We start from the raw sequence: 72089 nt of genomic DNA on the forward strand, positions 1-72089 counted from the left end.
TGACACTTAGAGCACATAATCCAATCAGATTCGGTTGCCACGTGTCAAAACAAAATCCCAATCGTACAAGTAAGGCACAACAAAATCCCATCGACGGTTACTTTCATTCAAGAAAACAACTGTCCTGGTAAATTGGATAAATGGTAGGGATGAAATTGCAGCCCCAACGAAAATAAGGGACCAAATTGTAACTCACTCATAAACACTTTTTCCTTCGTTCCATACGAGAAAACTTGACACTCTGGCAAGGTATAGAACAGCGAAAGCACATAATCCAATCAGATTCAGCTGCCACGTGTCAAAACAAAATCCCACCCGTCCCATCAACGGTTACAGTTCATTCAAGCACAACTAACACCTCCCTGAAAACCAATTTGAGTCGAACCCACAAAGCCCGACCCGACAACACCCTCCGCATTTCCGTTCTCCGTTCGGCTACAAACCCGACCCGACCCGATGGAAACGGATTCGGATCGGCTAGCGGTATCCGGATTCGAGGATTTCGTACGAGTCGATGGTGGAGGAATTGTTAGTTCAAATTCGGAAGATGAGAGCGTAGTGAATGAAGAAGAAGAAGAAGAAGAAGAGTTAAGAGGAGTTGTTAATGAGGTTGTTTCTTCGGTGATCAATCAAGAAGAACAAGTTCATAATCATCAACCGTATGAAAGGAAGGTTTTGCCGGTGGAACTTTCTAGAAATGTAATGACGCTTACTTGTGAATCTTCTGCTGAGGGAGGTGTTTGTGATGTCTATGTTGTTGGCACCGCTCATGTTTCTCTGGTAAATTTTCCCCTTTTCTTCATGTTTCTGCGGTAAATTTTCATGTTTTTCTTCATGTTTCTGCGGTAAATTTTCCTTTTTTTTTTCTTTCGTGTTTCTGCGGTAAATTTTCATGTTTTTCTTCATGTTTCTGAGGTAAATTTTCGTGTTTTTTGTTTTTTTTTTTCGTTTTCTGCGGTAAATTTTCGTGTTTTTCTTCATGTTTCTGCGGTAAATTTTCATGTTTTTCTTCATGTTTCTGAGGTAAATTTTCGTGTTTTTTTTTGTTTTTATTTCGTGTTTCTGCGGTAAATTTTCGCGTTTTTCTTCATGTTTCTCAGTTTCTGTGGTAAATTCTCGCCTTTTTCTTCATGTTTTTGTGGTAAAATTTTGCCTTTTCTTCCGTACTTTTGATGGCTTCGGTTCACTTTTCGAGAGTCAAACTACATAGACTTTGATAACATTTTAGGATGTACTTTTTTCATCATATTAATATTAGAAGAATTGCAACTTATAGTATTTTTAGTGTGGTTTTCGAATGTCTAAATTTTTATTTTAAAAATATTGAATTAATCTAATTCAATTTAGCTCCGAAGATTAGTCAAATTGACTCTTGAAAAGCGAAAACCTGATAAGTAAAAGTGAAGGGAGGGAGTAGTAAGAATTGAATTTAGACGGTAAGATATTGATTTTGTAAGAAAAAATTATATTGAAGCTTGGATTTTAAGGCATAATATTTAATATAGATCAATTATATTCCTCAAATGGTTTGCATCCAGTACGTGGCCATTTATGGCTTATATTGGCAACTTTTTTAATCAGTCAGATCATGTTAAAGGAAGAGTTGATATGGAACAGAATGAGTTATCTTTACTTAGGAAAGAAAAAAAAAAGGAAAAACAAAGAAGAAGAATTGAATGAGTTATAGAGGGTTGTATAATCACATAAGTTTTCCATGCATGGTCACAGGATTCCTGCCAAGACGTCGAAGCCGTGATCAGTTTTTTGAAACCCCAGGTGCTTCTTCTGACTTTGTATTAGTCGGTAGCAGACAGCTTTATCTACCTCTTTCCTTCTCTCTTACACTTCAATGCTCAAGTCTTTGTTGATTCTGGACTATTGATGATAGGTTGTTTTCTTGGAGATATGCTCAGGTCGTGTGGCTATACTTACACCTCATAATTTAAAGGTCGGACTTTCATCTCTGACATATATATTTATCCTTCTCCAGATAACTTTATTGGAACGAGTTGCTCTTGGATCAAGCGAAACATGAAGTTTCTATATTTTCAGTTTTCTTATACCATGTAAAGAAGTTTTCTCTGTTAGTTGTTTTTCTTCTAGAAATTTTACTAGTTTTCAATTTGATACTGACTGGTTGTGTGCTTTCGGTATCTTTTGTCTTCGCTCTATAATTCAGTCCAATTGTTTGCATTCTCAAGTGCAAGGAACCTACTTTGGTTGTCTATCTTTTATTGCGCTTTGGTGCTTCAAGTATTTAGTCATAATTGGGGATCCTTTTGTTTCTTTGATCGTTTATTGGGGATCCTTTTTTATTTTTAAATAACAAGAAAAGATCTGTTAGAAAAGTAATCAAGGTCCAAAAATTTCTTGAATGGGGAAAAGGAGATTTTCTCTGTGTACCATAGGATTTCTAGTAAAACCTCTTTTTTAAGTCAAAGCATTGTTTGGTGGCACTACTAATACTGGGAATGGGAAGTGATTGAGGAATTTCTTCACAAATTGTACAAGTGGCCAATATATGATGAAGTGGAAGATAGGATGGCATGGAGGGCAGGGAAGGTAAAGTCATTTATGGAAAGTTTGTAATTTAAGGAGTTAATAGGTACTGAGGATAGGAGTGAGGTTTTGAAGAAAGTATGGAATAATAAAGCACCAAAAAGAATAACTTTCTTCACTTGGTGCCCATATGAATTGCACTAATAATGATGATAGTTTAAGAAAGAGGAGGAGAACTATGGTGAGTTAGTGTTTTTCTAGAAGGAAGAGGGGAGGATACTCTATACTTATAATTTCATTTCAAGTATACAGCACGTCTGGGGTCTTGCACACCACCTTTGTTCGTTGTGGCTTTGGTGATGCTGAGAATGATGACAAGGACAACCAGTTTGAGATTGCATGACATTAGCAAGGAGAAGACCATTTATGTACTTTTCACAGATTATTTGCTTCATGCATTTTTCCTGGTGTAAAGAGAGGATGCTGGTGTGTATCGATTTGATGGTTATGGTTGAGCCAATCAGTCGTATGCAATACTTTTTTTTTCATAACAGTGGCGGCTGGGCCAAGGCGCGCACCTCGACTATTCCACTGGTACTCTCGACCTCCCACACCAACACAAGAATCTGGTAACTCTGGCCATCAATACTCAGGCAGACGAGAAAAAATCACCTAGTGTTTTTTGTCTGTACTAAGATTTGAAGCCTGGTCTCCAAGGTTTACAGCCACTCCATTAACCACTAGCCCACACTCTTGGATATTATATATAGTACCTTTGATATAATTTTGGTGTTTTATTAAGTAAATGAACTTGATTTATCAAAATAATAAAGCTACTCCTATAATGTCCTATGTAAGAGTTAAAGTGGAATAAGTTGAATTAGCATTAAATACATAAGTATTTCTATCTTTTTTACTTTAGTTACCTAAACCATGGAATTGATCCTTTATATGAGTCTGCCCCATCCATAGATCTTTGTGCATCCCCAAGTATAAAATGAGTTTTACAGGAGAGCCCACCCTGAAGTTTTCTATTTGGCCAAAGATAAATTTTGTTTCCACACACCTATCCGGTAGGAACATGATACTGACTTTGTGCACCATGAATATTAAGATCCTATTTTGCATGTACCACTCTTCTCGATAACATTCTTCCTTTGTAAAAATCAATCAACACCATCACTTGAACAGAAGAACTTGTTGCGCGCTTTTAGATTACTGATCCAAGTTCCCCTTCATTCTTATCATCGGGCATAACCAACTTAATCCGATAATAAATTGAAGAACTAAGAGGTCCTATCAGTAAAATATACTACAATTAATAAAGCTAAAAATGATTTATGTAATTGCCAGTAGACATTGATAGGAATTTATAGTCTGGGCACTAAAGTCGAGGACTTTTTTTTTTTTTCAAACTCTTATATGGTGCGACTCTTATCCTGGGATTTTAAATATGAATCCCCTTGGATTCAAATAGTCCCTTATATTAGGATTAGTATAAAAGAAAGTTTAGGACGAGTGTTGCTGCCGTACCTTTAGGCATCAAGGATACAATGAGATCAGTCGATCCATACCTCCTGATTTAACCTTGTTACCCCAAACCACCACTGTACAGTATGAGATGATATTGCTGGTCTTCATCTTTCACTTCTTTGGATTTAATTTCTAATACTCCCACTCCTAATTGTGTCAGGTACCAACTATGGGGGAAATGATGGATATGTGGAAGAAAAATCAAAATCTATTTGGGATAATCTATAGCTGGTTTCTTGCTAAGGTATCATTCTAAATGTGTCATCTATGGTTTTGAAATTTTACTTTACTTCCTGAAGTATAGTGGCATCTCTTATTCCCCTCTCTATCTCTTGTTTCATTGGTGGCATGTGGATAATTAATTGGATTTTCTTCATGTGTTAGGTTGCTAACCAGCTTGAGGTTGTGCCTGGAGCTGAGTTTCGTGTGGCCTATGAAGAAGCAATGAAGTATGGGGGAAAGGTGATACTTGGTGACCGCCCTGTGCAAGTAAGATACTTCGGATAATTCGAACATTTTAAGATATTGAGTTAAATTTTGTGATTCGCTCTATGATGTCTTAAGTTTGTCAAGTGTGTAGCAATTCTTTGGTGGAATTACATCAAAACTTAAAACATATCCCTAGTGATCATGATCAAAATCGGTGTTGCTTTTATTTTTATTTTTGGGGAATGTCAGAACTAAAATGAAGTATAGAATCCTCCGTTACGTCTGCTGGTCTCATGCTGTAGATGATACGATTGGAAAAAAAAGTAATTTAGTGTCATATAATATAATTTGCTTCTGTACTAGATTTATTAACTGCCAAAAGTGATCTACATATAGAGGTTTTTGCTTTTACCGGAAGAATGCTGTGTGTACCGTTTTTGGCATTGTTGCTTCATTGGGGATTTACTAATTTCGGGGGTTTACAGTTACGACAGTCTAGCAGATACTTCTTGATGTTTAGAAGATCTTATGGATCTATCTCAAAATGACACTATTTACTGATTTTCAAGCAGTATGGTATCTTTTAATTGGTATTAACTCTCTGTCGGGTCATAGTTATTCTGCTTTTTGTCATAAACTTTGCTAGTATCCAATGCCCGTCGCCCGATACCCAATTGATAGTACGTTTGCACCTTCAAATATCAAAACTTTCTTCTTTTGATTGAAAAAGAAAAAAAGGATGCTACTCTGTCCGTCACATCATTGTTGTCCTTCTCGATTCCTAAGCGTCTGACAAAAATTTAACTGGAAACAAATATCAAAACTTTTCATGTAAGTTGATATACATAAATTGAAGTCTAATATTTGACTTAAAGTTAGTCAAGTTAAAAAAAAAATGAATAGGATTAAAATAACGGGGACAGAGAGAGTATAAACCATCAGTAAATACAACAACATACTCAGTGTGATCCCACAAGTGGGGTCTGGGGAGGGTGGGATGTACGCAGACTTTACCTCTACCTTGTGTAAGGTAGAGAGGTTGTTTCGGATAGACCCTCGGCTCAAGAAAAGCGTTTTCAAAACAGGTTTAAAAAATAGAGGTGCATAATATTTTCCATAAATATAACCCCAACACCCTTAGTAACTACTATCATATCTCCTAATGGCTTTCTCCAACAGTTCATTTGTGTCCCAAATTCTAGTTTATGTCAAGTTTGATAATACGTACTATCCAACTCAATAATTTGGCTTTTCCAAAGACTTCAGGACTAACGAGCACAAAACCGGTGTGTAAAAACTAAACCCTTCGTGCTTGTCAAAGATAGTATAAAAGATTGCCGAACCCCGGGGGATTAGGATAATTCTATGCTTATTGAGAATGCTTAATTACTATTGAGAAATCCAATGATTGGTGGAAAGTCGATAATTTTTTCTATTAATTAAAAATACCTCAAACAAGAAGTAATGGATGCACTTCAAACAGATGAGTATATAATTCAGGTATAATGAATAAGTCGGAGTCAAGAATCCACCTATTGAATAACTAGCGATTATGATCACCTTTCACCAACCTTCATTAAAGTATGAATGTTTCTTGCGAATACATTCAATAATTCTAATCCTTTCTAATAAAAGTTACCAGTTTCAAAAAAATTCTAATCCTTTCTAATAACTTCACTCCTTCTGGTTATACAATTAATATAAAGAACAATATGTATAAAGATATGAAAATAGTGTTCAATAATTCCATATATATAGAAAAATATAGTCTTCTTTCGAATTGTGTGACAATTCTCGAGTTAATTACTAATTCCTTCTCGCGAATAGAATTAATATTCAACCGAAGAATGTCCTGCAACAAATTGAAACAATGGAGAAATTGAATATCTCTTAAATTAATGAAGCAATAACTCCTCAAGAATCAATTGAACACATGAGATAAAAGGTAAAGTAATCACTAATCAGATAGTAGGTTTCATCCAAACTCAACTAAAGAAGAGTTGCTCCGTACACAGAGAAAAATTAACCATGACTATATTAAACATCAACGAGTTCATGATCCAGGAGAATAAAAGAGAAGATGAATCTTCAAACTCTCATGAAAACATTGGGATCTTCCATTTCTGTTCTCTCTTATTTTCACCAAAAGCTATCTCTCGCCGTCCGTAGTCGCCCCCGAGCTTCCTCCGAAAATCTCTTTTATATCCTCGCTCAACCCTAGTAATTAAAATTTTTAAAATTTGCATTCAGGTCGCGCCGTCGAAGCGGTCTAAACTCAGTTTGACGGACGGGGCTGCTTAACAAGTGTTGACAAGCGGTGCAACACCCAAAACTTGACCGTTTTGACGGTCGGGGCTGTTTAGTGCACGACGATTCTTGAACCAATTTTTCTTCATTTCTTGAACCTCTTTTGCTTGAATCTTGTGTATTTCCTCCTTATCTCCTTCATTGCATATCTATCATCAAAACAACACAAATATGTGAGGAATAAATACACATATAAATGTGACATGCTTGTTATTATTTTTTATATATTGCTTCTTTACCATCCTTAATATTCAGGGAGTATAAACATTTTCTTTAACCAAGTCTTGTAATTACTTTTCTTTGTAATTTTTTTCAAACATGTTTTTGGAAGTGTTTTCAATGTAATTTCTTAAGTGTATAATTTTACTTCCAGAAAATAAATCAAATATTCAAAATTGACCAAAAAGATGCAGTACTTAATCTAATGGAATTGGAGCTGTAATAAGATATAAAGTTTCTTGATACTTTAGTGCTCTTGCGGGACTGCAATTACTTTTTCTGTTTTGTCGTGTTTTGCAAGTAGGAAAAAAACATATTTATAGTTCCTGCTCAATGTGTTGTTTTCTTGTAAATGTGAAACCACTTTTTCATTTATTTTACTTTAGGATAAATTACACTATACAACCATGTGATATGACTCGATTATAGACACTCCTACAGTATTTTAAAATCAAACATTTGCCCTTTATACTATGAAAATCCTACACAGATACTAGGTTGTTAAGTTTTTAGTTTTGAGAATCAATTGGACTTTATCCAAATCCTTTGACATCCGCTCATCTTAGTTCCCAATGTATATACGTTCTAAGTGTATTAAAATACAATTACTAAAAGGAAAATTACAATTACAGGAAAAAAGTTCATAGGTATTTAACTTTAAGGAATCTAAGTTGCTAAACATTCTGTTAAAAAATTTGGTTCACATCTTTGATTAAAAAAAGAATAAATATTTTTGGGAATATGCATCTTTCAAACCTCTTAAATAGGAAACGACCACATATAAACTTAATAAAATATACCAATTATTAGCAATAACGTTTTGGTATTTTAAACGTATAAGCCATTAGTATTTTATTGTATAGGAATGTCTCATTTTTATTTGTCTTACAATTTATTATTCCACTTCAAACTATCCTTAATTTACTTAGATGAATGTTCCTTTGTGTAAGATTTTCAGTATATAAGGGGTTTAATTTTTTTAGTAAAAATAGCAATAACATATTTCTGTTTGTGTATGATTTCCATAGTATATGGGATGTAAGTGCTTGATTTTAAAATACAGGGGATTTATACGCAATAGGGGTATATGAGGTTTGAAAGAGCCGAGGTAAGGTCTGCGTACACTCTACCCTCCCCAGACCCCACTTTGTGGGATTAAACTTTTGTGGGATTACACTAGGTATGTTGTTGACTCATATTATAAGGGTGTCTGTAATTTACCCTTTATTTTATTGAAGTAGTTTCATCTATTTATTTATTGAGTAGATTTCTCTTCTTGTTAATTCTAAACTTCAGCTTCAAACCTGGTCCTTAATCCTTGTCTGTTAGGCTACAACCATAATGACTCAAATTATGCAGTTCAATTTTTTTACTAACCTTTCAATTTTACCAATTTTTTGAGCAGATAACATTGCGAAGAACATGGGCAGCAATGCCGCTTTGGCACAAAACAAAATTCTTGTTCTCTTTATTATTCCAAGCATTATTTTTACCAAAGCCAGAAGATCTCAACAAGATGGTAGGATTCCTTGGATAATAGTATTTGTGGTTGCTCCTCTCTGCATATTGGTTTTGTGAAGAATATTGTATGTTACTTACACGATATTGAACTTCTGCTGTTGAGCAGCTGAAGGAAATGGATGATATCGACATGTTGACTCTTGTAATTCAGGAAATGAGCAAGCACTTCCCCACTCTTTGGACTACCCTAGTTCATGAACGAGATCTGTAAGTGTCTCTAACTTACATACAACCCACTATGCTTGTGATTAAAATTCTCTTCTGGCCCTACCTCTCCACCCTCACTCCATCTCCTTTTGTCTGTACGGCCAAAATTTGTTGTGCTGCCTGCCTTAGTTTTATGCTATTTATTGTTTCCTTAACTGGCTTGTATCTAAAAGCAGACACTTGTTTTTAAGTCCTGGCCAGTGTTACATCAGATATACAGAGCTTGTTGCATATAAGTCCTCCAAAATAAAACTCAGAAAATAATCTGATTAGTTACTCCACATACTCGAAAGTAAGTTATGTGTCTAGCTATCTGACTTTCTACACGTAGTTCGACACTAATAGAATCTGCAATATTGTGTATGGAGGTGGCCGTTTTTGGTTTAATAATGCATGGAACAATGAGTATACATTTAATTATAGGCTTTTGGGAAAAGTAGCTTCACATATATTGGTGTTAGTTGCTTGTAAGGTCGAAGTGAAAAGGAAATGTAGATAGGAGTAACTTAATATGTGTTACTCTGCAAGTGTAAAAGGCACCAAAGTAGTGCTCTATTTTGCAGCGCTGCTCTGTCAATTTTTCTGATGAGTAGAATTTTCTCAACCAGTTCTTGATCTCAATGTGTTGGTACAATCGTCAGTTATTGTGTATCATATCATTTGTTCAGTTCCAGTTTTCCTAACTAAAAGCAAGCATTTTTATAGTACTTCCTCAGGCTTAAATAGAATTTCCATTTTGATGGCAAGAAAAACTCCAGGAAGTTAGAGTTGAAATTAGCATGAGAAAGTATGCTAAGTTAGTCAACTGAATTAACACGCTGATTCAATTAAAATAGAAACTCCGTCCTATGTTGTTAATTGTGAGCAATGTCTGGTCAATAATTTGCCTAGTGGAAAAGACAAACTTCTTGTATCAAATTTTTTATCATATAGTTTATTGTCCTTTGATTCCTGCTACTATATATTGTTTCTTGTACTTCGATTATCTTATTTATTTGTGGTAGCTATTGCTCCTCTTTTTTCAGACTGCTTTACCATGGTTTTTTCGCTTTCATTAGTTTCATTTTCATAGTGCTTTGAACTGCTTGTGCTTAACTGACCTTTTTTCGTCATGTTTTCTCTTGAGCCAAGGGTCTTTCGAAAACAGTCTCCCTATCTTCCGAGGTAGGGGTAAGGTCTGCGTACACTTTACCCTCCCCAGACCCCACATTGTGGGATTTCACTGTGTATGTTGTTGTTGTAATGTTGGATTACGTGTACCACTGTCAAGGGGTAGGTTCTGGGGTGAGACAGTCCAGTATTAAATGAAATATTTCATGATGTGTTTGTTGCGACTTTTGCTAACAAGATATGGTTTTAGCTTAATTCACTAGTATTCAACTGCCTGAGTTTTTGTAATTGCAAATAAGCTCCACATGCTCTACTGTACATATGTTTCAAATATTACTATGTGTCCATTCAAATACAGGAGATTTATGGTAATTTTGGTCTTCCTGGCAATCTTTGAAGGATGACAGTGAACATGACACTTCTGTTTGAGTTTTGATGACATTACAAATACTGTCTAACAAATGTAAGAAATCTGTCTTTCTTTGTCCTTCCACAGGTTCATGTCATCAACATTACTAAGTGTTGCCAGTGCACACAATTCTGTTGTAGCAGTTGTTGGGATGGGTCACCTGCCAGGAATCAAGAAGAACTGGAAACAACCCATTGAGGTGATAGAAAAGTTGTTGCAAGTGTAGTTAGAACTGATGATTCCTCCTGTACATTGCAAAGCATTTGGAAGCAGTTCTTTGGCTTTTCCATCTGCTTTTGAACCTCTTACCTATTTGTTGATGATTCTTTGTTTATAATTCGCTGCCACAGGTTAAGGAACTACTCACAATTCCTTCACAGAAACCTGCCATCTCTGTCACAAGAATCTTGTCAACACTCGGAATTGCAGTCGCAGGGGTGGCCATAATATCTGGCATTTATACTTCAATCAAGAAATAACATCAGTGGATCAGATTTAAATGTCTTCTTTCATGTATTTTAGAGGTCATACGTGTTTTTTACATTTAGGTGCTGAGATTAGACATTCAACTCTAAACTGTTCTGCTCTAGGAAATGGGAAATGGTTGTTTTTTGCAAAATTTCCTGGGAAGAAGATGGTAAGCCAAACTGGACCATGAAAAAGGGTCTTCTAAGTTCTTGAACAGCGACAGGAGTAAAGATGCTAAAATTTGGCCCAACTCTTTTTATTTCTATAACTTCAGTTGATCACTCTATCATCTCTCCAGTATCACACTTACTTCTCTACACATTTCCCGCTGCACACATTCTTTAATCTGATGTTGGTCATATTTCCATTGTTTAGCCATCAATCTGTCAGGCGTCATAGTTATTCGTGGTTTTCTCGGGTGAAATGGGAGATATTAAGCAAATCAAATCCTAACATATGCTCCATAGACGACGTGACAGATCCGTTGGACGCTTTGGGATGATAACAACCCTCCTTTGAGGGCTTCATATGTGACTGGTGAGCAAGATCAACGCGAAGGAGGTGAGGAAGAAGCTCTAACTCTCGGCCAACATCTAAAACTGGTTTGCCTTGCAGTTTCTAGTTATTCAGCCATGTCTTTGCATGGTTGCAACTTTACCGACTAATAGCTATAATCAGAGGCGAATTTAGGTATAAATTTTGAGTCACGTGAACACATAATTCTAAAATATATATAATATTAACTAAAAGAACACATGATCCAACCAGGCCAAGTGGAGCATTGGTGAGGGGCTGTGCTTATTTCCTCAAGTTCCCGTGATCGAATTTGAGCTCCTGCACGTTTTATGCTTCGTCATAATTTTTAGTAAATTTTTATCAAGGATTAAGTAGAACTTTATGGCTTGTTTCTATGGAGTTATAGTTCAACTTTTGCAACCTTACTTGATCCATCCTCATGCACAATCCAAAAGTTGGTCATTTCTGCATATATCCTGCTTCTAATGACTCATATTTTTCATTTTTGTTTCAAATATTTATCATTAAAGATCTCTTCAAGGTAATTCAATTCTTGCCAAGCTGATCCTATATTTTCAGTGGCAGTAGAGTTGCTTCGCAGATGATTAAGTCCAAACTTGATTTACTAGATTTTTCAAGTACAAAGTTACCGTCTTTATGTTCGTGTTTGTACACATTTACGTACTTCCATAGCTAAGTTATTCAAGGTAAAATGAAGCTTTTAGGAAAAAAGTTGGAGCAGTGCTCAACTTTTACAAACTCAGGAACTGTTGGTGATCTAGTAATTTCTTTCTTTTATCAGGAAGCACACTTTCAAGTTTGATTTATGCTGTATTTATGATGTGATTGCATGCATGAGCGAATTTAGGTATGAAAAAAAAGTCACGTGAACCCAGAGGCAAATCTAATAAAATCTTCCAACATTTTCCAAGAAACATTCAAAACTATTAGCTACTTTCAGCAATAACATTAAAAACAACATAACCAAAAACCACAAGTACCAGCTGTTTTATAAGATAGATAAAAAAAAGGTGCGAAGAGAGTATTCTACAAATATTTAAAGGCTTCAGCGTGTGTAACATTCAGATCATTGAAAATTAATCTCACTGAAATCCGCTAAGATAATTTTAGTTTATCATCATAAGCCAAATGGATGTTATTATCAAATCATAACACAAATCAAATCAACTAAGTGTTTTCAAAATATATCCAATTCGTTGAAACAATAACAAAAACATAAAAATAATCATTCAAAACACTACAAATATAAAGGGAAAAAAATTAAAGGAACATGAAGAAGTGTGCTCAGACAGCCAAGGGTTTGTCTTCAACCAAATGGGGGGTCTAATCCCCAGATCAGAAACTCTAGTCCACAACTTTGCTTCCTCATCACACACATTTTTATATTATAATAAAGCATTTTACAATTAAGATTTGATTTTGTAAATAATAATTCTTGATAATCCAAAATATTTGCAGATTATTAAAAAAGACTCAAATCATTCTAAATGGTGCATTGATTTGTTTTCATGTTTAAAGAATAGGTACATTTCATACCCCACTAGTCTATTACAAAATTTAAATAATGTTTAAGCACAAGAGCGTTTGGACGGGCTTAAAAAAAAGCTACTAAGTTAAAAAAAAAAAAAAAGTTAGTGTAGCCCAACTTATTTTTTTACCTGCTTTAAATAACCTAAGCCAAACGGGCTAAATTATTTTTTTGGGCTAACAAGCTGACCAGCCAAACAATCCAAAAAGCTAAAAACAACTTATAAGTCAATCCAAAAGGGCTCTAAGTCATTCTACTTTTCAAGAAATTTTGGAACAGTAATTCAAAATGGAGTATAAGTTTATTGGGAAAAAAGAAGTTATATAGAGTGAAGGGTACAAAATGCTCTTAATAGTGTATTATAGCTCTATATTTGGTTGGTTATTCCTCTTGTTTAATCAGAAAAGAGCATTTTCAAGTTTCAATTCAGCTCGCTTGTATTTATAAACTGATATCAAAAAAAATTATTTCAAGCCAATATGAAGAAGAAGAAGAAGAAATGTAAGTGGCGTTTCCAGGATAATATGGCACTAGTAAACAAGTCCATCAATCAGGATAATAACCACTCTCACAATATCGCGTCTAAGCCATTATGCCTTAGAGGAATTGATTTATCCCCTAGAATTGGTAATAGACGCATTATTTTTCTACTATACAAATTATATTAAAAAAAAAAACAAAGGCAAATATTAGTAGTAATTGATTTTCTAGAGGAAAAAAAGTGATGCTCAGTGGAAGGAGAAGTCGTTAATTAAATAGGCTCACGGAGAGGTTTTCTCCACTGCCCTATTACACCTCCAATGGTGCTTTATCTCATCACTGCATACTCTTTTTCCATCAATCTCTAATTCAACACAAAAACAATTAAGGAAATTTTAATAAAATCAATTTAGAGGGCCTCAGTGTGTGTAACAATCAGATCATTGATAATAAAATCTCACTGAAATCCGCTAAGATAATTAAATTTATCATCATAAGCCAAAATCAAAATCAAAATCAAATAGGAGTTTTCAAAACATCTTTAAATCGTTTTAAAGGGGGAAAAAAAAAGTGTGCTCAGACAGCCAAGGGTTGTGTCTTCAACCAAATGGTCAGAAACTCTAGTCCACAATACTTTGCTTCCTCACCACACACTTTTTTTTTTTTTAATAAAAACACGTAATAAGAACAGAATAATAAAGAAAAAACTCAAATTTTAGGTAAAAGGAAGAAGGAGATCCAATAATTACCATTAGCCGATGAAGGATGTAGTGGAGATGAGATATATATATATATAGAGAGAGAGAGAGAGAGAGGTATTTGACGCAGCTAGGGTTTTGTCTGCAATTGGGGCGGGCTAAAATTTCGCTAGGGTTTTGAGGGAATTCACAATGGGCCTATTATAATTGACCCATGGCAATCCAATCATTCATCTTTTGGGCCTTACTATATTGGGCAATTTGCAGGATTGTTCTTTGTTCGGGGTGGTTTTTACTTTTTGTCCCTCAAATTGGTGGTCTTTAAATTTTGACTTTCGCTGAAAAATTTGGTTTCGGATTAGAACCCCTGCTCAGTAAAAAAAATTAAAAAAAATTCGCAAGGTAGAGTTTTACCTTCAAATCTCTGTCTTGCGAATCTAAACATCTGTCTTGCGAAAATTCCTTCTTTTTTTTAACTGAGTTGGGATTCGACCTAGAACCTCGGGGTATTAGCCGAAGGATAAAAATTAAAGACCACCAATTTGGATAGAGATAAGTTATTAGGTGAAATTGAACAATAATAGGACGTTCTTCTTGCCTAAAAAGTTGCAGAGGCTAGACAGAGCATGAGGGAAAAGTTAGATTGGGGAATTATGGATAAGAAAGTGCTTCGACAATAACGCGCATGGCCTATTACTATTTTTACCTTAATTACTACTATTGGTACTGGAATCACAACTCTGATTATATGAGCTGCTTGTCAAGTTGAGTTATTGCGTTGTAGGTACTATTGCTTGCTTCTTACTTTGAGTTGCTTGTCAAGTTTACTTTCATTTTCAACTATAGTTCTGGTTTATTTGGTGAAGTGAATCTATCAAAGACATACCTTGTGATTTAAAATCAGAATCTTAGATTGTGTGCAGAGACACGGAAGATACATTGTTAGGCTTTCTTTAAATGCCACAACCCATCGAGAAAAAAAGGCCAAATCCATCAACAAACACTGTGATCGTTCACTTCTTTCACTTGAACACCTAAAGTGGTCCTTGTTCCATTTAGACAATTCAGGTGGCCCATTCCTATTTCACTTAGACACTTTTTGTACCTATCGAAGCAAAACCAACACCAGTCGTCTCCTACGTGGATTGAGTGACCAATTAAATTGTGTCAGCTCATTTAAATTGTGTCAACTCAATTAAATTGTGTCAACTCATTTTAATTGTAAATTCACTAATTTGTAAATTTGTGGAGTTTTGACCATTAAAAATTGGGGCTTTCGGGCTGGTTGGATGTGCAATGAGGTGGTGCCCCCTTTGGTGTTGGTTTTGCTCCGATAACGGTGCAAAAAGTGTTTAAGTGGAATAGGAATGGCTCACCTGAAATGTCTAAATGGAACAAGGGTCACTTTAGGTGCTCAAATGAAAGAAGTGAACGACCACAGGTGTCTGTCGATGGGTTTGGCCAGAAAAAAAAAAAAAAGCTTTTCATGTCTTCTTCTCCAAGTATTTTGCTTTCTTTATATTTCATGTTTACATATATATATCTCCTTAATTGATATAATTTACATTTTTCCCACAACTTAATCTATTATTTAAAACTTATCTACACTAACTTCTCCAAAGTCAACAGTCAACTCGATCTATAATTGACCCATGGCAATCCAATCATTCATCGTTTGGGCCTTACTATATTGGGCAATTTGCAGGATTGTTCTTTGTTCGGGGTGGTTTTTACTTTATGTCCCTCAAATTGGTGGTCTTTAAATTTTGGCTTTCGCTGAAAAATTTGGTTTCGGGTTAGAACCCCTGCTCAGTAAAAAAAATTAAAAAAAATTCGCAAGGTAGAGTTTTACCTTCAAATCTCTGTCTTGCGAATCTAAACATCTGTCTTGCGAAAATTCCTTCTTTTTTTTAACTGAGTTGGGATTCGACCTAGAACCTCGGGGTATTAGCCGAAGGATAAAAATTAAAGACCACCAATTTGAAGGGAAAAAATAAAAGACCACTCCAAATGAAGAGCAATCCGCGCAAAAAAAAAAAAGTACTATATTACTCTTCTTTTGGGGAAATCATTAGACGTTTACTCACTTTTTAACGTAGAAATAAAATTTAGATAAAAATACTCCTAACTAAAAAAAAAAAATCAATAAGTTTATTGGAGAGTTCAAACCCCGGTTTTTTTTCCCCCTGTGGAATATGAATATCTGAGAGTTTGAACTGCAAATTTGAATCTCCAACCCATTGTGTTAGAATTTCACTTATCAAAGCTTGGCACTTCAACATCTTATGTTAGAAGTGTTCCATATTTCACTTTAAAAGTTTTTTTTTTTTTTTATCACAAGGCTTGTTTAAATTCCGACACACAATCTTGGAGTTTTATCGTAGAAGTTGAAACTCCATGAAAGTGTCCATGAATAAAATCATGAGGTACCATGAGCGATATAATCGTTTAGCATTTTTTTCACTCATGACACATATTTCACTCTTGGTATCTAATAATAGAAAAAAACTTTAACTTATTTCACTTATGATACACATTTCACTTGGTATCTAACAAAAAAACTTTAACATTATTTTGTTCGTGGTAAATGAAAAAACAACATTCTCGAAGTTTGAAATGTGATAGCTCACATTGAGCTTGAGTTTCATTTGTCAAAGTGTTGGAGCCTAAATTGCACGTTTGAAACTCGAAGAATTTTTCGTACTTGAGCATATTGTGCTGGACTTTATTTTGTCAAAGTATCGAACTCTAGTACACTGTGTTGAAATCGTTTCGTGTTAGCTAGATATATTTTTGTCCAGATATTATTTGCTCTTTAAAAATGGGCATTTTCAATTATATTTTAAACAATGACTTAATATTAACTGGCCATCTGGATTAGTTTTCACCATTTTTGGACCTAGTTAGGCCTTTGAATTTCTCAGGAAGTCTTTTTTTATAAGGGAAGCGACTAGATTTGCTCATGTACTATCTGTAACTTTCCAATTTTATCCTTCGTTAAACATTTAATCCATTCATAATTTTGATAATGGCAAATAGTCTCGTACTTGTTCTTACTATTAATTGAGCACCAATGTAAAGTTGATGAATTCCATGTGTCCAACTTCTTTGAGAAAAAAGTCCTTTATTACCCCTCAACTTTTGACTATGGTTTAACCTTCAGATTCGATCTTAGGGTCTTAGGGGTTAAGGTAAAAAAAGGAGACTTTTTCGTAATGGCAAGGTAAAATTAGTTTAATGGAAGACAAATTTGCTCAATTCCAAAAAATACATAAGTAAATCTGACCAATTTCCCTCTCTTTCGATTCTGATCTAATACTTCAATAGTACTATAGATTGGATAAGCGTTAGATTAGTCAAGATAATAGTTTATTAAAAGTTTTTGAACTACAATTTGGATAGAGATAAGTTATTAGGTGAAATTGAACAATAATAGGACGTTCTTCTTGCCTAAAAAGTTGCAGAGGCTAGACAGAGCATGAGGGAAAAGTTAGATTGGGGAATTATGGATAAGAAAGTGCTTCGACAATAACGTGCATGGCCTAAATATTCATGAATCAAGAGCGAAAGATCTAAAAACCTAACACATTGATACATCAACATTTGAAGAAAATGTTAATGTTTATCCATAATGGGACAATTACTCTTGTTTTTTTTTTTTTTTGGTTGTAATTTGTAAGTGTTTAGTATGGATATAAATATAATGATCTATACATGCTTCACTCATATTTTTTTTTTTTTTAAGATTTCTAACCCCCAATTGTAACTTTGAATTTTACCATGTTCTTTGAAATTTATTTTTACCTTAATTACTACTATTGGTACTGGAATCACAACTCTGATTATATGAGCTGCTTGTCAAGTTGAGTTATTGCGTTGTAGGTACTATTGCTTGCTTCTTACTTTGAGTTGCTTGTCAAGTTTACTTTCATTTTCAACTATAGTTCTGGTTTATTTGGTGAAGTGAATCTATCAAAGACATACCTTGTGATTTAAAATCAGAATCTTAGATTGTGTGCAGAGACACGGAAGATACATTGTTAGGCTTTCTTTAAATGCCACAACCCATCGAGAAAAAAAGGTCAAATCCATCAACAAACACTGTGATCGTTCACTTCTTTCACTTGAACACCTAAAGTGGTCCTTGTTCCATTTAAACAATTCAGGTGGGCCATTCCTATTTCACTTAGACACTTTTTGTACCTATCGAAGCAAAACCAACACCAGTCGTCTCCTACGTGGATTGAGTGGCCAATTAAATTGTGTCAGCTCATTTAAATTGTGTCAACTCATTTTAATTGTAAATTCACTAATTTGTAAATTTGTGGAGTTTTGACCATTAAAAATTGGGGCTTTCGGGCTGGTTGGATGTGCAATGAGGTGGCGCCCCCTTTGGTGTTGGTTTTGCTCCGATAACGGTGCAAAAAGTGTTTAAGTGGAATAGGAATGGCTCACCTGAAATGTCTAAATGGAACAAGGGTCACTTTAGGTGCTCAAATGAAAGAAGTGAACGACCACAGGTGTCTGTCGATGGGTTTGGCCAGAAAAAAAAAAAAAGCTTTTCATGTCTTCTTCCCCAAGTATTTTGCTTTCTTTATATTTCATGTTTACATATATATATCTCCTTAATTGATATAATTTACATTTTTCCCACAACTTAATCTATTATTTAAAACTTATCTACACTAACTTCTCCAAAGTCAACAGTCAACTCGATCTATTATTCCGCTGCAATTTTGCTCTGTAGATGAGTTGACATGCTTCGAATCATGTAATAACTTACAATAAGTTATTAGGTGAAATTGAACAAAAAGAGGACATTATTAAAAGTTGCAGAAGCTAGACAGAGCATGAGGAAAAAGTGAGGTTGGGGAATTATGGATAAGAAAGTTCTTAGGCAATCATGTGCATGGCCTAAATAGTCATGAATCAAGAGCGAAAGATCTAAACACCTAACGCATTGATACATCAACATTTGAAGAAAATGTTAATGTTTATCCATAATGTGACAAACTTATTTGTTTATTACTCTTGTTTTTTTTTTCCTTGTAACTTGTAAGGGCTCGTTTGGTTGGAAACAACTTATCCCGGGATTAGTTATTCCACCCTCAAGGTGGGATAAAAAACACTATAATCCCGGGATAACTCATTCCGGGATTAGTTATCCCGAGTTTTTTTTCCAACCAAACGTGAAATAAGGCGGCACTAATTTTTATCCCAGAACTATTTTTGTTTATCCATCATACCAAACGAGCCCTAAGTGTTCAGTATGGATATGATGATCTGCATATGCTTCACTCATAATTTTTTTCTTAACAAAAGATATTTCTAACCCCAAATTGTAACTCTAAATTTTGCCACGTTGTTTGAAATTGATTGCTACCTTAAAATACTATTATTGGTAATATAATCACAACTCTGATTATGTGGGTTGTTTGTCAAGTTAAGTTATCATGTAGTAGGTCACTTGCTTCTTACTTTGAGTTGCTTGTCAAGTTTACTTTCGTTTTCAACTGTAGTACTGGTTTATTTGGTGAAGTGAATCTATCAAAGGCATACCTTGTGATTTAAAATTAGAATCTTAGATTGTGTGCAGATACACAAAAGGTATGTTGTTAGACTTTCTTTATATGCCACAACCCATCAAGAAAAAAAGAGAAAAAGAAAGAAGCTTTTCATGTCTTCTTCTCCAAGTATTTTGCTTTCTTTATATTTCATGTTTACATATATATCTTCCTAATTGATACTCTATTATTTCTATTTTCCACGCAACTTAATGTAATATTTAAAACTTGGCTTAATGCATATGTGGCTCCCTAAATTTGTCTCTTTTTTCCATTTTGGCACCTCAACTAAGTGTTGTTTCTATTGAATTTCTGAACTTGTCTTCAAGTGTGTCTATCAAATACAATCTGACTTATATATTACTCCATCTTCAATGTAGCAACACGTGAATATATATTCTAATTTAATTATGCCATCTTTTAGCTAAGATTAACAGCAATGGATAGCGAAAAAAAGGGTAGTTCTTAATTAAGCTGGCAGTGGAAGAGCAGAACCAGCTGAAAGCGACACATCCATGACCTAAAGAATAGCTTACCACATGTCTAAAATATTACTCCACCTTTATTTCCCCAATTTAATTTCCACTTCAAATAAAAATCAGATTTAAGGGGTTTGATAAACACACTTGAGAACGAATTTAAGGGTTCAATAGAAATCACACTTATTAAATATTAAAATGGAAAAAAGGGTCTAAGTTCAGGGCCGCAACTTCTTCAAAGTCAACCTCCAGTTTCGGTTGGGAAAAAAAAAAAAAAAAGCGTTTCTCGTTGCTACATTTGTTATCTAGGCCAACTGCTCCATGTCTCGCGATGTTCTTCTTATTTTAACAAAAAATATGTGAACCAAAGTGTTTCTTGTTATATATTGAACAAAGCCAATTTGAAAAGGAAAACGTGAAAAATTATAAGAATCCCTTATATGCAGTATCTTAAAAATTTTCACCACTAATGTCTTTTGGTGTAATAGTTAGTACAACAAAATTTTAGAAAATAAAAGCGATTTAAGAGTTATGGAGAAGAAAAGGCTCTTGTCATCGGAATTTTATTTCGAAAACCTCATCAAGGTACTAAATAGAATTGCACACATGCTATACAAAGGAGCAGTGGTACACATTGCTCAATAATCCCCACAAAACAATAACAAAACACAGACATAGAGCCCAATAAAATTCGAAAATTAAGTGCAAACATCGGTTCTCTAATTGTTTATAAGTGCACATTGCTTTCTAATTTCACCAGCAGAGCCAGTCTTAACTTCTATCCTTCCCATTTTCTCCATGGCCTTAGCAAATTCAGCCTTGAACTCTTTGAGTGAACCCTGAACAAGTTGGTTGATGAATGACTTTGTTGTAGCACTTGTTGTTAAGGCTGTCAGATTGAAATAGGCCTCTCCTTTTGAGCAAAAGCTTGTAGTAGCTCAGATCAAATGTCCTGAAACTACCTGGATCCATCTCAACGATTGTTGTATTGTCATTGATTGATTGCACTTTTTCGCCTTAAGATTAGATGCATATTCACTGTCTAGAGATGTATCTTGCGTGCCTAAAACACCGATGAAATTGTACAAACGTGTTGAGAATGACGTACAATGAGAGACTCCAATGGTGTGAGCACCTGAGAAAAAACGAATCTAGTTGTAATTATGCTCCAGAAATGAAAAATGTTACAAAAGACAAATTTAAGATTTAACTTGGTGTATTTATGCTCAAGAAATATACCTTTTTACCAGAGGGCCATTCAAGATTTTGAACTTGGTGTAGTTATGCTCAAGAAATGTAATTTTTTATCAGAGAGGGATTCAAGATTTTGAACTTGGTGTAGTTATGCTCAAAAAATGAGAACTGTTTCCAGAGATGGATTCAAAATTTTGAACTTGGTGTAGTTATGCTCAAGAAATGAAAATTATTTCCAAAGGGGGATTCGAGATTATTGAACTAATTGTACTTTTAAAATTATGAGTTCAGTCGAAACCATAGTTCATAGGGTGCACCTACCTCATACTATATAATGTATGCATTATGGACTATGTCAAAGGAATAGAAATGAGCATGTATTCTAAATTTGGTTTACCAGATAAGAGGACCAAGTCTTTTAGATCAAGACCCTTGATGGCAAAGGATGTCCGGAGACTAGACAAGTTACTAGTTGGAGGTGGGATATTCGACAAGGCTTCAGAAGCATTTGATATTCTTCCATCTCTTCTACCAGTTGGCACATTCCAGTAAGGTCCTCCCTGTCATACAAAGCAGGCTAAAATTAGACGTACATTAATTTAAAGAGTTGCACCGATTCTATGAGTTCAACTGAACCCATTACTTTGGACTGGTACGAAGTTTGGAATTCTGAACTATGTATTTACATGCAACACTCATTTTCAACCCACTTTATTAATTTATATAGCTAAATATTTAGATTGGAATGTTGTGTTTCTTTTAACTTTTTTTTTTGTTGGTCAGAAAAGATTAAAAAAAAATGGACCATTTCTCGATTTGTGTTTATTTTAATTATTTTCTTGAGCTTTATACATACGGTAACCAGAACAGAATCTCTAGCAACCAAGGCGACAATATCTGCACAAGAGACAACTCTAGGGCATTTAGCGTCAACTATTTTCTTCACACCATCAATGAATGAGAAACTTCTCAGTGTTTGATTAGGAACAATCACTTTTTCAGTCTCATTTTTTGTGCTTGAAGTGAAATTCAAAAGTATAGAACCATCACAACCCTGCAAACACTCAAAACGAAACAATAAAAACACTTTAGTTCAAGAATTCCATTCTCGAGTGAATGCTTAATGTAAAATGAACTTTAATTTAGGGAGGAATACATCGACAACCGCTTAAACTTGCTAGTAAATTTTATGTAGATACTCGAATTATGGCCTGTTCGATTGAGTACCCGAGCACATGATAAAGTCTTAATTTAGACTTACCCTCACAAAGCAATCATGGAACTGCAGTCTCAACAAAGCTGCTGCAAGAGAAGGAGCCTTTGGTAAGTGCATTTGGACATAGTCTTGAATAATTTTCTCTACTTTTGGACAACTCTCCGCATAGAAGTTGAGTTGCAATTGTGCATGGCTTGTTGGGTCTAATATATAGGTTGATTGAGAAGTGGAGGGAAAAGAAGTGAAGGGAAAATGAGTTGTTCCCTCTTGCTTTATGAAATAAGCATTTGTCCCTTATAGGTGGTGAAAAGAAAAGTTCTCCTACTTAAAAGTAGAAGCACTCCTTCTTGTTGCTAAAGGGTCAAGAAAAGGAACTCCCCTGGCGTCGGCGTCGTCGGTCGGCTCGGCTTCGGCTTTGGATTTGGATTCGGTCAAATGATTGATTGATAATCTTTTTGGACCAAATTTTCCTTTAATTTTATTTTAATTAATTATTAATTAATTAATTAATTAAAATTTTCAGATCCTGACCCGTTAGTGACCCGAATCCGCGTGTCTGACCCGCGACCGTTTCTTTCCCGGATTAATTTGAATTTCCCTCCGTTTTTTTAAACGAATTTATTCTGAAAGGTTGCAAACTTTTCTGAAAAGTTGCAAACCTTTTCCCAACCAGTGCATTAATGGCTACAAATTCCAGTTAATACTCAGATTATTACTTACGAATTTTTTGATATTCTCTATTATTCTACTCTCTTAAAAGTTTACTTCTGTGTAATATACTGTCGTTAAGTGGTTCGCCTGACATCGGAGTTTTTTGTACCAATACACTGGTGAGTGAAATCCTTCTATCCTGCGAGGAAATATTCCATATTCAACCTCGGGTACTTGAGGGGAATAATTTCCTTAAGGACACACTGTGCATTCAGTGGGCTGGATTTCTATTCCTTGAAAACTATTTTCGTATACTCTTTCTGATTATTTTTCCAGATTCTGTTTTACATTGGTTTATACTTTCTGATTTTGTAACATTACTGATTTCTGAAAATTTTGCTAAGTTACTGTTTCCTAATACAGATTACTAACAATCTTAAGGAAATTAGTTTATATATTTATATTAATCAATATTCTGTTTTGGAGAGTAAAACCTTCTGGTTTCTACTGCGTTGGAATTTTTCTAGTCCAAGTTGAAGAACATAAAAATTTCTTTGGATTATTAAAGTTCATAACAGTGACGCGATTTGAAGAACATAAAAACTTTATCGTGAAACAGATTCTGAATAAAGATATATCTTCTCTGTTTATTGTTCTGTTTTATTTGCCAATTATTAAACAGTTTGTCAATTATTGACAGTGAAGAATGGAAACAGAAAGTGATGTTAATGCTCCTAATGGAGCTGCGACTGTTGGTGTGACCGCTGGTACTACTGTTGGCGCGACTGTTGGGCCGACAAATGTTGCATCATCAAGCCGTCCAACTGTTGCACACGCGATGGCACCGACAGAGAAACCGGGAAAGTTTTCTGGAATCAACTTCAAAGGATGGCAGCAAAGAATGTTCTTCTGGTTGACTACTCTAGGCATGTAGAAATTCACAAATGAAAATCCTCCTGTTACTGAAGAAGGAATGCATGAAAACCAGCGCTTTATGATTACTGAGGCTTGGAAGCATGCAGATTTTTTGTGCAAAGGATACATCCTTAGTGCACTAGATGATGATCTGTATAATGTCTACAATTCTGCCAAAACTTCAAAAGAATTATGGCTTGCACTCGAAAAGAAGTATAAAACTGAAGATGCATGCTTGAAAAAATTCGTGGTTGCCAAGTTTCTTGACTACAAGATGACAGACAGTAAAACTGTTGGAACCCAAGAGCAGGAACTCCAAGTCCTTATCCATGACCTTATTGCTGAAGTTATGGTGATCAACGAGGCATTTCATGTGGCTGCTGTAATTGAGAAGTGGCCTCCTTCATGGAGAGACTTCAAGAACTATCTGAAACACAAGCGTAAGGAAATGTCGCTGGAAGATCTTGTGATTCGCTTGAAGATTGAGAAAGATAATAAAGTTGCCAAAAAGAGGTCGCATGGAAATTCAACGATTATGGGAGTGAACATCGTTGAAGAAGTTGCTCCAAAGAATAAGAAAATGAAGAAAACTTTTGGAAAGAGTAAGGAGCACAACAAGAAAAAATTCAAGGGCAATTGCTATAATTGTGGGAAAGCTGGCCACAAAGCCCCAGATTGTCGTCTTCCGAAAAAGGACAAGAAAAAAGGGCAAGCCAATATGGTGGAGAAGAATGATGACATGGATGATCTGTGTGCAATGCTATCGGAGTACAATTTGGTTGGAAACCCAAAGAGGTGGTGGCTTGATTCTGGTGCTACTCGACATGTTTGCACTGTAAAAGAAGCATTTGCAACCTACGCTCCCGCTGGACCTGAAGAGGAACTGTTTATGTGAAATACTGCAAGAGCCAAGGTTGAAGGATATGGGAAGATACTTCTGAAGATGACTTCCGGCAAGGTGCTGACTCTCAACAACGTTCTGCACGTTCCAACAATTAGGAAAATTTAGTTTCAGCCGGACTACTCGTTAAAAACAGGTTAAGTGTGTGCTGGTTAGTGAGAAAATTATAATAAGTAAGAATGATATGTTCATAGGAAAGGGCTACCTCACCGAGGGCCTTTTCAAACAAAATGTAATGGTTGTTGACAGTATTAATAAGAATTCAGCTTCGTCTTACTTATTGGAGTCAATGATTTATGACATGTTCGTTTAGGACATGTCGACTACAAAATCTTGCAAAAATTGATTAATTTAGAAGTATTGCCTAAATTCGAGTGTAATAAATCAAAATGTGAAATCTGTGTTGAATATAAGTTTGTTAAACATCCATATAAGTCTATTGATAGGAGTTCAAATCCTTTAGACTTAATCCACACAGATATATGTGATATGAAGTCAATACCATCTCGCGGTGGAAAAAAGTATTTTATAACTTTTATTGACGATTGCACTCGATATTGTTATGTGTATTTGCTTAATATTAAGAATGAAGCAATTGATGCATTTAAGCAATACAAGAACGAAGTGAAAAATCAATTGAATAAAAAGATAAAAATGATTAGAAGTGATAGGGGTGGAGAATATGAATCTCCTTTTGCAGAGATATGTTTAGAATATAGAATTATTCATCAAACTACTTCCCCCTACATACCACAATCAAATGGAATTGCGGAAAGGAAAAACTGAACATTAAAGGAAATGATGAATGCTTTATTAATAAGTTCTGGTTTACCACAGAGCTTGTGGGGGGAAGCTACCTTACAGCTAATTAAATACTCAACCGGGTACCCCACAGCAAAACACAATCTATTCCATATGAACTATGGAAAGAAAGAAAATCCAACTTGAAATATTTCAAAGTGTGGGGGTGTTTAGCAAAGGTCCAAGTTCCTTTACCCAAAAGGGTAAAAATCGGACCAAAAACTGTGGATTGTGTTTTTATTGGCAATGCTACAAACAGTAAAGCTTGTCGGTTTTTGGTTCACAAATCGGACAATCCCGAAATTCATGTTAATACGGTAATTGAATCAGATAATGCTGAATTCTTTGAAAACATTTATCCGTATAAAATTGAATATGAGTCGTCAAGTGAAAGATCTAAGCGATCGCGGGAAGAACCAAAGGAAAGTACACCAAGTGAAGAGGATCCAAGGCGTAGCAAATGTCAAAGGACATCTACTTCCTTTGGACTAGATTTTGTGACGTTCTTGCTTGAAAATGAGCCTCAAACATTTAAAGCAGCGATGTCTTCTTCTGATTCAGCATTTTGGAAAGAGGCAGTCAATAGTGAGATTGAATCAATTTTGAACAACCATACATGGGAATTAGTTGATCTTCTTCCTGGAAATAAACCTTTAGGATCAAAATGGATCTTTAAAAGGAAAATGAAATCTGATGGCACTACACTATTGACAAATATAAGGCAAGACTCGTGGTCAAAGGTTATAGACAAAAAGAAGGTCTTGATTACTTTGACACATATTCGCCGGTAACAAGAATGACATCTATTCGGGTGTTAGTGGCACTGGCGGCCGTGTATGGTCTTGAAATCCATCTAATGGATGTCAAGATAGCTTTCTTAAATGGAGAATTGGAGGAAGAAATTTACATGGAACAACCTGAGGATTTTGTGGTTCCTGGTAAAGAAAGGAAAATGTGCAAACTTGTTAAGTCACTTTATGGACTTAAACAAGCACCCAAACAGTGGCATGCGAAATTTGACCAAACAATGTTGGCAAATGGATTTAAGATTAATGAGTGTGACAAATGTGTTTACATTAAAAATACTCCAAATCATGAAGTCATTGTTTGTTTATATGTTGATGACATGTTGATAATAAGTAAAGATATTGCCGATGTAAATGCTACGAAGCGTATGCTTGCTATCAAATTTGACATGAAAGACTTAGGAGCTGCTGATTTGATCTTAGGAATTATGATCCATACAACTCCACAAGGTCTAGCATTATCACAGTCACATTATATTGAAAAGGTACTTGACAAGTTCAAGTATTGAAATTTCAATGTTGCAAAGACTCCAATTGATGTAAGTTTTGCACTTCAAAAGAATGAAGGTGAAAGTGACTCACAATTGGACTATGCACGAGTTTTGGGAAGTTTGATGTATATTATGAATTGTACACGACCAGATATAGCATGTGCTATTAACAAGCTGAGTCGATTCACAAGTAATCCCAATCAAACTCATTGGATGGCAATGAAACGATTTTTGGGGTATTTGAAACATACCCAAGACTATGCTTTGCATTATAACAAATATCCCGCCGTGATTAAGGGATATAGTGATGCAAATTGGATCACCGGATCATCTGAAGTTAAATCCACAAGTGGATATGTTTTCACAATTGGGGGTGGAGCAGTGTCTTGGAAATCATCCAAACAAACGTGCATCGCCCGTTCTACAATGGAATCTGAATTTATAACTGTAGACAAGGCCGGTGAAGAAGCTGAATGACTCCGGAATTTCTTAGAAGATATTCCATTCTGGCCCTAATCTCTGGGACCTATATGCATACATTGTGATAGTCAAGCAACAATAGGTAGGGCAGGGAGCGTCATGTACAACGGAGAATCTCGTCATATACGACGGAGACATAATACCGCGAGACAACTACTCTCTAGTGGAATTATCACTATTGACTATGTAAAGTCTAGAGATAATGTGTCGGATCCACTTATAAAAGGTCTAACTAAATAGGCGGTTGAAAGATCATCTAAGGGAATAGGTTTAAGGCTCAGGACAAGTCATCATGGCGATAACTCTACCTAGCAGACTGGAGATCCCAAGAGCTAGGTTCAAGGAGATCAAACAAAGTTGTGACTGACGGTTCGGCATTGTCAAATAACTCAATCCATTCTCGTGATGAGGACAATGTTCAGGAACAAGGATAAAACGTTAAGGCTTTTAACGAGTTAATAAAGCTTAAGTTTTTTTAATGGTTTCTAAGTTTGGCAGGTTTGACCAAATAGTGTATCAACATGATAACACGTTTAGGAATTACCTATGTGAGTGTGAAGTGTAAGCCGCTTCAAAGAGGATGATTGTAAAAAGCCCATTCTCTATACACTCATGAAACTAGGAGGTGTTCATGGCTGAAACGAACACAACCGTGAGAACCATAGACGGTTGAGGGTTAATTGTGTGACTTATGTTGTCTAGGTATACAACAAAGTTCGATGGTTCAAAGATATCACATCTACCGATTGATCGAGTATATCCGATATGAGTTCACTACGGAAAGTTCAAAGAGAAACCTACTTATCCAGATGCAATTAATCTTCGCATGCGTATCACACAATTGTCCGCACATTCCTTTATCTTATAGCCAATCCCCATTCATGTGCGGGATTGTTGGGTTTAATAGATAGGTTGAATGGGAAATGGAGGGAAAAGATGTGGAGGGAAAATGAGTTGTTCCCTCTTACTTTATGAAATAAGCATTTGTCCCTCATAGGTGGTGGAAAGAAAAGTTCTCATACTTAAAAGTAGAAGCACTCCTTCTTGTTGCTAAAGGGTCAAGAAGAGGGTCTCCTCTCGCGCCGTCGTCGTCGCTCTGCTCGGCTTCGGCTTCGGCTTTGGCTTCGGATTTGATTGATAATCTTTTTGGACCAAATTTCCTTTAATTTTAATTTTAATTTAATTAATTATTATTTAATTAACTAATTAATTAATTAAAATTTCCAGATCCTGACCCGTTAGTGACCCGAAACCGCGTGTCTGACCTGCGACCGTTTCTTTCCCGGATTAATTTAAATTTCCCTCCGTTTTTTAAACGAATTTATTCTGAAAGGTTGCAAACCTTTCTGAAAAGTTGCAAACCTTTTCCCAACCAGCATTATTGGCTATAAATTCCAGTTAATACTCAGATTATTACTTACGAATTTTCTGATATTCTCTATTCTTCTACTCTCTTAAACGTTTACTTCTATGTGATATACTGTCGTTAAGTGGTTCGCCTGACATCGGAGTTTTTTGTACCAATACACCGGTGAGTGAAATCCTTCTATCCTGGGAGGAAATATTCCACATTCAACCTCGGGTATTTGAGGGGAATAATTTCCTTAAGGACACACTGTGATTCAGTGGGCTGGATTTCTATTCCTTAATATTTTCGTATACTCTTTCTGGTTATTTTTTCAGATTCTGTTTTACATTGGTTTATACTTTCTGATTTTGTAACATTACTGATTTCTGGAAATTTTGCTAAGTTACTGTTTCCTAATACAGATTACTAACATGGCTAGCATCTAAAATTCCTAGAATACAAAATACTAGAAAACTCAAGCCAAAATTAGACATCTTTTTTTTTTCTCCTTTCTTTCTATTTTCTATCACAGATCAACTACAGAAGCCTAAGAGCCAATTTATAGGACTGTGATCTCTCAAGCTAACTATTTTAGAGATTCGATTAGTTATAGTGTGTCTTTTTGAGCTTATATATTCAGTGAGATTCCTTTTAATCATATTGACAAATGACTAACCTCGCTCGTTTTGACCCTTAAACAAACATGAGATTGTTTAAAGGACTCAACACCAAACGAAAGATAAACTTAAATATTTATTAAATAGATCAGTCCAATTAGCTAACATACCACCTCTATCATGTGTAAACACCACAAAAGGTGATAGTTGTGGTAGAATGGATGGGATCACACCACCCTCAAGAAAGGTCTCGAGTTTGAGTTTTACCATTGGATCAGAAACTTCTAATAGGGGCATTTTCCTTTTAATGAGTTGGAGTCAGGCCAATAAATTTTGAATACCGTATGATCAACCAAAAAAAAATTAAAAAGGAAAAAATATGTACATCTATTTGTGTTGGAATAGGCGGATGCAATATATATAGACTCCCCTTACCAGCAGCCTTCTCAGTTAGAGCTCGTCGCATCAGGCTTGCCTAGTGTAGTTTACGACTCCTGTGTGGTTTGGGAGCTATTGCACAGTGAGCAGGTTATGCAGTGCGCACCCAAATGGTAGCGGTTGCGTTTCCCTGGAATTTCCAATATACATATATATAGACACTCAACGGGTTCAATTGAGTCCAATACTTTTTACCAGCACATAAATGTATATGTTACAACTAATAAAATTAGTTCCAACAAATATAAAGTTCTAAAGTCATACTAAAAACTACTGTAATTGCAATTATATAATATTTTTAGTGGTAAAAATATAAAGATTCAACTTAAATCTTGAATCCACCTTTGCTTGTCTATGGTATCTACCTCACGATCTTACATTGGCACTTGAAATGTGTTTTGAGTGTGTATTCATGTTTCTGCGTGTGTTTCCTTCTTTATTTTTTTTATTCTTTTTGCGCACTTCCTTGGTAGCAGTGGCGGATCCACAATGTTATTACGAGGTTCACGAAAATATATATATATATATATATATATATATATATATATATATATATATATATATATATATATATATATATATAGGATTGTGAACAATTTAAATTGTATATTAACTTAAAGTAATGGAAAAACAGGAACTCATAACTTCAAATCTTGAATTCGCCAATCGCAAGAAGTAATAAAAAATAGATAATACCATCTTCTCCTAGAGATATATCTATGCTCATTTTGGTGCATGTGGAAGTCCAAGTTCTTTCAATTATTGGTACGTAGTAGTAATACCTGCTACAGCCAGGGGAGGATTTATGTATATAATTTGGGTCACATGAACACATGGTCACTCGACTAAACTCGATATATTATGTGTATAATTCTAAAAATATATCTAATATTAACTGAAGGAACATATGATTGAACCAGGCTGAGTAGAGCACTCGTTAGGGGCTATGTTTATATCCTCAAGGTCTTGGAATCAAACCCCAGCTCCTGCACGTTTTTGTTTTTTTGCATTAATTTTCTAAATTAGCCTTTTAACCTTCCTTTTTATATTATTCGAAATCCTTTTTCTTCTATAATTCTAATTACCCAGAAGTAAAAAAAAAAACGTGTTTCTTTTTTATATTACATCAGATGATCCCCCCCCCCCCCCCTTTTATTTCTAATTGACCAAGTCCCAAAAGGCAAAAGAAATCAAAAAATCCCATGGCGCTAAGCTGCAACAATGAAAAACAACTTACTTCATAAAAAAGGGTAATTAATTATCTTTTGCTCGCCAAGTTAATGTCACTATAAAATTTTATATCTTATCTTAAAAGCAATGGTGAACCCATCCTCTTGAAATTTTGGATTCGCCTCTGGCTACAGCTATGTTATAGCCCGTATTTTGTACGTTCGGATGTTTCGGGGTAGTCGTGGTAAGTTAAGGGCAAGACCATTTTCCAAAATTATTTTAATGTACAAGTTGGTTATGAATATTATTTATGAATACTATTAGTATGGAAATATTGAGAAAGGCTAAGGGTAAAAAGGGAAATTCGCAAAATGGTTCATGGTAATATTGTGGAAGGCTAGGGGCAAAATGGGAATTTCACAAAATTTTCAAGAATGTTCTAGCCAAGTCCCTCTTGGCCGTGTGACTTAAGTTGTGGGCCCTACCCCATGGCCACGTGTCCATACTCTTACTTGAGGGGCCTAAATATATATATAGGTAAATGGTGGAAAAAAATAAGATATATTCATCTTCATCTTTTAGAAAGATGAAGAAACTTGGAGAAGAAAGAAAGGGAAGGGGGGATTCGGCCATGGTGCAAAAAAAATCTAGCCATGGAAAATTGATCAAGAAAAATTATTTCCTTCTAGCAATCCAACCAATTGGAAGGTCCTCATTAACATGGAGTGGTTGTTGGAGCAATAAAACCATTCATTTGTGCAATATCCAACCCTAGCCGAATAGAGGAGGCAAAGAATAAATGTAAGGTTTAACCCCTTCTTTCATGTGTTATGGGTGATTTGTACATGTTGTAGTGTGTAGAAATGGATAAAAATCATGAATTTGGTATGTTGGGGTGTTGGCCGTGTATATGTTATGTTGTGTGGGAATGATGAACAAATTTTTATTTAGTATTTTGATTGTTATAGATGTGGGTTCTATGATGAAAATGAAGGTTTAATGGTTTGAAATGAAATTGTAATCGTTTGTGGATTACGGAAGAAGTTAATGTGATACTAGTATGGTTTCTTATGATTATAAGAATGAATGATATTGCTAGAGTATAGATTGTTGATGTAGTTTATGAATTTGGAAGAAAGAAAATGTGTTGTTAGTGTTCTTGTGGAATTTGGAAGGTTTCGGGTGAAGTAGTATGTTGATTGGGTTGTTGTGAATGTTATGTGAATTGTTTGAAGTATTCTTGAATCATGTTAGAATGATTTCGGATAAATACTTGAATGTGGGATCATTGGTGTTAGCTTGAATATATGTGATTGAGTTGAATAAAAATGAAATGGCGTCGAATTGTGTAGAAAGAATTGCTAGTGTTAGAATGCACTTGAAATAATTGTTGAAGTTGGAGATGTGATTGTTGATATTGTTGTTGATAATTTGGCCGAGTTGAATTCTCGGATTGTTGTTGATAAATTGGCCGAGTTAGATTCTCGGGGACGGTGTATTTATAAGGGAAATGCTGCCGAAATTTCGGTAGAATAAATAAATTCATTTGAAAGACTAAGACGAGTATATGTCGATGAATCTAATGATTATGTCAATTCTCTTGAATGTAGACTAACAAGTTTGGACAAATAAGCGTAGCTAGTTGGTCGTGGAACAGGTATGCAAGGCTTACCCTTTCTTTCTTTTGGCATGATCTTTATGAAACGAACAAATGACGTATATGTATGATTGCAAAGAAATTCCTATTCTTAAAGCCACTAGGATGGCTAATATCCTTGATTTCCATAAGCTGCTTCATATGATTTTGATGCGTATCTATGTTGTCCGAAGATCTACTTGATATGTTTCCGAATTGGCATTCGAGAGATAAGTGATATGGCTAATGTCTTGATTTTCAAATGATAGCACGTTTGATTATTCCGTTAAGTCTTTGATACATTTTGATATGTACATATGATTCCAAAAGCTATATTTGATTTGATCCATACGATATCCGAAAGGTACTTGATATGATTGTTGCTTCGATTTTCCAAAAATGACTTCTGAAATGTTCGTAGAAGGTTCTGTACTTCAAACGCTCATAACTTTCTCATACTAAGTCGGATTGACCCGAAACTTGTTTCTGAGCCTTCAGATGTCGGTAAGTATACTTATCTATCGAGTCTCGATTTATATGCATATAGTTTCTCACGACTCTGTTCGTGCAAGCCTCAATATGTCTATTCACCGAGTCCCGGGCCGGGTATGTTATCGTGCGCACTCCTCTGCATTGTTCACCGAGTCCCTCTCACTTGCGGGCCGGGACACGTTATATGTATATGTATATGATGATATGATGATACGGGGATGGCGGCCAGGATGACATATGATGACTTTATTCACCGAGACCCGCAATAGAGGGCCGAGACACGTTATGTATATATGGTATATGACTCTGACATGCAAGATTCTATCCACCGAGTCCCTCAATAGAGGGCCAGGACACGTTATATGTATACATGATATATGATGTGCCATGCATAATTCTATTCACCGAGTCCCTCACTGGAGGGCCGGGACACGTTACGCATATATGATATATGATGTGGACATGTATGATTTTACCCACCGAGCCCCTCACAGGAGGGCCAGGACAAGTTATCTGTATATATGATATATGACATGGATATGCATGATTTTCATTTAAAAAGGCAAGCGCTTTGATGTTTTAAAAGGTCATACTTGATTCTGGTAAATCTCTGTTTGAGTTATGATCCTCTTTTACTGTAATTCTTGCCTTACATGCTCAGTACATTTTCCGTACTGACCCCCTTTCTTCGGGGGCTGCGTTTCATGTCGCGTAGGTACACCCAGATGAGTTGAAGCTATTATAGAAGATGTTCCAGCGGAGATGGCAAGCTCCATTTGCTCCTGGAGCGTTGCCGGGTCGGAGTATTATGCTATGATGTTTTGTTTGAAGTTAGAGACTTTGCAGACAGAGTCGTGGGTATAGAATGTCAGTTTTGTAAGCTGCTCCATCAGCCGATGTGTCATTCTGTGTTATGTGATAAATTTCATATGATTACAAATTTTGTTTGATTTGAGAATAACGATGAAAAAGAATATTTTTGAAAGTTGTACTATGTATTTCATCTTTATTTGATTTAAAAGTCCAAGAAGTTTATGTGTGCACTAAGGGTCTGAGGGTTCGCTCGGCCCTAAGTAAGGGTCGGGTGCCCATCACACCCTAGGGAGATTAGGGTGTGACAAGCTACTATAGCAGCCAGGCAAGAAGCTGATATGCACTTCCCCCTCCTAATTTATGGATAAATATTTGGCTAGTTGGCATGAAAGTTTGAGAGAAAGAAATAAAGATTTTTAAAACTTGTAATTTAAAAACAATATACATATATTTTTTTTATTATAAATTATTTGGGTGAAATGAAAATTTTGAAGTTAAATTATTTTTAAATATGTAAACTTTTCTGAGACAAACCAAAAAGAAGTGTTCCATATAAATAGACAAATGGAAGAACACTATAATTCCCTTATCCTTCATGTATTAGACGCATCACCTCTTTTTTTTTTTTTTTTTTTTTTTAAATTAGGAGTAGTACTACTTATTTTTGTTTTCGCGTATTCATATTTGATGTGAAAGCCATAATGTAGGGATCAACACATTTACATAATTACAAATAGATTAGGATTTTAAAAGATTGGAACATGGCGGTACTCAATATAAAACTTCACCTGCAGAAACCAATTACAACTAATGTATTTGTATGAACTAGATGGGATTAGCCCGTGCAAGCACGGGCACAATGATATTCCCTCCATTTCAAAATAAGTGGTGCTTTTAGCATGGTCACATCCTTTATAAAATTACTCATTCCTAAAAAGTAAGATGTATTTTTACTAACTTATTCTTAAATACCTTGAAAAAGATGTAGCTCTTTAGTTTTAAATGAGTGTAAAATTGGAAGAACATCATTAATGCCTTCTTGATTATGTGAAATACCACTTGTTTTGAAACAAAATGTATGTAAAACACCACTTATTTTGAAACAAAATGAAAAGGTAACAACATGAAGATTTTTTTGTTGGTAGATCAAAGTATTCACTTTCTCTTATTACGTTGTTTTTCTAACAGTTTTATTGGATATTCCATCTTTTATTTTTAGAAATTTATGGATAACATGTGTTACATCTTCTGATGTCAGCTGAATACAAAACTCCTTCCTTCCCCAAACAAAAATTGATCGACTAAAATGTAATAAATAGATGTATTTAGTTTTTAAAATGTTGTATTTGTATAGACTTCCCCCGTAATTATAAAGATATCATGTGTAAAATATAATAAATCAGTGAATTGGTATGAGAAAGTGGATACCCTAATAGTGTGCAATAATTCTTTAAACTAAAAATAAATAGGAATCTACAATATTGCTTAAATGCCACAATACTCAGTTTTTGGAAGTTACCTTGGAAGATGAAAATTTTGGGACCCACATTTCTTGAAAGATGTAACTAACTACAATTCTTTAAAGAGGATACGGACAAATAAATTAAATGGTCCGGTATTTTCGTCCAAATAGGAAAAAGTACACACATAATGCTATTGAGCACAACAGGCCTAAAGCAGACAAACTATCAAATTCCAAAGATGCCCCTCAGAGTTGAATTTAATGTCATAGAAGCACACATGTGAACAATCCTGCCTCTAAACCCACTCTTCTATATAGTAGAACTGTCTTTCTAATGCAAATAGATACTACCTAATAAACTTATCCTTTAATTCCGACCCTTGATGACCAAGAAGATGCAAATTTTTATTATGTGTGAGATATGTCACGCCATAGTTGTGTGAGGGTGTCTATTAATTGACAAGTGCACAGTGGGTCACACATTTTTTCCCTTTACACTAGTCACTTCTCCTTTTCTCTTCACCTGCCACGCTACCACTACTTCTTCCATTCCAAGCCCACCACCCCACCCCCACCCCAAAATAACTTACACCATCATCCCTTACTAATCTGCATATGGTTAAGCTTGACAGCTGCAATTTTTTTTCTCTTTCCAAATTTGTTTACACAGCCATCTGATTGAAGAAATTAAATAACCCGACAAGGCACGGTGAAAGAGTTAGCAATGTCCAGGAGATTAGAATTTCAGGAATATAGCTAATGTCATTTAAAATGGTGGTTAATGATAAGAATAAAAATAAAATATTAAATTTTAATAGTTAAATATGAGTTATATCTAAACAAGAATCAATCTCCATCAAAGTAACTTTCCAGTCAATCCGTTAACACAATGCACTGAAATATCATTGTATGGTCAAACCTCCATTTAATTGTCATTCGTTATAATAACATTTCGCTATAACGACCTGATTTTCTTCGGAACTCATTTTTCATGTTATATTTTACTTCTATACAACAACATTCTATCTATACGACCAGTGACATTCATTATAGCGCTACACTCTTTGTAAAATTACTTATCTATAACAGTCATACTCAAATATTTTGTAATAATAATTTGTAAGAAATCTATTATAAAATAAAATATTTATGTTAAGCTCTTAAACAACCTTCAAAGGAATACTATAAATTCCCTTTTGCTGAAAGTTTGGATAAAATTCTTCGTCAATTCAATTACTATACTATCACTAAGAGACTGGAATTTACGAAACAACCTACAATTGTAGAATTGTTACGTCAAACTTGAAATATTTAGATTCTCAATTAATTTTAAATGCGAATGTTCCTTAGATTTTAATTGTTTATCGGTATGGTACATGGATTTTTTGGTAATTTCTTAGTCTTTTCAATTTTTAATTAATGAGATATGAAATCTATTGAGGTTTTAAAATTACAAGTGTATTATTTCGTTTATAACAGGAAAATAATTATTTCGGTATTTTTATTTATAACAGCTAAATGAGATGTAAATATCAAATGTCAGTATACATACATAACAACACTTCACTGTAGTAGCCATAAATTTTTTAGGACAAATGCTGTCATTATAAAAAATTTGAGTACTAATTGCATCAAATGGAGCAGATAAATTAATACATGCATGAAATAAATAAAATATTAGCGAAAAAAAAAAACCATGACCAGGTAGAAAAGTGAGAAAACCATGCGTGGAGTTTTGCTGTGGCTGGAGAAAGAAACAGCGCCAAGGATTAGATGGGGTAAGAGAAGTGGGAACCACAGTATATTTTTTAAAAAATAATCACCCTCACATGCCATGTCATACGTGTGTCTCACCAGGCATAAAGCTTTTCCCAAGAAGATTGATTCCTTGTGTCTGTTGAGAAGACAGGCCTTTTGGTTTTGTCTTGGCTTTAAACTTTTTCCTAAAATAAGAGTTTGGGTTAGTTGATTAAAATTGCGCTCTCCGTTTCAATTTAAGTATCTTACTTTAATGAGGCATAAAATTTAAAAATAAAAGGAGATTTTTGAATTTTGTGACTCTAAATTACATATGTGTGTAATGTACTAAAGTGTGTCATTCGAATCTTGTGGTTATAAACTCATCATGTAAGATATTTGAATTGTCAACAACTTAATATAGAAAGAGACACTCTTTTTGGGACAAACCAAAAAGAAAAGTAAGACACTTAAATTGAAACCGAGGAAGTAATAAGTAAGCATCAAGTGTTAAAAAGTAATTTTAAATATTGAAGCTGATTTTTATAAATAACTTGTTACGTCTTTGGATAGCAGTGCTGAAACTAATACTCCTAATAAATAGTAGTGTGTTTGGTAAAAAGAAGTTGATAAGCACTATTTTTGTTAAAATGGCTTGAATGCCCTTAATGTTATTTACAAAAAATGTAAATTTAAAAGTACTTTTATATATAGAGAGATAATTAAAAGTTATGTTTTAGGAAAGAGCATTTCGAAGATTAAAATAAAATATTAGGAATAGAATCGTAAAATATTTGGTCAAACCAAATATATTTATAAGCTATTAAACCATAAGTTGGGTGACCAACATATGACTTTCGACTGATTTTGACTTATAAACACTTTAATGTTACGAAACGCATTACAAGCCAAAACATACTAATAAATTAGTTTGAACAATTTATAAACCTATAAACTTAGTCAAACACCCAATAAATCCATTGCAAAGAGCAAGATATTATAGAGACCTCTGCAAAGTGTTCATCTCAAAATCTTAAAGGTTACAAGTGGAGTAGTTCAAGATCATTACAAACCCTTTAAAAAGATTCTCATATAACGGATAGACATAAATATTTTTTTTTTCTTTGAACACCCTCTCGCACATGTAATTCGTTTATAAGGTTTGCGTGTAGATTAAGATATTTTTGGCCTTCTTTTTATTTCAAGTGTTCTTTATTTTTTTACTTTATATTGCGGACTTTGCTTCCACAATCTGATTAACGTGAGCTAATTTAGAAAATAAATTAGTTATAATCTGTCACTCAAACAAACTTTTACCTATTGCATATATCTAAAAGGATTCGGAAATATTTCGTTCGTTTAATTTTCTAATTACAACATACTATACTTTTACCTATTGCATATATCTAAAAGGATTAGGAAATATTTCTGTCATTATTACTCTACTCGATTTAGAATTTAGGGGCGCGCAATTACCTATATAAATAGGAGGCAAGGCATATCGAGAAAACAATCGAGTGAACAATCTTTTCTTACTCTTTCTCTCACAAACTTTTTATTCTTATTTATACTCTTAATCTGTCCCCTCCAACATTATAGCTAGTAAAACAAAAAAAATACTCTCTGTCCCAATTTAAGTGTCTTAGTTTGATTAGGCATGAAGTTTAAGAAATAAAGTGAGACTTTTGAATCTTATGATACTAAATTAAAAATGTGTATATAATGTACCAAAATTTCCTTTGAATTTTGTGGTTATAAACTTGGCATGTAAAATATTTGAATTGTCAGCTTTATTAAATATCGAAAGAGACACTCTTTTTGAGACATACAAAAAGAAAAATAAGACATTTAAACTGCGACACAAATGGAACATTTATATTTAGATTTTTTTTTTTCATGGCTCCTATTGCCGAAAACAGATTTAACATCATAGTGATAAGAGGATGGAGGAGCAGAGAGCAATAGATGAATGACTATCAATAACGTTGAACCGGAACGCGAAGTGGTGGTACTCAACCATGCACAATGTCCCGGCCATGGTTGGTGTTGGTGTTCTAAGTATCCCTTATGCCATGTCCGAGATGGGATGGGGACCTGGTGTAACAACAATGTTACTCTCATGGATTATAACTTTTTACGCGATCTGGCAAATGGTGGAGATGCATGAAATGATACCAGGCAAGAGATTGATAGATACCATGAGCTAGGCCAACATGCATTCAGCGAAAAACTTGGTCTGTGGAGCGCCACAACAAATTATAGTAGAAGTCAGCACTTGCATTATTTACATGGTCACTGGTGGCAAATCCTTGAAAAAATTCCAAGAAGTCCTCTTCCCTCATGCCGAACCAATCAAGCTCACTTACTTCATCATGATTTTCTCCCTTTCCCAATTTGTCCTCTCTTACTTGCCAAACTTGAACTCCATCTCATCTATCTCCTTTGTCGCCGCGATTTTGTCCATGACTTACTCTATTATAGCATGGACTACGTGACTAAAGGAACACACAATTGGGAGAGAAGTAGTTAGTTATGGTCCAAGGAGTGACAAAACATCAGACAATGTGCTTATGTTTTTGAGTGCTTTAGGGAATGTAGCATTTGCATATGCTGGACATAATGTAGTTCTTGAAATTCAAGCTACAACTCCTTCTACACCAGAGGCACCTTCAAAAACGGCAATGTGGAAAGGTGTATTGACAGCTTATATTATAGTGGCCTTATGTTATTTGCCTGTGGCTTTCATTGGATATTGGGTGTTTGGTAACGCAGTTGATGATAATATCTTGCTCACACTACATAAACCTACATGGCTTGATGCGGCTCCTAACTTTTTTGTGGTGGCTCATGTCATTGGGAGTTATCAGGTCTATGCAATGCCAGTAGTTGACATGATAGAGACATACGCGGTGAAGTCATTGAAATATAAACCTTCCATTCCTCTTCGTGTATGTGTGCTTACCATTTTTGTTGCATTTACATTGGTTGTGGGCATCACCTTTCCATTCTTCGGTGGTTTAATGGGATTCTTTGGAGGCTTTGCTTTGGCACCACCCTCATACTATCTTCCCTGTATCATTTGGCTTATTCTCAGAAAGCCCAAAGGGTTTGGCTTCTCTTGGTGTACCAACTGGCTGTGCATCATTGTGGGTGTATTTTTTATTCTTATATCTCCCATAGGTGGATTATGGAGCATCATCAAAGACGCCAAGACTTATTGCTTCTACCAATAATAGGACCATTCTGAAATTTTAAAGTTTTAAATTTTAGATGCTTATTAGGAATTGATGGTCTTTTAACAATACCTTCTGAGGGATGGCTAGTTCAAGATGCAACAAAAAGTCTTGATAATTGAGTGTGGTATTCCATGCAATGAATATATCAGTTAATGAGCTATATCCTGCCTGCTTATTTTAAGGCAGAGATGCAGAGTTTTAGTGTAATTTTTTCAGTTTTATATGAGCTTTTAAGTCTTTTAAGTATGGATGTTTGTTAAAGTTTTTATTTTGTTTTGTTAGTAGGATGGTTTAATTTCAGGCTTGCTTTTACATAAGCCAATAGGAGAAATTAGTTGGTACTTAACTACTTATGCTAAAGAATAAAAGAATATCAGGGACTAATTAACAGAGTATAGAGGTTCTTCCTATGCTCAGGGCTTAAATATCATACAGTAATTGTTTGTTGTTATTGTCATTTATTTTACGTTTTAGAATTAGTGGCGAAGTCAGACATAATGGTAATAATAGTATCACATAACATTTGAAACTCTGATCTAAAGCAACTTTTGAACCCCTTTGCCAATTCACAAGAGTTTTTCCTTATACTAAGGAAATTCAACCAACTTATATATCACAAAAAAATCACTTTTTATTTTAGTTGCACTTTATAATAGAATTGAGCTCATTTTTGTTGTTTTGGTTTTATTACACAGGCGATGAAATGATATTTTTTTCCCAGGCTATTTTGTGTTTCAAATGACAGTTTTTAAGATTATGACAGTTTTTCAGCTGGATTTTAGGAGTCTATTTCCGAAGAAAAAAAACTTAAAACATTTTGAAATTTCATAAGTTAAAAGCTATTGCTTACATGCTTGTTGTACATGTTTGCAAGTGTTGCCATCTCTCTCTTCTAATATTTTAACTGTCGTTTTCATATTTACAAGCATCTTGAAAATATTCCTACGCAACCCACAGGAGTTCTTATTTAATTTCCTTTATTTTAATGTTTACAATTTAAAGGTTATGAAAGCAAATGTTATAAAGACAAAACCCCAACTAGGAACTGCTCTTGGCATAACTTTTATTGCTACAACACCAGCAAACTGCAAAATTATAATATAGTAAATGTAGAAGTACATAATACATATTACACCAAACTAATCACTCAGAGGACACATAAAAATACAATCACAAAATAATTGAAATTCCGAAATAATAAAGAAAGCAGAACATTTAGCTATTCACAAATGCACATTGCTTCCTGATTTCACCAGCACTGCCTGTCTTAACTTCAACTTTCCCCATTTTCTCCATGGCCTTACCAAATTCGGCGAAGAATTCTTTGAGCGATCCATCGACAAGTTGTTCAATAAATGATTTTGTTGTAGAGCGTTTTGTCAAGGCTGCATCAGATTGGAATAGGCCTCTCCTTTTGAGCAAAAGCTTGTAGTAGCTAAGATCAAACGTCTTGAAACTTCCTGGATCCATCTCAACTATAGTGGTATTGTCATTGATTGATTTGCATTTTCTTGACTTGAGATTATCCGCGTATTCGCTGTCTAGAGATGGATCTTGTGTGCCAACAACCCCGGTGAAATTGTACAGACGCTCCGTAAATGAGGAGCAATGAGACACTCCAATTGTGTGGCCACCTAAAAGAAAATAGTCTTTCGTCACTTAACCTGATAGAGTAAGAATATTATACACTGTCAGTGCGCAGAACTTAAACTCATACCAGACAACAGGACCAAATCCTTCAGATCAAGACCTTTCTTTGCGAAAGACTGTTGTAGTCTTGTGAAGTTACTAGTTGGAGCTGGGATATCAGCATTGGCTTCTGAGACATTTGATATTGTTCCATCTCTTCTACCAGTTGGCACATTCCAAAAAGGACCTCCCTATTATGCCATTGACAACAAGAATAAGAAGTTAATGAGATATAGGAAATGGTTCAAGAAGTTAGTATCCTGTTCTGGCATTTAAGGGTGTCGCTTAGTGGTCAATGAAGTTGGTAGGATTTCAGATTCAAATCCTGCAAAACACTACATAATTTATTTTTATCTGTCCAAGCCTTGTGGACAGTTATCTAGTACTAGTGCTGGTGGAGATAGTAAGGTACCCTATGGAATTGGTCAAAGTGAATCCAAGTTAGCCCTGACATCACGGTTATAATTTTAAAAAAAGTTAGTACTCCTATTTTGTTTGTTTACAAATACATGAAAAAAGTTAGCACTTCTATTTTGTTTGTTTACATTCTGTACTTACTGTAACTACAACTGCATCTCTAGCAACCAAGGCAATAATATCAGCACAAGAGACAACACCGGGGCATTCCTTTTCAACTAATCTCTTCACGGCATCAATGAAGGAGAAGCCTCTCAATGTCAGATTAGGATTAGCTTGTTTTTCAGTCTGATTTCCTGTACTCGAAGTGAAATTAAGAAGCACAGATCCATCACAACCCTGCAAAGACCAGAATTAAAGATCAACTGAAGCAAAACATAATCAGAAAACAGCAAACTCAGTAAGAACATAAAGAAACTCTGTATTTGAAACAGGGCAAAAATCATAATCTCTCACTTCTGATTGGTAGAATGCTGGAAGTTAAGATTTACGAAATATATAAAGGAACATTCTTTTTTGAACACATTAAAAAGGAAGGTAAGACACATAAATTGAAACCGAAGAAATAATACTTACCCTCACAAAACAATCATGGAAATGCATTCTGAGTATTTGTGCTGCAGTATTTGGAGCCTTTGGAACTTTCTGCTGGACATAGTCTTTAATAATTTTTTCTGCTTTTGGACAACTCTTGGCATAGAAATTAAGCTGCAATTGGGCATGTCCAGAGTCAATGATTATACATAAAACCAAAATACTCATCAAATTGCCAAATGAAGCCATTTGTAATTACTTTGTCTCAAAGAAACTTTTTTCTTTTCTTTGATGTGTTTCTGTACTAGACACCTATAAAGTCTAATAGCATCAAAGCAAATTTATAGGGACCATGTGGGCTTGCTTATCAAGCTAATAACTAGCATGTGATTATTTTAGTAAAATCAGAACTCTTTATTACAATAGAATATTGTTTAGTTATGGACTCTTTCTCACTGGACTCATTCCGTGATATTTAGGTATTGTACTATTCCCGGTTGACTGAACTTTTTTTTTGACACATAAATAATTCCCTGTTCTTCTTACTTTAAAGTTTAGCCAGCAGTGAGATACTTTAAAATTAACCAAAAATTTATTTATATGTTACTACTTTATCTTTTTTATTCATCTTGGTTACCTGCTCCTACATCGATATGGATGTTTATGAGGGAGCATGCATGCCAGGTACGAATAATTTCAATATTTAAAACTTGAATACCTGCTACCATAGCAATCTTGACAGCTCATGTATTGAATTTTGGCATATCCCTTTGTTAAACCAAAATTAAAACTGTTGGAGCTGATTTGCGACTTGTTTTATTTCGAATGTATTCAGTTTGCATAAGGTATTTGGTATAACATCACAATGTAACATAGCGACACAGTCTGTCAGCAGCGCCAGAATCGGGATTTTTACTAAAGGGATTTAAAATATAAAAAACTAAAAGCATGAAGAAGTCTAAGGGGATTCACCATCTAAAAATAATTTTGACTTCAGGGAAGAAGATTTGAATGAACCCCTAGTGCGCATAGCTCGCAATGCCTGCCAGAAGTTAAAACTTCGTTAGGAATTAACAAAATTTATATGTAATTAAAACTTTGAAAGTGCTTCAATTTTTTGCCTTTCTTTACAAAAGCATTCAATGTTGCCACGGTGAGTCACAATCTTAAGTAATAACTTTTGATTAGACCTTGTATTTATATTTAAGAATTCATTAAATAAATACATATATTTAATTGTGAACTCAATAATTGAAACGAGCTAAGTCTTTGAATGTTATCTTTATGTTCAAGAAAGTTAAACTTGTTCTTTGTCTATTTGAGAAGCCAAGACCATCAATTTTACCTCAACTGTCCTTTAAAGCTTAAGATCAAGATTCCTGCTACTTTGATATATTCCATCAAGAGAAAGGAGGTACACTGGTAAGAAGGCCGACCACATAGGGGGGCGAACCGAAAAGGTCAACTTTTCGAAGAGGACCAATCTTCCGTCCCCCCCCCCCCCCTAAGTTTGAAATTTCTGCTTTGCTTGGTTGGTATGCCTGTCTTAAATATGTATCTGCGTGTCCGTATATGAGTACATCTATAGAAAAAAATTCCTAACACCCTTGGCTTGAAAGCAAAAAATTGAACTCGGCCTCATTCATTACGTAAGTACTACCAAGCATTTATTCAGAGAAAGACCGGCAATAATTTGATGAAATGACTCATGGATAGAAAAAGGGTCAAAAATCGCTATTTCTTGCTGGATTTATTTGGAAGTCAGCACTTAAACTTGTTCATGCAGGGGCTATAATAAGGCACACATATGTTTTAAAATCAAGACATCTAAATTTGAATATAATATGAATATAAAATTTTATAGTTTAATTTGAACAATAAATTCTTTTTTGTTTTTTCAACATCTGAATGTGGATAATTTTTCTTTAGTAAGAACTGCATAATATATATATAATTCAAATAAATTACTAAGTAATAAATATATTATTCACTGAAAATGAGAGAAAATACTAATTTACATTATGTTACATAAAATGTTTATTTTCTCACACTCTAAAATTAAAGCTAGTGTACTGGTGATGGTTGATCGGCAATGATAATATATTATTCACAAATTAAAATATGAGAGAAAATATTAATTTACATTATGTTACAAATTTGTTGCTTTCATAACTCACACTCTAAAGTTAAAAAGCAGTTGTTGGCGGTAATGATATTGTTGGTGATATTACAATGAAATTACAATTACAATTGAAAAATAAAGAAATAAAATTATTTTCGGCTGAGGCGCGGATATCTCGCTCTCTTTGAGGAGATTCAAGCCCACTGCAGCAAATCTACCGGTCCAGCAGTAATCTTTCTGACTTGTCCCCTCCAGGATACAACAGCCCGATCACGTCGTACAACTCAACAAACTCTGGACAAGATGTTGAGTCCAAAGCTCCACCAAAAAAGGAGAACACCTTCTTTCAACTAATAAACTCTCTTTATTTTCCTCACTTTTTAAGAACTCTCCAAAGTATATATTTTTCTCTACCCCCACAAGTTAAGGATGACTAACTATTTATAGCTAGGAAAATCATCTTTGAATTAATTTGATATGAATAGGATAGTAAAGGAGGTAGATAAATGGAAGAATTATTACTTAGAGGTTACAAAAAAGAATGTGCATGAATATTGAGTTAATGGAGAATAATGACTAGAAGGTTACAAAGGAAATAAAGTGACTATTACTAGCCATCAACGTGTAGAAGTAATGAATAGTGGTTATGAAAATTTGTCCACATTCATCCATTTACTCAAATGAGTAACTAGAGAAATAATGCTTCTAACGTGGAAGGTCAATGCAGCATAGTGGACAAAGAAGCAAATGACCCACTTTAATAATATTAAAATGCTCTAAATGTCCTTCAAAGAATGGTCAATGCAGCATAGTGGACAAGGAAGCAAATGACACATTTTAATAATATTAAAATGCTCTAAATGTCCTTCAGATACAAATACACTTGATATGATAAAATGTTAAAAGATTTAGGCCACGTTTGTCCATAGATACAAAAAAAAAATCACTTTTTTTTTTGGAATTTTAGAGTTGGAGTTGTGTTTAGCCATAGTTTTTGAAATTGTAGTTTTTGGTGAAATGTAGTTGTAAAAAAGTGAAAATTTTTTGGAAAACAAGTTTTTTGAGTTTTTGGTATTAAAGTTGTATTCGAAATTTTCATAGTCAAACGTTGATTCCGAAAAAAAAAAGTGAAAAAAAATTCCGTAATAAAATGAATAATTTTTGTGGCCAAACGGGACTTAGATTCAGACCTCCATTAAATGTAAATAAATAAAGGCTTAATACCCAGATAAACCCTTAAACTTGGCATGTTTTGTAAGATATGCATATAAACTTATAAGGTGACCAGATAGACACTTAAACTTACTCAAAGTGTATTTTTCAAGTTTTTCAGTTGTTTTGAAAACAAAAACTATATTTTTCAAACACTCACAATTTTCATGGCCAAACAAGCCCTAAATATATCACAAAATATTTTTTTTAAAATGCAAAAATAAGGCAAACGCATATACATGAGACTATAAATGTGCACTTAAACCAATAAATACTCGCTAATCGCAATTTTGCAGCTTTCAATTAACTCGATTTTTTTTTACACTTGAATAATTAAAAAACAATAACTTTAACCAATAAAAATCCTTAAAAAAAGAAATTTCAAATTAAGAAATTTCTTTTTTTTAAGGATTTTCTTCTCGGCTTTACAGTTTTTTTAATTTGAAATTTCTTTTACACTTGAAATACTGAACTTAGAAATTTCTTAATTTGAAATTTCTTTTTTTAAGGATTTTTATTGGTTAAAGTTATTGTTTTTTAATTATTCAAGTGTAAAAAAAAAATCCGAGTTAATTGAAAGCTGCAAAATTGCGATTAGCGAGTATTTATTGGTTTAAGTGCACATTTATAGTCTCATGTATATGCATTTGCCTTATTTTTGCATTTTAAAAAAATATTTTGTGATATATTTAGGGCTTGTTTGGCCATGAAAATTGTGAGTGTTTGAAAAATATAGTTTTTGTTTTCAAAACAACTGAAAAACTTGAAAAATACACTTTGAGTAAGTTTAAGTGTCTATCTGGTCACCTTATAAGTTTATATGCCTATCTTACAAAACATGTCAAGTTTAAGGGTCCATCTAGGTATTAAGCCATAAATAAAGCTTAACTATGCAATAAGCAATTCCATTGCCCTTTTTTCTTTTTCTTTTTTTTATGAGAAAAGGGATGTAATTTCATAAATTAGGAAACTGAGAATTGGTTATTACATCAAAGTTGGATTGATCACGTAGTGTCGGTTCCAACAAAGTCTTTATTTTGCAATTACATAAAGCAAAAGGAAAGGTGTTTCCAAATGTGGGGTTATCTCCAGTCAAACCAAGTACTCCAATAGAAATTTCTTCCATAGTTTGCCAGCTTGTCTATATTCTTCATTTAATTTTCCTTAATTTAGTTTTATTCCATTAATTTGGAACAAAATATCTATCAATCATGGTCCTGTGGGAAAATTGAACGAAGCTTAATAATACTTCATTTTGCTTCCAAGATCAGAAATCACAACTGTAAAAGGACATATATTCTTTTGATGTAAGAAGTAGTAGTAAAGATTAATGACAAGTTCTATATTTCTTTTTCATTTTTTATTTAACTTTCCAGCGAGCTAGTAGTAATTAATAGTACCTATTAGGATTCATTTGATTAATTAAAGCTTAGATCAATAATCTACATTTGGCTTTATCTTTGCATCTTCATGCTATTGGTCTATTCTCTGGGGCATATAAGAACGTGCATGGCTAGAAATCTCTAATTTTGTGATGATTAAAAGTCATCCGCTCTGATTAAAACAAAGAATAAAGTGCTAAGAACTATTTCACCTTTTCTTTTCTCCCTGTTGTCTCAATCCTTTTGCCAACTGTTGTTGCATTTTATTTCCAGGCTGTGTCTGATTAGTTTCTTCATTGGGGAACTATCGCATTGAACGTGTATACTTCTTCATTCTTTTTTAGTTTTGTCCCTCTAATTTTAGTTATTACTAGATCGTTACTTTTCGAAGTTAAGGAAAATTTTCTATAATGTGTTTTTTATTTTCCTTTTTCTATAAAAAAAAAAAAAAAGAAGTACCCCAAATTAATCTTCTCTGATGAATACCTGCAGCCTCATGACTTGCAAGGGTTGTTTTTGGTTTATTAGTTTCAGGTATGGTTATTTTCTATTGTACTCATATTAACAATACAAAGTGAAGACCCAAAAAAAAAAAAAAAAAAAAAAACTTCAAAATGAAATGCTATGTTATCACTATTCACTAGTATCATAAGATCTCAACAAATTAAAAATTACTCTCCTTCACTTTTCAGGATATATACGTAATTATTTATTTTGATTGGGCACGGTTATGAAGAGTACCTGATTATACGGCATTTCAGAAGCATTTGTCGACAAGTAACCTGGGGCCTATATTTTGACTTTAATGTCACATCAATAACAGGATAAAGCATAGAATTATTGCAAAAAATAAATGTGAAGCCCAAGCCTTTCGAATTGTTAAAGGGACTAGATGCTATGTCCCGTGAGATTCATGGGCCCAATTGTTTCTCTTTTGGTTCTATTTTAATTTTTCGAAAATCTTATTACTGTCTCGATTACTTTGTAATAGTTTGAACAAAATGCGGCGATTGAAATAATATTTTATGAGAAAATGTATAAAATTATTTCAATAGGTAATAATATAATAAACATATGAATTTAAATTTATATAAATTGTACATGTCAATTTTTCAAAAAAAGTTACATTCTTCTTTTCCATGTATAGTCAATGAATAAACAAATAAAACAATGTTTCTTAAAGAGATTATAGAATTGTCATAAATAAAAATGTGGCTACACTATATCTTTTTATAATAAAAATGAACATTTGAATTGTAAAGTTACCAAAGAGACAATGTTTATAGTTAAATTATTACAATTTTATATCAAAAAGGTAATTTGAATTAAATTAACTCAATAATTTATGATTAAAATTTATATATTTAAAAACTATATGAAAAGTATTATAAATTGTAATTTTTCTCATATCACTTTGATAGAAAATTACATTTTAAAATATTTGTTAAATTCATTCAGTTTGAATAAATTGCGATGAAAGGAGTACTTGATTTTAAATACTCATAGTAAAGAGTGAGAAGTAGTCTATTGTCAAACAAGTGCACCACTAACGAAGTCTTTTTTTTTTTTGTTTTTCTTGAAAAATTATTTTTATTACATAAAGGGTAGGGGAAGGAGATTATAACGTGGGAATTCGAACCCTCACCAACAAGGTACAAGTTCAGGTAGTCAATCAACTGAGCTACTAAATCTCTACTAAATAATGTGGCCAAACCAGCGGCTGATACTTTGATTGAAATTTCATTATATATAACCCATAACTCCGTAGTTGTCCAGAAATCAAAATCGTATTTTTTAAGGTCCAAAAATGAAAGCAGAATCAGTCTGATGGATATTAGATATTTGTGGGAGATAAACTTTATGATGGAGCAACTTATGAAATTCTAACAGTGTACATTTGCAGCTTATTGAAGAGAGAACTATTTACCATGGTTAAGTGGTTGGTTTCACAAAACAAAATCTGGACCATTAATCTTTTAATGAGACGCGTGTAAAAAAAATATTAATACCCCTCTGCAGGAAATGGACAGATCCCCTACTGGAGGAGAGCCTCATCCGTAAAGTCTCCATCAATAAAAATTGTGTGAGGCTCCACCCTTTACTAACAAAGTAATCAATATCCATTAATGCATCCAAAGCCCAAAGGAGGAGGGATGAAATTGAGGGATGGGGACGAAATTGTCAGCCAAAATTGAGGGATGGGGACCAGCTATTGAATAGCTTGCTATGAAAAAAGTAAAAAATTTATGATGGTAAAGACTCGATCATAAAAGTTACGTGAAACTTCACCCTTTGCTTGACAAGTAAAATTTTGGATTTCACTAGTATTTTTGTTTAACCACACTTCTCTCTCTTTTATTCATTCTATCATTTTGTCCGCTATTTTCACACAACTTAACAAGAGAAAAAAGGATCATGTGAAAAAAATTTAGTTTTATAATTTTCTCTTCTAAATTAAGCCATACAATTTCATAGTAATAAATATTTAGTTTTCAATAGTAAATTAATTGTTATTTTGTCTTGTAGTTCTCACCTGCTCCTACAAAAATAAAGGAAGCATTTTTTTTTCAAAGTTTTTAAGAATATGCAAAATGTATACGTGTATGACTTTGACTTAAATTGTATTCTAAAAATCAAATTTATTAATTGCATTTCTAAAATACAATTCATAAATCGTATATCTAAAAATCACTTTGTAAAGGACCAACAAAAATCAATAAAATACTAACAGTCCTTATGTCAGAATACCCTCCACTTCAAAATAAATGTCCACTTAACCTTTTTATTTTGGTTCAAAATAAGTGTTTACTTACATAATTAAGAAAGAATTAACATTATTTTTTCAGTTTTGCCCCTATTTACTCAAGGTAATAAATAGGTAAGAGTCTTATTAATAAATGACAGTTTAGTCAAAATATCCATTTTTTCTAATAACTAATATTTTTTTAAGGGGTGTGAAAAAAGCTAAGTGGACATTTATTTTGAATCAGAGGTATTACATTATTTTAAAGCGAAGAATAAACCAACATAAATCGGCAAAAAAATGGATAAAGATAGAAATAGATCTTTTTGATTCTTTTGATCTACTAAAATGTACGAAACCGACAATTGATCAATTATCAATACATAATTGTGTGAATTTTGTAAATGGCATACAACACATGACATAAGGAATAGTTAATGCATTTCTGAAATATTGATTGACCATTTATTACATTATTTGGAAATAATCACTTTGTTAACTACATAAATTATTCAATATTTGCTTGTAATAAATTATATTTTTCATATGGGAGCTAAGTGCTCCAGTCGCCTTTTTTAAATTTTAGAAATGAAATTTATAAATATATTTTATAAATCTGAGTGAAGCTAAATATAGTCTTTCAACATTTTATTACCTCAATTAACTTAAACACATGTATAGTATATCGCATGCATTTTAATATACGTTTTGCATATTTAGAATTCTGATAACAATTGTGCATTAGTGAAGTCAAAAGTTCCATACTTAAAGTACGTTTTAGTCCAATAGGGAAAAAGTACGTTTGTAAAGCACGCATGTACAATATACTTAAAGCGCTGAAATCACTGAATGCCAAAAATACCCTTTGATCAAATGACCAAATTGCCCTCTGAAGGCATGTTGTTGGAGACCTGCTTCCTAGACTCTTATATAGAGTAGTAAAGTTATGTTTTCTTTTTAAATTTGCATCATATCTATTTTAGTATTTTTCAAACCATCCGCAATCAATTTTTTTTATTTCTTGCAAAACAATAAAAATTACTACTGTATTTTTTACAATTTCTCAGGAGGGCAAAATAGGAAATATAAAATAATATATAACTAAATTTATTACTATTTTCTTAAATTCTCACTTTCAATGCCACCAATGCAATCCCCCAATTCATGCACTCTTCTCGACCACGAAATAATAGGGACTTTTAACTGATTATCCAATTGGAGCAAAAAATTATCCACCTATATCGATTAACAAAGCTTGATCATTAAGTAATTACATAGCATAGTTTTGTATGGTTGTACATCGTCGGGTTATGTAACTACATAAATGTATACCCTACGGTATAAAACAGTCAAAGTAGTTGATTACTATTGTATACTATAAGGCATATAACTTGTGAGTTGTTTTTGCTGGATATATATATATTTTAAATAGGCATAAATTGTAATATTTTTAAAATGGATATTTTATTAATTTTTATTGCATAGACATCTTTGTTCTAGACTTCACTTGTGGGAAGTATATTGTTGTTGTTGCTGCTGCATAGACATTTTTGTTAATCTCTCCTTTTCATGAGGTGTCCTAGTCAGTGACACACAAAATATATAAAGGACTAGTCAATTATTGGATTAATTTTTTTTACCCAAAGTAGGTAAAAAGACCAAATCTTGATATGCTAACCCTTTTGGCTGTCAGTGCATGACTCCGCAACTTAAATGACCCAAAAAAAATGGCTATAGGAACTAAAATAACGCAATAATTTTTTTTATCAAAGTAACCGAGCATTAAATTAGTGCACAATAGGACTGAACTGCAAATTTACAGTTAAGTACAGATTTCGCACTAAATTAGTGCACAATAGGGGTTATATTTTTTTTGTATAATTTTAAAGTTCTCAAATTCACGTTTTTTTCCTCCATATTTTGACCAAAGATTAGTTAAGTTTTAAAACTCCGAAATATCAATATCTTATATAGAACTTGATATCTTTTTTTGCTGACAATAATGTCGGCTCATTACATCAAGTATACCTAAAAGTTTGGATCATCGTTTTAGGAGTTGTAAAGTGTCCCGAAATAAGTTTTGTTTGTTTGAATCTTGCTATGTAAAGGTTTAAGTGTTTTATTTAATATTAGTTTAGAATGTCACGCGAGTTATTTATAAACGATAACAAAAAGTAAAATAATATTTATCATTAAGAAATAGATACACAAAAAAATATACTTAATTTAAACCACGCATCATGCACCCAAGTTGTTTTCTCAATGCTCCCACCCAGATTTGATCCCAGGTGGTTGGCATAAAAAATAAGTAAGTAAACCACCACCCCAAGTTTGTGAAAGTGACAAAGTAGACATTTTTTTATTATTTATAAAGTTCACTAATGCCATCTAACTTGTTTTCATAAATTGAATTTTGAACATTGAAATTGACATTCAAAACATCACTACCACGGGATTACCATCTTCAAATATATTTTTTATCACTAGATTTTTACTAAAAGATGAATGAAAATTGTGCACCAATTTGGGGCAAAATTCAAATTGAATGGGAAAAAAGACGATTTTGTAAAAGCTGGTCCGGCCAAACCTCCTTGAGGCAGTTTGCGCAGCTAGATCTCGAAAAAATACGCAAAAAAAAATTAAAAATCGCGTAAATCGGACGTCCGAGTGCAAAGTTATGACCGTTTAAAGTTTCATCAATTTACAACTACTTTTTCTCGGTATACTCATTATTTGATAATTTTAACAACTTAAGTCTACCAGATAAAAAATTTACGAGACTTGCATATCACATTAATTTACTGCGTTATTCAAACAATTTTTTTAATGACGTCATTAACAACCTGCGCTATAAAATAAAACACTTAAACCTAAAAGTTAACAAGTTTCCAAACAAACAAAACTTACTTCGGGGCACTTTACAACCCCTAAAATGACGATCCAAACGTTTATGTATACTTGATATTGAGCCTACATTATTATTCGCAGAAAAAGATATCAAGTTCTATATAAAATATTGATATTTCGGTGTTTTGAAACATGACTAATTTTTTGTCAAAGTATGAAAAAAACGTGAATTTGAGAACTTTAAAATTGTGCAAAAAAAATATAACCCCTACTGCCCACTAATTTAGTGTGCAATAGGACTTAACTGTAAATTTGCAGTTCAGTCTTATTGCGCACTAATTTAGTGCGCAAAAGTTATTTTGGTAACTTTTTTTTTATTGCGTTATTTTGGTCCCTACAGCCACTTTTTGGGCCATTTAAGTTGTGGACTCTTAGTGCATAGCCTTTGCTTAATACAGTCATGTTTTCAATTTGCAGAAATATTTCTCAACTTTTTCATTTTACTTGTTTCCCTTTATTCTTTTCCCTAGTAAACAGAATCCCCCAAAGTTTCATTCAATCCTTTGCAAGAGTTTTGAGGCTTTTCTTCCCTTCTAATTAAGTGGGACTTGAAAGGAAGAAATTGTACAAATAACCCTTCAAATGCACTGGTCTTTAATCTTTATCCATCAAATTGGCTGGTTTTTAATTTTTTCCTTTCAAATCAAACTTATGTCTAGCGGCCATAAGTTCTTCAAAGACAACAAGCATTACTTGTGAATATTAAGATGCGAAGCTATAAACTCATGCCCGAAAAAAAATTGTCCGTTATGAGGGATAAAAGTTAAAGACCAACATAAAATAGGGACAGAAGCGCCAATGACCCACTTGAAGTTGAAAGTCAGTTCAATCAACTGAGTCCATTTGTTTGAGTAAGGGGGACGAGAAACGGATCGTGACATTTAGTGTTCTAATTTCATTGGCCAAAAAGAAGATTTTGACATCATCGTCATTTAAGTCATATTCACAGTAGGTAAAAAAATGTTAGTCCACCCATTTCGGAAGAAAGTTTCAAATGGCTGAATTTTATGCACTGACTAAAGTTTAGCCATTTCTATCCGAAGATGTTTGAACTTCAATTATGTGTATCTTCAGACATTTTTATCTGAAATTGTTCCGAAATGATAAATATGCAAGAATTTAAAAATTGGATACAAATTAAATAGTGGTGTTTTCTTATAATTTTCTTCCATTATTTAACATAATAGGTGATGTCTCATTTTCTGCCTCACCGGCCCAACCAATTAATGACAAATTACCTTTGGATATTTCTCTAAATAGTGGTCAAAACCATCTTCTAACATGACTTGTTGCAATTTGACAAGTCAGGAAATATGTAAGGGTACATTCACCTACCGTGTAGGTAAATTTTGCATGTTTATGTTGATGCATGCTTTCATCTCAATAACTAATACATTATTCAATGCAAATAATAATTATCATTCTTCCTACGTGATATTTCATTTTATATATCATCCAATTTCTTCACGAATCACTGACATGCACACTTTCATTATTTCATAGTTTGAATTCTCTGTTTTTTTTTTCCCCCACTTATCTTTTTCTAGTCCAATTACTTCACACTTAACAATCAGCTTTGGTATAATGAACATCACCATTGTTATGGATGGTTATGAATTTTCCATGGAAGTAAGACCTCAAGAGTCAATTCTCGAAACAAAACAAAAAATACAAAACCTCCTAGGAGTACCAGTGGCTTCACAAACTCTCTCAATATTAGGGTTCGACTTATTGGATGGACTCGACATGCAAGATTATTCAATAATTACTCAAGGTACAAAAATCCAACTAACCATCCAAAATAATACTACTATTGGAGAAACATCCTTACAGCAAAATATTTCTTCAAAATTCCAAATTATTGTCAAAATGTCATCAAGAAAATTAAACATAGACATCGACAGTACCGAAACTGTCCGAAGCCTAAAAGAAAAAATTCACATAATTGATGGAGCCCCGATAAAGAGAATGTCTCTTTGCTTCTCTGGAAATGAATTAAACGATGAATATCGGAGTTTAATCGAGTATGGGGTTCAGGAATTTTCAGAAATTATTGTGTTTTTAAAGACTATGTCACGTATGGTTACTGATCCGCCTTCAAGAGGACTAAGCCTAGTAGTGCAAACTTCGTCTAGTTTGCTTAATTCAGCAAAAATTCCAGTGGAAATGAGTGACTTGGGAACTGTTAATGATTTGAGACAACTATTACTGGATCGAAAAATTCTGCCTATGGATGAATATATTTTCATTCACAAACAAAGGATTATGAGGGATGGTTGTAGTCTTCGTTGGCATGGTGTTGAAAATGGGGATTTCGTTTATGTTTTTAAGGGGTCTGTTAGTAGGGAAGGATGTTGAGACAACACCTATTATATTATAGGTAAAACTATGTTATCTACTAGTACTATTTATATGTCTTATTTTTCTATTTATGTAGCAGTAGATATATTTAGCGTATTATAGAGGTATGCTCTTACATCCGCTAGCAATTTGTGAGTTGTTACATACTCATTCCGTCTTAATTTATCTGATACATATAGTTTGACGACTGAGCACAAAATTAAAGGAAGAAAATCTTGAATCTGCCTATATGGCCGGATACAAAAGTTTTGAATATGTGATTATAAATTTTTCTCATTAAGAGAAAAATGATGATTTCAAGTTAATTTTGTTTCCAAATTAAAACATGGGCAACTTACAGGAATAACTATCTTTTAAGGGTTGTTAACAATTAGTAGCTACCTTTTATTAATTTACAATTCGTAGCTAGTTTATGGCAAATTCGTTGTATTTGAGTCTATTTGAATATTTGAATACACTGTTAAGTTGTATCCAATCTTATCTAATGTCACGTGCATTTGGTTGTATTTGAATACATTCAACCTTAATTTCTCTGAATACATTCAACCTTAATTTCTCTGAATACATGTGTATTCAAAATAATTGTATTCCAGTACATTTAAATACACGACAGAGCTGTGTATTTTATTGTATTTATATATTGGTGTATCCTTTTATTCTGGTTGTATTTAGTTCTATATAGATCATTCAAACAACACATACAGTCAAATACATCTAGTTTTCCCTAAAATACAATTAGCCAAATACATTAAACTTATACTTACACTAAAAAAAATGACGAAATACACTCAAATACACACAGATCTACAAAAAGGAAAAGAAGCTATGGATTCCGATCAAATCTTCGGTCAAATATAAAAAATTACACTAAAAAAATGATGAATACACTCATAACTAATATACACGAAGGAGAAGAAGCCATGGATTCCGTTCTGACGAGGCCAATGTGTATAGATTTTTCTGCTCGTACTTTGTCAAATTATAGTAAAGTTTAAGATATCGTCCCACAGAGATTGGAACCACCTATGCTACAGATTTGTATTATCTTTATTACTATTTGAAAGAATCAAATTGATGAAAGATGAGTTTTTGAAATTAAAATTACTTAAATTAAAAACAAATCGCTTCCGGAAAAGTTATATATAAAAAGAGTTGGGAACTGCTGAATTCACTTGATATATTTTTACAATAAAATCTCAGTTTCTACATGCATTTCTCTGAGGAATAATTGCTTATTACTAACCGAACCCAATACAGCCTGTCGGAGTATGCCTCTCTGAAGATATGATAAAGTGGAACAAACATCCAAACAATACCAATTCTAAACTTTACATCTATAACAAGTATCTACTTAAGCGAAATTACGCTAAAGGACTCATACAGTCATTACTTTAGACACTAGAATATTACCCAATTTAGATCATGATTGACCATTCACACGAACTAAATAGTTTAAATGCATACAAACAACGCAAACCATATGTTTTTTATGAAAAATAAGTAAACTAAGAGTTTAACTCTCACTTGCCTTATAAGTGGTACGCAAACGTCTTGAAACGCCAAAATCTCTTCAAACTATATCCGATAGCCTCAGTCTATTCAAAATATAAATAACAAGTCCAAATTATTCAAGAGAAACTAATCTCATAAGGCCATAATTGTAAGACACCTTGGGTTCAAAGTCCAATAATTGACATGCTATTAGTCGACTACTCCCTTCAATCACTCACATATTAAAAAAACGCATTGGTTTTAAAAAAATGGTTTCCCGACAGACTATGGTAAGAGATTCTGTCTTTCTAATCTTTACCAACCCATGAGTTGTAATTTATAAAACTAGTCTGATGTATTGCAGAATCCCCAAATGAATTCTATGTGCAAATCAAAGTGGAACTATAATCTTGAAAAGTTGTCCATTATAAAAAAAAAATTTATATTGCTATTCCCAATGCCTATAAAACACAATCACTTACCCCATAATCATTGTGTTGTGTCCCCCAAAAAGGTAAATTCTTTACATTATGTCATAAAGAATAAAGAAGTAACTCTATTCTCATTTTAATTCAATTCATGAAACATAGCTATAGAATAAAGGGAAAAGGGCCTGATTTACCCCTCTACTTTGAGAAAAGGTTCATATTTACCCCTCGTTATACTATCAGGCCATTTATACCCCTACCGTTACAATAGTTGAAATATTTGCCCCTATTTTTAACGGAGGGGTAAATATGAACCTTTTCCAAAGTAGAGGGGTAAATCAGGCCCTAAAAAATAAAACACCCTAAAGTTTCCAAACAAAACTTACTTCGGGTACCTTTTCAACCCCTAAAATGACTATCCGAACGTCTACATATCCTTGATGTATTGAGCCTACATTATTGTACGCAGAAAAAATATCAGGTTCTATATAAAATATTGACGTTTCGGAGTCTTGACACACCACTAATCATTGGTCAAAGTATGAAAAAAAAAACTAAATTTTTTCAACCAAAACTTACTTCGGGTACCTTTTCAACCCCTAAAATGACGATCCGAACGTCTACGAATCCTTGATGTATTGAGCCTACATTATTGTACGCAGAAAAAAATATCAGGTTCTATATAAAATATTGACGTTTCGGAGTCTTGACACACCACTAATCATTGGTCAAAGTATGAATAAAAAACAAAATTCGGTCAACTTTATTTTTTGCAACACTTAGTGTTATTTTTCATACTTTGACTAATAATTAGTCGTGTGTCAAGGCTCCGAAACGTCAATATTTTATATAGTATCTGATATTTTTTTCTGCGTACAATAATGTAGGCTCAATACATCAAGGATTCGTAGACGTTCGGATCGTCATTTTAGGGGTTGAAAAGGTACCCGAAGTAAGTTTTGGTTGAAAAAATTTAGTTTTTTTTTTCATACTTTGACCAATGATTAGTGGTGTGTCAAGACTCCGAAACGTCAATATTTTATATAGAACCTGATATTTTTTCTGCGTACAATAATGTAGGCTCAATACATCAAGGATATGTAGACGTTCGGATAGTCATTTTAGGGGTTGAAAAGGTACCCGAAGTAAGTTTTGTTTGGAAACTTTAGGGTGTTTTATTTTTTAGGGCCTGATTTACCCCTCTACTTTGGAAAAGGTTCATATTTACCCCTCCGTTAAAAATAGGGGCAAATATTTCAACTATTGTAACGGTAGGGGTATAAATGGCCTGATAGTATAACGAGGGGTAAATATGAACCTTTTCCCAAAGTAGAGGGGTAAATCAGGCCCTTTTCCCTAGAATAAATTTAGCATAGTACCTGAATACGATAGTTGGGACTTCTACTTCTCCCACTCTCAGTACACGTTACCAAATCCTCTCCTGATGCTACAATGTTTCCTTCTCAATACAAGAAATTTTTCTAATCCCTAATAACCTCTTAAACGTGGCTTGCGATTTGGGGGTGACTCGGCCCACTCCTTCTCTTTAAAAAAATATTTAAGTCCTTAATTATTCAATTTATGTAATGTGATATTGGCCCATTATCCACTATTAGCTGACTATCTCAAACTATATATATATATATATATATATTACTAATACTTTCAAGAAAATAAATAAATATAAGCATATGATGTGGACTATATTCTATAGTTACACCTCCAATATGAAACCCGTTAAAATTAGTAAGTTATAATTAAGGGAATAACTCTAAAATTCACTTGAGAATAAAAATATCGGGTCATTACAGTTACTCAAAGATCTCATGTTGTTCAGCAGTCTATCCGGCAAGCAGTAGGCGTTTATGTGATGAGTCCAAGTTTGATGAATCCTGTCTCCGGCGAGGAACCGGACAGATTAGTTCAAACTTATCAAAACAAAAACAGATGAGATCTAAAGAAGTCTACAACAAGTGAAATATGGAGTCCATGCTATTGTAATAGACATAGCTCATTTTTAATTGTGAATCCAATCAGCTGGGCAAGCTTTTCACGTCAACAAATAGGGAATTGGAATTGTGGGTTGTGATTTAGGGTTTTAAAGCTGAATTGGAAGTATGGGGGTTGTGATTTAGGGTTTGATTCTTTTAGATCTTGTAGGATTTCGTTTTTCCGGCGAGTTTATTTGGCGAATAAAGGATTAAAGAGAGAGGGGTGAGGGGAAAAAGAGGAGTGAGATAGAAATACAAGCCATAAAACTAATGTATTTGGTATAGCTACGAATGGTAATTTGTAGAGATTCGGTTCTAACCCAGCAGAGGCAAAAAATAAACAATTTCGCAAAACAGAATTTCGTAGCAAATCATGTCTATTCGGGTTTGAACCTAGAATCTTAGAGGTATAAGACCACCCCAAAATAGGGCATTTGTGCGAATGACCCACCCATTAGAAAGAATTGTAGGTCGAACCATCTACAAGAAGGGGTCATTTGCACGATTAAGCTTCAAAGGCACTGATGTTTAATTTTTGCCACTCAAATTGGTGGTCTTTAATTTTTGCCCTTCGCCTAATACCATGAGGTTTGGGGTTCGAACTCTAGCTCAGTTAAAAAAAATCGCAAGGTAGAGTTTCATAGCAAAGTTAGGCCTCAGGCAGAGTTTCAAATTCTACCTTAAGGTAGAGTTTTGCATGCAAAACACTGCCTTGCGAATTCAAACCTCTGCCCTGCGATTTTATTTTTATTTTTATTTGAGTTGGGATTCAACCCAGAACCTCAGGGTATTAGGCGAAGAACAAAAATTAAAGAGCAATGCCTTTGAAGGGCAATCCGCACAAAAAATGACCAAGAAGCTGCCAATTTATATTTGGGCTCCTAGATAAAAGGAGGGGAGCATGTGCATTGTGGGTTGAAGGAAGATGCAAATAAAGAGATATTTCATTAAGGTTTTTAAGACGCGCGTAATTTTCTTTGCTTAGTTATGTAGAACTTTTCCGGAAGTTCTCCCTTATATTTTTACTAGTGAATTTAGCCGCGCATCGCGCGGTATTAAAACCTCCTTAAATCTATAATACTATTAAATTTCAGTTATCTAAATATTAAAATGATCACAAAGTATAGTTTCTGAAACTTAAAGTAAGTTATCATTAGTTTGTCTTTCAAAAGATAAACTTTAAAAAAGTGTGAAATCAATGTGTATTTTGGATGTGAAAAACAATGGCCAATAAATTACATGTTCATTCACATTTCAAGGGAATGAAAAGTGCAAAGACCAGAACCCCATGATTACTCATATAATTTCGCGATGTCAATCGTCGATCCCTTTATGATTTGCCTCAAAATTACCAACCAGTTCTGTTGTTTTGCATCTCATTATTTTGTACTTTATTCTATTTTTAATATAGTTTATAATGTTAATTTTCACGGTTCTCAAACTATAAGTTGATATCGAGCAGAATATACATTCAGCTACACGTAATAGAAGTCCATATACTAAAAGTAAGAAAGATTTATTATAAGAAATACCATGTCAATACTTCCATCATTTTAAGTTTCCGTTGTACTGAAACAACCTCTTGTGGAATTGCAGGGTAAGGTCGTAAAAAATAGACCCTTTTATGGTCTGGCCCTTCCCCAATCTCGCGCATAGCGAAGACTTAGTGCACTGAGCTGACATATATATATATATATATATATATATATATATATATATAGGGTATAATCAAGCAGATAAAAATAATAAGAAGATGAAAAAGTTAAATAGAGGGGTAATATAGTGTGAGATTCTGATCACTGTGGATGATCTTAATAGTCTAATTGTTTGTTACCTGGATTTTCACCTTATTGGTGAGGAGTTGATTCTCTTGTAATTCCCTCACTTATTTTTCCTTCGTCTCACTCTTATATTTACATAAAAATAAAAAAAAAAGATTTTTATCTTTGTCAAGAACCAAAAAAAGAAAAGAAAAAGAAAAAGAAAAGATAAGATGTAAATTAAAACATAGAAACAAGGAATAACTACATATAGTTTTCGTTTGCTAAATAAAATATTAAAGAACCTAAATTAGTAGAGAAATCAAGTAAAGCTAATGCAAAAAGATTTTATTGGTTTCTCAAAACAAATCTAATCAATAAATTATCATTGCAAAAGAAATTAAAATAACTTCATACAGTATACAGTAGAATAAAATTATGAATTCAGAGACTGTTCAAAATTACCTTAGATAAAATGCATTCAACATTGAGGTAGATGGTACCAAGCGTACCAAGCTCCTCGATGAAAATGGCATAGATGAATCACCAAAATTTCAAATATTGAGTAAGAAATTGTGGGACGTAAGAGTGTAAACTTTTCAACAAAAACATTGACAAACCTTTGCCCGTAAAGTAATGGTTCCATTTGATTTTTTTGCGAAAATAACACGGAAATAAGGTCAAACATATATTCACTAACACATGAATCTCATAAAACAAATTGTTACTGTGAAAAGTAAAACAGAAAAATGGTACAATGGACCTCATCATGCTGGAGAATTTCCTAATGCACGTTGAAGCTAAAATGGATGATCATAAATCACAATTCACATATGAATAGCTCGGTAGTATGAGAGAAAGGTTGGTTCTTGTCCTTTTATCTCATATCTTTAGCATATTAATACACATTAATAAAAAATTAATTAAAGGGAAGCGAGAAGACCCATAACGTTTCTTTATCTCCTACCCTTTGCACATTACTATACACACTAATTTAATAGAGATTATAATCTTTGATTAGCTCTCGCATTACAAAGACTAAAGACAATAATTTCACTTTCCAAATTATGAATACCACATCAATATATATTAAATTCACAAACAATAAAGTGTGAAATTTAAGAAGAGTAATTAAAAGGAATTAAGAAAGGAGAAGGCACGATTGAAATACTTGAAAGCTGATGGTGGATTTTCAATTCCCCACTAATATATACATTAATTAATAATTAATACAATAACTTATACATAATGAATTAATTATATGGTTGTTACAAAATTTAATGAAACTTAATAATCAAAAATGGAGAAAAGGGCCTCACAACTTCCTTCATATTATAGTTAATGTTTTCTTTACGGATGAATGTTTAGCTTTCTTTACGGATAAATGAGCATTTAATTGCAATAACTACTCTTTTTATGCTTGTATTGAATTAGGGGTTTTCTCCAATGAATATATTAGATTTTTTTAATAAAACAAAATGAGGTAAAAGCTCAAAAAATTGACAAAAAAGATAAATAGAAATGGTGGCTATAGAGAGGTGTCACATCACCTTGTCTATGCCTAGCTTTATATTATATATAGATTTTATTTTTCTTTTGGTTACTGATGTTGATGAACAATCTACTTGTATGTTTCTTGATTAATAATCAATACAGAGCTTTAGTTTTTGTTACAAACTAATGAAAAAAATAGTGTTTTTCTTTTTAAATAAAGAGTAACACCTTATAAGGTGTTACTCTTTATTTAAAAAGAAAAACACTATTTTAATGTTAATTAAGATGAAAAAACAAGTAATTTGGGAAAAAACGTCATTGCCATTCAGATAATACTAGTCTGAGAGTACGTGCGTCGTGTCAATATATAAAAAACGTATACAAGACAATCCAAACGATGTGTACTATAAAATAGAAACTTAAAAAGTTGCAAGTTATTAAAACTGATAAAGATTGATCGTGTTAAAAAAGTTTGGTGCTTTTTTCACTTCTAAACCTTTGAGTTAAATACATGGAATATACTATTGAGAGAAAATCCATGTGATTAAGAAAAATAAATTACTTGTAGGGAGTTTAATCTTGGACGATATGTACTACTTGCTCAGAGTAATTAAACATAGGTTATTAAAAACAATTTTTAGTATATACACAAGAGTTTGCACTCGCAAAAAAATGATGTCAACGTTTAAAATATGAATAAATAAATTCATGTAATTAAGAAAATTTAATTATATGAAAAAATTGATATTCCAACAATAGTTACCGCAGTTCAAACTAAACTTGACCTTTCATACAGAGGTACCTCTTTGATTGGTATGGTGATGAAACTTTAACCATCAGTAAAGAATACCTCGTCGAATTTAAGGTCTAGGACTTCTTACATATTTTAAATAGGAAAAAAATTAATAACTAAATTACTTAATTGATTTAAAAATCCTAAAGATAAGAAATTAATTAAATTATAAATAATATTTTAAAGGATAAAAGAAATAAGTTAATGTTATTATCATGAGAATGCAATTTAATTCAAGTAACATAATCCTCCTTATGTTCTTTTCCCTTTTCAAATCTAACCAATAAATTTGTACTTATAACCATACATGAAACTATCAAAAAATATAAAATAAATAGTGTATGATGAGTGATATAGTATTTTAAATTGTTTTCTTTTAGTTTCGATGTGAAGTTGTTATTAGAATTCAAAATATTTTCTATAAATATCTTTTATTTCTATTATTTAGTAATTAAATAGATATAGAATGTATTGGTTGAATACACAAATGAAAAATTCAACTCTTAGTACATAAAGATAGGAAAATTTGAAGTTTTATAGTTGCTACTTGACTTCGGTACGTCAAAAAGAAAACTACGCAAAACTTTGATGACAGAAAACAGTGGAACAGTAACTTCTTTTACAGAAATCTTTGCTTAGATAGATAATTCGAAACATGAAAGGATTTATGTGATAATTTAAATAGGAAAATAATAAAGACTCCTAATTGAAAAGGATTTCCAAGTGCACATTTTTCTACCTAATTTATCTTAATATATTTTTATAATTGATCTTTCAAAGATTTATTAACAAAAGAAAACCCCTTCTATAAACCTACAAAGACCACATAGTGGTTGATACTTTCTTACTGAATTGAAATTGTTTGAAATTTAATACTCCTAAATCTAAATGGAGTTGAAAGTGAAAATTTTATTAACAAACAAGGAAGTGGTCGAAACTTTCCTATGTGAATTGAACAGTGCAGAATTAATAACAGAGACGAATTGAAAAATTAAAGTTCTAAATTTTAGAGAAATAATTAGATAACTAAATGATAACTTTGTGTAGTGTGAACTTTAACCGTAATTATGATTTATCCAACATAAAAAAATATCAATTTGGTATTTCACTTTTGAATTTTTTTAAACAAAATTGAATTCCACGGAAATAGACTTTCCATATATTCAAATAAGGACTTTTTTAATTTAAAGTCATACGTATTAAGATTTTTTACATATGCAAAATAAAGAAAAAAATAAATAACTAAGATTTTAAGTGATTTCAAAGTCACAAAGAAAAACTCATCATCCTTTTAAGCAAGTCTCCAAGCCTTACACAATGACTACTAAACCTAAAATTTTATAATAATAATAATTAAAAAAAATACTCCTAAACCTAAATAAGAACTCCTAAAACTCGAAGGAATTGAAAGTGCTTCATATTTAAATACAATTGGAAGTGCTAAAATTATTAGTACTTTTTCAAATCAAAGTCCTACATATTCGTTATTATTTACTAATCCAAACAAAGAAAGATTTGCAAAGTTAAAATTTTAATTGATTTCAAATTCCTGAATATTAGGGAGAAAAAAATTTGTCCATAAAAGTCCTCAATTATATTTTCAATATATTCACCTTAAATCTAATCCTAGTTCTTTAATTTCATCATTTCTAAAAGTACGAAGCTCCTTAGTAAAATATCGTTTGCTTTTTTTTTTTAAAAAAAAAATCCTTTTTAAATAGTGTTCACATAGGACAAAATAGTAATCTAATTATTCTCTAATATTTAGGAATAGTCATATATTTTTTCCTATTATTTAGGACTTTGATTTTTCAATTTCTTTCCGTTCTAAAACTCCTGCACTTTGCTAATTAAGTCATGCTCTAGCAAGTTTATACATCATAAAACGGAAAAAAAAAATGAACTCGTTTAATATGTTTTTTTCTCTAGTGTTTATCCTTATTGTTTTCAAAGCTTGCAATTTAACTCTTTGATATACTATAACTAAATTTGCTCTGTTACTGATTTATTTCTACCTTTTTTTATTTTTTTATTTATTAATTTGTTATGGCTTTGTAATCATACGTTGTAAGATATATTGTCATGCGTCTTCGAACTAAAATATTGCTTGTCTTTTGATTTTGCACACTTACACTTAGGGAAAATTGGATGAATTTTAGTGAATTTTTGGATTGAGAATAGGTCAAATAAAGGATTCATAAAAATAAAAAAATAAAAACTCCTTGATCTCAAAATTATAAATATTTGAAAATTTATAAGGTAAAATTTAATAAACTTTAAAATCCTAAATATTTCCAACTAACTCAAATAAGAAAAGATTTAATAAACATAATATTTATTAAGTTTAATATCCTAAATAGTAGAAAAAATATTAATTCAATTTTGTCTGATGTGAAATCTATTGAAATCAATTTTTAAGAGAAAATTCAAGTGATTAAAGAAATTAAATTACCTATAGAAAGGTGGATGTGCCAATAATAGATACGGCTTACCCAAAGTGCTTCATCTTTTTAACAAATATTATTGTACTACACGAAAGAATTTATGTGAAGTACGTACAACAAGCAAATTAGAGAAATTACGTTACTCACCAGTCATAACGTCCCGAATTAGGTGCAACTTTCAATAAATCATCAATTGTTATAGAAAAAATTGATTATCACAGAGTTGATGGATTATGCCGATAAATGCACTGCAACATAAACAGAAATTACGTTATTAGAAACAAATAGATTTAGATAAATATTCGACCATATCAATATAGGAAGAAAAATAAATGACTTCATATTTATAAAAGAAGTAATCAATCACTTTGAATCCAATGTAAATTAAGACTCCTTTAGCCGCTGTGATTTACCATAAGTCGTAGGACAAATTATGGGTGGTTTGAAAGTCCTACTATACATTATTTTAATTGCCTTTAAAATCCTATTGAAGTCCTAAATTATAGGGAAAATATTTAAGCATTTATTTTTTAAATATTAGGAGAATAATGAATGACTATTTTGTCTTTGTAAAGTCTTTTAATGAAGGGCAAAAAGTTCAATCAACATTTCTAAAGCCCTTCGTACTTTTAATATAGTACTAGTTTCTACGAACATACCTCACATGTTAATATCATGGCAATCGTTCGCAAGTGTTGTGGATCAAAAGATCTTTTGTAAAATATCAGAATTTTAAATACATAGTAATCTAAAACGAATTTGCATATAATCAATAACTCAATTATTGAAAGTTTTGATCCTTAAAAATCATAATGCATCAGATCATTTCAATCCTACTGACATTTTGCAACTTGAATATTGTCATAAAAGTCGAGAAATTAAAACAAAAGCTAACGGACAAACATATTATTGTTTGAGAATATCAAAGAATAAAGAGAAGGAAAGATATGTTAGTTAATCATGAATGCAATAAAGATTAAACCAAACTAAAGTTAAAATTCTCCTATATTGCATAAAATTGTTTTGAGAGTTACATTGACCAACAACTCCTTTTGCAGATTAATATTACTGTATTGCCAATAATGTTGATCTATATCTCAAGTTCGGGATGGAGTTTTCAAAATCTTGATACAAATAATATAATCATTTTTACTCAAATTCAAATATAACAAAATTCAAGCTTTGTCCAAATCGAAGTAACATAATTTATATTCTACATATCATATTAAGTCTTGCTATTAGAATCTATTAGCTTTCGTACTTTCGTTCTTGTAGAATTGATATGGTTTTAGAATTCTCAGTAATTGGTAGGACATAGTTATGGTCCATAACTTATTGTTACACCTCGGAAAATTCCATGTCATCGTATGGTAGATAGACTAACACAGGGTGAAAAGTATATGACGTTTCTATAAGTAAGAAGTAGTACTTAATGGTTCTAATTAAGATTCCAAAGACGTTTGAAGCAAGAGGAGGAAGTTCGTTAAGAAAGGCGAAGTATACATTGTGTTTCGGGAAAGTTTTGCAAGGTACTGAGTTAATATTGACTTAATGATGTCTTAAAGAAGAGTTATAATGCTCCTTAGATGGTTAATGAAGTGTTAAATAAGTGCTAAGAAGGTTCCATAAGGATTGAAGATCAAACGAAACGACGAAAATAAGTTCAGAGAGAAAGTGGATTATACGACCATTTATACGGTCCATATAATATTATACTGTCCGTATAATGGTCCATATAACCGTTACAGTAAAGGTCCATTACTGATGGAGTTATACGGTCACTTATACGGACCATATAAAATTATACGGACCGTATAAGGTACCGTATAATGGTTACAGAAATGAGTAATTATTGGGGCACTTTCACGGTTATACGGACCGTATAAGTTTATACGGACCGTATAAGTTTATACGGACCGTATAAGTGTCCGTAGAATTCATGAGGGGTCAGATTTTCCCAATTATAACTATAAGACCCAAGTTATTATTTTCATTTTCTCACTTCTCCACTTCTCTCCACACCTCTAGAACATTCCACACCCTTATTTACAAGAATCCAAGATAAATCAAAGATCAAATTTATCAATCCAAGGAAATCAAGAGTAAAGAAGCCTTCTAGAGTTGCTAGAAGTCAAGAATCTCTTGGAAGTTTGATAACGTCCAAATCCACTCGTCAAAGAGAAATTGTACACGGTTGTATGCAATATAATTTACCCAACTATGAGTCGGGATCGATCCCACAGGGAACAATATACTAGGCAATTTAAACAAGTAACGAATTATCACTTTCTACGCTAAGCCAAACACTTTTTCTTCAATATTTGGGTTTTTGATTTAACAACTAAAAAGAGATAAAACTAATTAGAAAGCAAGTAAAATGATCAATGGCTGATAACGTCCAAATCCACTTCTCAAAGAAAAAGTGTACACGGTCGTATGCAATATAATTTACCCAACTATGAGTCGGGGTCGATCCCACAGGGAACAATATACTAGGCAATTAAGAAAGTAAGGAACTTTCACTTACCAAGCTAAGCCAAACGATAGATAATATTTTGTTTTTTTTGAGACAATTATAACTAATGCGGAAATGTTAACTAACCTAGAAAGCAAGTAAAATGATCAATGGCCACAAGCATGGATACAAGAAACTCTCAAGTGACGATCCAATGTATTTTATGATTTTACAACTAAGAGCCGGTTTGTGTTGATAGATAATGATTTCTAAAATCTCATTGAAAGTCTTCCAACTAAATCAATGAATTTCACTCTAAGCTTTTCCAAGCCTTAGAGTGTGATATTAGGCACAATCAATTTAACCTCAAGTAACTATCCTCTTCCGAGCTCAAATTATTAGATGGGTTTAATGACCTAAATTCTTGTTAATTAATCTTTCCCAACCTAGATTTCCTCTTTCGAGCTCAATCAAAGTAAATGGGCGAGTCTTAGGGTTAGCTAATCCCTTAAGAAACATTAAAGAACAAGATTAATTAAAACAACAAAGACTCACTTCAATAGCAATAAAGATCATTCAATACATAAGCATAACAAGAGGTTTCATCCAACTTTGCAAATGAATATTTTCATAAACAAGATTAAAGTTATGGAATAAAATTCTACACACTTAGATATACAATACAAATCAAGGAATTGAAGAAATGAGTGAAGGGTTAAGAAATTTCTTATCAAAACTTCAAATCTTCAATCCCCAAGTGTGGTGTAGGAACCCTAGTCTCCAACTTGTGTTGAATGGCCAAAGACGATAATGATATGCCCCAAGTCTCTCTTTTGTAGCTCCTAAAATTTCCCAAGTCAAAATATGACAAAATAAACCCCAAAGTTTCAGTTTTGCAAATCTGTCCCGTTTTTGCAAAACTGTCCAGTTTGGCCTCTTTTTGACTTTGTTTTCACTTGGTTTCTTCCGATCACTTCTAAATCACATAAAACTGAATAGAGCACCAATATTATACAAAAATACACCTGCGTGCGCAACGTGCGTCTCGCAGGTTGTATCGCATGTTCAACCTGCGGTTCACAGGTTGTACAAAACTCTCGCAGGTCTTGCAATGTACAGAGATGACTTGCAGCACATGCGGTCATGGATGCATCTCGCAGTTGGTACCTACGTCTCGCAGGTGATGCACGCAGATGCTGCATCCAATTTCTTTAAATTTCCAAAATTTCTATACAAACTTGCTGCAGAACATGCGGCTCGCATGTGTGACCTACGACTCGCAGGTCACGCTTCTTCTATTTTGGCTTGTTTTGCTCTATTTTGCTCCATTTTGGTTCATTTTACTCTGTTATGCTCTCCGGACATCTTATCCTACAAAACGACATAAATACACGAAAAGTAACACCAAAAGTGCTTGAAGAGTTACAAAAGCTTAAGAAATTAGCATCGAATATCCCGTAATTTCACGACACATCAATGGCCACAAGCATGGATACAAGGGAATTTACTCTCAAGTAACGATCCAATGTATTTCATGATTTTAAAACTAAGAGTGAGTTTATGCTAATTAGACAATGATCTCTAAAATCTCACGACCAAATTGATGAATTTCACTCTAAGCTTTCTCAAGCCTTAGAGTGTAATATTAAGCACAATCAATATAATCTCAAGTAACTTTCCTATCTCTAGTTCAAGTTATTAGATGGGTTTAATGACCCAAATTCTTGTTAATTAATCTTTCCCAACCTAGATTTCCTCTTCCGAGCTCAATCAAAGTAAATGGGCGGGTCTTAGGGTTAGCTAATCGCTTAAGAAACATTAAAGAACAAGATTAATTAAAACAACAAAGACCCACTTCAACAGAAATAAAAATCATTCAATACATAAGCAAAAAAAGAGTTTGAATCCAAACTTTAACAATGTATACATCCATAAACAAGGGTCAAGTATAGAAATGAAATACTACACACTTAGATATTCAATACATAGCAAAGAATTGAAGAAATGAGTCTAGGGTTAAGAGATTCTTATCAAAACTTCAAATCTTCAATCCCCAAGTGTGGTGTAGGAACCCTAGTCTGCAAAACTTGTGTTTTTGTGACAAAGATCATCTATTACAAAACCCTTGAAGAGTTTTTATAAATCCCAAAAACGTGCAAGAGAACTGGACCAAAATACCCCTGCGTGCCTCCTCTGTGATTCGCGGGATGAGCCTCAGGCACAGCGTGCGAGTCGTGCGCTTCACACATGTCTCGCGCGCTGCACGTTCAGCTTTTTAGTCTTCTGGCAGAGCGCGTGATAGGTTCGTGATTCACGGGCAAGACGTGCGAGTCAATCGCGTGATTCACAGACGATGCTTTTCCTTTAAAGTTCCTATTCTCCTTTGCTGACAAGCCGTGCGTCAACTGTGCGGATCATATGACACTCCTGCGAGTCACACACCTTGCTATCCTATGTCCTTAGCTCATTTTTGCTAGTTTTCACTTGGTTTGATTCCAATTCTCTTCATGACTCAATGCACCTGAAATAGTAGCAATACACACCAATAATAGCCTCATATCATAGATAAAGGACACAAAAACCAAAGCAAAGAGGTCGTAATAAGTGGTAAAATCGCCACTTATCAAAGTTGAAGCTAGGGTTTTCTCCAAGTGAGGCATATCTATCCAAAACCCATTTCTACACAATCAAAGGTGAGTTTTATGATCATTTCATGTTATTTAGAATATTGAGTGGTTGAAACACTTGGATTATGGAAGGAAGTAGAAGATGAGTTACAAATATGAGAATAGTAGTATTTTTGAGTAGTAGCTTCACTTGAATCATGATTCTTGACATGTTACGAGTATAATTATGTTACAAATGATATTAAGAATATAGGAGAAATATTATATGAGGATTAATGTGGTGTTATATTATAGCTATGGTTATGAATGACTTTGAGAGGAAATTTTGGGGAATTAGAAAATGTCGAACTTGTCAAGTTATGGACTATGATATTATGAATGTTGTTATTGATGTTTGGGAGTTGTTATATCATATGGAGGAAGTCGTAGAAACAAAGGAGATGCTGCCCAATTTTTGTTAGCTTTAGCCTAAGCTTAATTATGTTTCCGATTATCTAATCTTAGCACGAATTCCTTTGAATGTAGAATTACGAACTTGGAAGGAAGCGTATAGTCGGCAAGTTAGAAAGGCGAAAAGGTATGTAAGGCTAGTCCCTTCTTCTCTGAAGGCATGATTCCTATGACACGACTTGATTTATCTTTCCATGACCTTCTTACATTCCGGAAACTATGAGCCAATGTTTATAAAGAGTTTCTCATAAGATAAAGATGAGAGATATGTTATGAATATGATAATGATGATGATGAGTCTAAGCCTAGAGATCCTAAAGCTCATGATATGGTATTTCCACGAAGCTAATGATCTTTATATGATTCTTTGGTGATATTCATTGTTGCTAGACTCACC

General features: G+C 33.3%; 3 protein-coding genes, 6 non-coding genes and 2 pseudogenes across 9 annotated transcripts; 3 read left to right on the plus strand and 8 right to left on the minus strand.

The window, feature by feature from the left end:
- Positions 1–245: 245 nt before the first annotated feature.
- Positions 246–10986, plus strand: LOC132617050 (uncharacterized). Its single transcript, XM_060331921.1, has 9 exons — positions 246–780; positions 1729–1776; positions 1889–1948; positions 4193–4276; positions 4417–4521; positions 8393–8506; positions 8615–8715; positions 10322–10433; positions 10585–10986. The coding sequence occupies exons 1-9, from the start codon at positions 457–459 to the stop codon at positions 10711–10713; spliced, it is 1077 nt and encodes a 358-aa protein (XP_060187904.1). The 5' UTR covers positions 246–456; the 3' UTR covers positions 10714–10986.
- A 1293-nt stretch (positions 10987–12279) lies between these two features.
- On the minus strand, positions 12280–12366 carry LOC132620690 (small nucleolar RNA R11/Z151). Its single transcript, XR_009575128.1, has one exon. It is a non-coding gene; the product is annotated as a small nucleolar RNA R11/Z151 (small nucleolar RNA).
- A 149-nt stretch (positions 12367–12515) lies between these two features.
- On the minus strand, positions 12516–12617 carry LOC132620685 (small nucleolar RNA Z157/R69/R10). The gene has a single exon (XR_009575122.1). It is a non-coding gene; the product is annotated as a small nucleolar RNA Z157/R69/R10 (small nucleolar RNA).
- Positions 12618–13264: 647 nt separating this feature from the next.
- Positions 13265–13396, minus strand: LOC132620709 (small nucleolar RNA snoR80). Its single transcript, XR_009575142.1, has one exon. It is a non-coding gene; the product is annotated as a small nucleolar RNA snoR80 (small nucleolar RNA).
- A 94-nt stretch (positions 13397–13490) lies between these two features.
- LOC132620691 (small nucleolar RNA Z152/R70/R12) lies at positions 13491–13593 on the minus strand. Its single transcript, XR_009575129.1, has one exon. It is a non-coding gene; the product is annotated as a small nucleolar RNA Z152/R70/R12 (small nucleolar RNA).
- Positions 13594–13661: 68 nt separating this feature from the next.
- LOC132620688 (small nucleolar RNA R11/Z151) lies at positions 13662–13748 on the minus strand. The gene has a single exon (XR_009575125.1). It is a non-coding gene; the product is annotated as a small nucleolar RNA R11/Z151 (small nucleolar RNA).
- A 67-nt stretch (positions 13749–13815) lies between these two features.
- Positions 13816–13903, minus strand: LOC132620682 (small nucleolar RNA Z157/R69/R10). The gene has a single exon (XR_009575120.1). It is a non-coding gene; the product is annotated as a small nucleolar RNA Z157/R69/R10 (small nucleolar RNA).
- Positions 13904–20707: 6804 nt separating this feature from the next.
- Positions 20708–29285, minus strand: LOC132618619 (peroxidase 3-like; annotated as a pseudogene).
- A 9820-nt stretch (positions 29286–39105) lies between these two features.
- Positions 39106–40389, plus strand: LOC132618306 (lysine histidine transporter-like 2; annotated as a pseudogene).
- Positions 40390–41431: 1042 nt separating this feature from the next.
- LOC132618552 (peroxidase 3-like) lies at positions 41432–43386 on the minus strand. Its single transcript, XM_060333584.1, has 4 exons — positions 43075–43386; positions 42640–42837; positions 42110–42272; positions 41432–42026 (listed from the first exon to the last, which is right to left on the minus strand). Exons 1-4 carry the CDS (start codon positions 43279–43281, stop codon positions 41608–41610), a joined length of 987 nt encoding a protein of 328 aa, XP_060189567.1. The 5' UTR covers positions 43282–43386; the 3' UTR covers positions 41432–41607.
- An 11632-nt stretch (positions 43387–55018) lies between these two features.
- Positions 55019–55756, plus strand: LOC132619510 (uncharacterized). The gene has a single exon (XM_060334397.1). The coding sequence runs from the start codon at positions 55022–55024 to the stop codon at positions 55754–55756; it is 735 nt and encodes a 244-aa protein (XP_060190380.1). The 5' UTR covers positions 55019–55021.
- Positions 55757–72089: the final 16333 nt, after the last annotated feature.

Source organism: Lycium barbarum, chromosome 11 (assembly GCF_019175385.1).
Source record: "Lycium barbarum isolate Lr01 chromosome 11, ASM1917538v2, whole genome shotgun sequence".
NCBI lineage: Eukaryota > Viridiplantae > Streptophyta > Magnoliopsida > Solanales > Solanaceae > Lycium > Lycium barbarum.

Bases quoted from the DNA above. Each gene is read 5' to 3' on its own strand.
- LOC132617050 (XM_060331921.1), top strand. From the start codon at position 457: ATGGAAACGGATTCGGATCGGCTAGCGGTATCCGGATTCGAGGATTTC. The intron at 1,949-4,192 runs GTCGGACTTTCA...TAATTGTGTCAG, and splicing joins TTACACCTCATAATTTAAAG to GTACCAACTATGGGGGAAAT. The intron at 4,522-8,392 runs GTAAGATACTTC...TTTTTTGAGCAG, and splicing joins TTGGTGACCGCCCTGTGCAA to ATAACATTGCGAAGAACATG.
- LOC132618552 (XM_060333584.1), bottom strand. From the start codon at position 43,281: ATGGCTTCATTTGGCAATTTGATGAGTATTTTGGTTTTATGTATAATC. The intron at 42,838-43,074 runs GTAAGTATTATT...TGGTCTTTGCAG, and splicing joins TCCATGATTGTTTTGTGAGG to GGTTGTGATGGATCTGTGCT. The intron at 42,273-42,639 runs GTAAGTACAGAA...ATGGCATAATAG, and splicing joins GAGATGCAGTTGTAGTTACA to GGAGGTCCTTTTTGGAATGT.
- LOC132619510 (XM_060334397.1), top strand. From the start codon at position 55,022: ATGGAAGTAAGACCTCAAGAGTCAATTCTCGAAACAAAACAAAAAATA.